Source organism: Anopheles coluzzii, chromosome 2, assembly GCF_943734685.1.
Source record: "Anopheles coluzzii chromosome 2, AcolN3, whole genome shotgun sequence".
In the NCBI taxonomy this organism is placed as follows: domain Eukaryota; kingdom Metazoa; phylum Arthropoda; class Insecta; order Diptera; family Culicidae; genus Anopheles; species Anopheles coluzzii.
Window position 1 is genome coordinate 73,823,535 of NC_064670.1, and position 72,089 is coordinate 73,895,623.

The window sequence follows — 72,089 nt, forward strand, 5'->3', positions numbered from 1 at the left end:
TTTGTTTAGCTTTAGATAACAAAAAAATACGCAGCAAGTGTGAGCGATCGCTGAACGAAAGAAACGCACACAGCGCAACACGAAAGAAACAAACACAAGCACACGAAAGGATGCTCGCGCATGGGCGCGAGCATTGAGAGAGCGCACCGTGTATTTTATATGGGAGCGGGAGAAAACCACGGTACCGATTCTCTCCCCTTTTTTTAAGCCTACGAAATCTTCCATCGGCTTGATTCTAGGTTTTTACGCACACCATGATAAAAATTACCCGCTCTTTGTCCGTAGGGCACTGAAAGCCAAGCCCACAAGTGGTACAGGCAGGCCTTGGCCGACAACGGTTGTTGAGCCAAAGAAGAAGAAAAAGAAGAAGGAGGGTGTGAATGGATGTCGCCGATGGTTCCAATCATTAAGGACAATGGTTAATTACGCCTATTCGTAAATATGCGCCGAGCATAACCCTACAAACAACGAGCGGGATATTTTATCATGGTGTGTGTAAAAACCTAGAGTTAAGCGGAGAATCGGTGTAAAATACACAGAGGCGAGAGCATGTTTTGGTTTCGACACAGTTTTAGCACTAACACAGTTACACATGTGGAAATGTGTGCGTTCAGTTTCGGCCAGCTCGCTCAGTTTGATCTGCTCGCAGCGCTGTGCTGATGTCGGTGTCTCGCTTGCACTGCTGCACCGAAAGTTCCGCTGTGTGCTCTCGTTCTTGCTACCACACGAAATCGTCAGTACAGCTCAAGGATCGGCAGCGAGCGGCCGCACGTGCGTCAACCTAAGTCCTGGACGATTGATGTTATGATTTTGTAAAGTGTTCAAGTGTTAAAGTGTTGTGCGAATTGAAATGAAGCTGCGCGAATGATTCGTAATGCATGTTATGTACATCGCGCAGCTTCATTTTGTACCTTTTTTACAGTAATCAACGTGTACAAAAGGATCTACGCAGATATTCGGCCACTTCAACGTTTGCATCGATGGAGCGATCGATTTTATTTTAGTTTGATATTGTGTATGTAAATGTGTGAAATCGTGTAAAGTTAAAATGTAAATGTTTCAATAAAGTGATGAAAAAAAATCTACGCTTGTTTGTTTTTTTGTTTAGCTTTAGATAACAAAAAAATGCGCAGCAAGTGTGAGCGATCGCTGAACGAAAGAAACGCACACAGCGCAACACGAAAGAAACAAACACAAGCACACGAAAGGATGCTCGCGCATGGGCGCGAGCATTGAGAGAGCGCACCGTGTATTTTATATGGGAGCGGGAGAGAACCGTGGTACCCGTTCCCGCCCCCTTTTTTAAGCCTTGGAAATCTTCCATCGGCTTGACTCTAGGTTTTTACGCACACCATGATAAAAATTACCCGCTCTTTGTCCGTAGGGAACACTACAATGAGGGAATGGCATTTAATGCCAATGATTGAAGATTGTTTACCGCGGCTAAAATAATTAGTCGTTTGGACATAAAGTAGGCTTTCCATCTAATTGAACTACACGACATTCATTACTCATATAGGATTGCTCCGGTACAAACGGTAAATGTTTGAAATTGGTTTTCCGGAAGTTTTCCAACACATAATGGAATTTTCGCAATATTTACTAAAAAGGTTGTTGACTACATATATGATACATTGATCTATGCGGATTCAGAAAAAAATACACGACAAGGTGTTAGAAGATGTAATGCGCGTATTGGACGAGAAAGAAATTCTGCTTAATCAAGACAAATGTCTGTTTAGGGTCCTAGTTTTTTTTTTTTTGGATCATTCCAAAGTATTACACCGGGCCTAGGAAAAGCAGAAGCCGTAAATAAATTTCGGGCACCTTTCTCAACGGAAACAAAATCGAAGTTTCCTTGATACAATCGCATACCTCAGCAAATTCCTACCTAATTTAGTCACCATAACAGCACCGTTGCGCCAGTTGACCCATAAAAAGGTACCGTAAGCCATTACAAGTAATATTCAAACCCGATTCAAGATCATGCGCACGAATCAAACGATGGTTACTTAGACTACAATCGTTCAAATTCATAATTAAGCATCGGAAAGGGAATATTACGGACCCATTATCTCGATTGTTGTCTGACAAGCAAAAATACTTTTTTGACGAAGAGAGAAAAATTTTAGTTGGCGCAATGATGCAGTCAGCAGCGATTGATATACATAAATTTGACGAAGTAGTGAAAAGGACGAAGAACTGGAAAAATTAAAAAAAAAAGTTTACTAACAAATGTCAGAGTAGAACCAGGCATACAAGCCAATGCACCCTTTAAGGATGATCTGGGAACAATAGGAGAAATGTTAGGCAGGGGAAACAAACTGATTGTGCCAATAACACTTCGATTCCGAATATTGGAACTAGCGCACCAAGGACATCCGGGAGCATCAGTTATGAAACAACGCTCAAGAAAAAGGGTATGGAGACCAGGCATGCCAGAAGTCAGAACCAATGGTAGGATGTTCACTACCTTTGAGGCCATGGGTAGACGTAGTTTTAGACTTCTTATGTCATGTGGAACACATCTATTAGTGGCGATTGGTTACTTCAGCCGGTATAAGAAAATTGAAATTATGAACAGAATACCATCGAAGGAGACAGTGGGAAGGTTGGGAAAAATAAGAACACGTTAACGCTATCCAACAACAATCACTCTTGATAATACTAAGCAATTGGTAGGAAAAGACTTGGCTGGTTTGGTTTAGTCGAACGTCAAAAAAAATTATACTGAAAAAGAGCAGCTTAACGGCAAGATTGGCAGAAGGATCTTAATGAATACCTTATGATGTACTTCACCACTTCTCATTCCACGACAGAGAAGACCCCAACGGATTTAATGTTTAGCAGAGCCATAAGATCGAAAATTCAATCAGTGGAAAATATAGAAACATGGATTGCACGAGAAGAAATTATAGATCAAGACAATTCAAAGAAATGAAAAATAAGGAACATAAAGAACAAAAAAGGAATGCTATGTAATCTTTGACAACTGAGGGTGACACGGTACTGGCAAACAATCTGATTCCCAACAACAAAACCCAAACGACATTTGAATTAAACCAATTTCTAGGAGTGGAAAAAAATGGTGCCAAATCTATAAAAGAAAAATAGCTCACTTAAAAAAGACAGAGGGAAAGATAAACACGCAGGAAACAGGCAAAGAAACACAAAGTGTCAAAGACCCAGAAGGGACCGAAGATAGAAATGAGTTGGAGAGGAATCGAGAACAACGTACAAGAAAAACCCCCACAATACCAGAGGATTTCATAGTAGGGTGAAGGAATATAATATGGAAACGATAAGAAATAATTAATTAGAATAGTCAATTAAAGGAATATGGGTAGAACATGAACAAATAAATAAAACGTATAAAAACAAATGATGTGGTAATAACAATATCGAGCAGCACGACTATTCCGGATCGGATTGACTCGTACCGATTGGATACCAATCCGAACCGATCGGGCGGCTTTATTAAGGAGGATAACGAACAAGAATATTCATGTATGGAAGCCATCGATAGCGGACGCGACCTACGGTACCACAAAATCTATTAGAGCACATCTGCACCCCTGCAAATTGCACCACAATTGGTACACTTACCCTATATAGTGTGAAACTCTGTATAAACTTTGAACAATTTATGTGGCAAATCAATACAATTTGCTAAAAGAACTGTCCAATTTAGAAAACCGATTACAATGTACTTTCTCTTATTTAATACCTTTCCAATTAGAAACCCCTTTCTTATTTGGAAATGTTGTACAGTCCATTAATTGTTAGTACAGGCGGTCCCCGAGATACACGGTTAATGGGGACCGCAAACGGCCGCAAAATACCGCGTATCTCGAATTTCCGCGTAAGTCGAATCTCGTGATTTCCTGCAAAAATATCACAAATTTTCGTGTAATTTTGCAAGTAGGAGGCGGTTTTAGTCACTTTATGAATTATTTGATATGATTCTGACTGAATATAACTGTTTTAAACCTTTTGAAATAGTTTTTAACATTCGATCAAAACGGAAATTATTTGACAATTTGAAATTGATGTGTCAAATCAGTACTATTTGCTCAAAGAATTGTCAAATTTAGAAAACCGCGTATCTCCGAATCCGCGTATAAGAGGTACCGTGTATCTCGGGGACCGCCTGTACAGGCGTCCCCCGAGTTACGACCCCCTCGAGTTACGACGATTCGCAGATACGACGATTTTGATTTTGACAGTTAAAAGTTGTCATTGACAAGAAATTGATATATTTTTTTGAATATCTGGGCTGATAACCGTTATACACACATTTCCAAAGATCCCACAACTACCCTATCTTTAATACAGGCGGTCCCCGAGATACACGGTACCTCTTATACGCGGATTCGGAGATACGCGGTTTTCTAAATTTAACAATTCTTTGAGCAAATTGTACTGATTTGACACATCAATTTTAAATTGCCAAATAATTTCCGTTTTAATCGAATGTTAAAAACTATTTCAAATGGTTTAAAACTGTTATATTCAGTCAGAATCATATCAACTAATTCATAAAGTAACTATAACCTCCCCCTACTTGCAAAATTACACGAACATTACTAATATTTTAGCTGGAAACCACGAGATTCGACTTACGCGGTATTTTGTGGCCGTTTTCGGTCCCCATTAACCGTGTATCTCGGGGACCGCCTGTATCTATATTGTGTACGGTTTTTAAAATATAATTATTATATTATCAAGCATTATTTTAAATAAAATACACGATATCATAAATTTCAACTCTTCAACTTCGGTTATAAACTTAATATTCATAAATATTCAGCATACGACTTTTTCGACTTACGCCTTGCTTTGGGACATTTTTTCGGTCCCAAATACAGTCGTATCTCGGGGGACACCTGTACATTTTTGTACCTCTAATTTGGAAACACTCTGAAATCTGTACCCCGCTTATCAGTGTATGGTGTTGCATGGTCATTGAATGATGTATGCTGCAATCTGCAATCGTATTCGCAGTTTCCTGTAGCAACAGTCAAGGCTGCATACTGAATGTTCCTTCTCTTTCAAGTTTACAGAGTTTTCATAGCCAATTCGATATTGTTTCGTCGTGAATAGTTTTCGAATAAAGTTTCCTTTTCTTTCTTTGATTTTTGCTGCTAATATTTACCGAAGCCGTTGTAATAAATTGCTGATGAAAAGAGGGAAAAAGCCTTTTTGCCCTCTATTTATCAATTTAAGATCGATAGAGATGTGTACATAAATAATCGACCGTGCGCGGATGTGATCCGATCCGCAGTTCAAATCTGCAAGATTCGCGTAGCTGCTAGAACAGATATTTTAAACTTGTTATTGGTTTTCATCACGTCTGACTTTGGCATCATACAGGGTTTTCCAAGCCACTTCAATGTTGAAACTGAAAATTTCAACCACGTTAAACGAAAGCTGATGGCTGCACGGGTGATTTTAAGTCTGAAAAGCCAGTTCAATACAAAAAGTTTTGTTTTCAAAATCGTTATACGGACGTCACACGAAGCGTAAACTTTGGCGTAAACTGGATTTCAGCCATACAACCCTGAAATCTTTTGACAGGAAGTTTACGCTCTCCCATACAAATCAAGCGTAAACTTTTTGAGTTTACGCCTCGTGTGACGTCCGTATTACACTATTTTTCAATATCGGTATAACCGTATTAATACACGATGCGCAATCTCAGATTGCGCATATATTCGTTTTATCAAAACATAAGTCATTTCGCGTAGCCAACCCTGAGCTTTAAACGTCATTTCCATACATTTTCAGATTGCGCCAAGATTGCGCATAAATTTTCAAGATTATATGTCCGAGGTATATAAATTTTTTTTGACAGATAAATATATCAAACCGACCCGTTTGACAGATAAATATATGCGCAATCTGAGATTGCGCATCGTCTATTGCTACGGTAAGCCATTTCAATCTGTCAGTTTGGCGGGCTCTCGCCACAGTGGGGTAGAAGGAAATAAAATACGTCAAAATGTTCAACAATTTATATATTGATTTTCAATGTGCAGCATTTGTATTTTCTAATGCAAATACAATTTTAAAATTTACTGTAAACTGTTAATATTATTGTTGATAAGATGATTGCTAAACTATATTTGTTGTGACTAGTGTATTAACAAAATGCATAATGATGTAAAATTTGTCCATGTCATAATATTTGCTCATTGTTATGATTTTTCCCGGCATATCAAAACATCGTATCCATAAAGTGCGCCTTTTTTCACATGGTTGCCATTCCGAAGTGTTGAGGGAGCTTGTGTGGAGCAATATAATTACTATTTGGTTTCATTAAAACATATTAAAAATGGAAGAGTTACCGATTGAAATCAACAACAATAATGAGAGAAGTGACACTCTAGATACTACTGCAACTCAAGAACAATCATCTTTAATAATGCAGACGCAGAAAAAAACTAAATTTTAGACAACAAGTAACGCTGATCGCGAAAGAGTTATTAATGCGCATCAAAAAGGGTGTAGCCCAGCAATAATAGCGCAGACTTTAAATATCAACGTGTCGACGGTATACAGCATTATCAAAAAAATCAAAAATACTTATCAAGTCGAGGCGTCAAAACGAGGAGGTCAGCATGAAAAAAAAATTCGTATAGAAATAAGTAACAAAATTAGGGAATGGATTGATGAAGATGCTACAATATCTTTAAAAAAAAAATTCACAAAAAGTGCTGGAGAATTTCAACCTTCGAGTGAGTAAACCAACGATTGCTCGGGAAATCAAACATTTCCATTACTCACTTAAACGGATTCAAAAAATACCTGAGCGTCGAAACAATCTGAACACTATACAGGTACGAAAAGAGCACGCGACAAGTTTTTATGCTCTTCCCGGTCAAATATCAGACACAAATATAATATTTATTGACGAAGTGGGATTTTGCATTAGTATGCGTGCTAGTCGAGGTAGATCGGCATTAGGAAAGCCAGCAGTAACAGTGGTCCCGCAAATTCGAACGAAAGACATTTCGGTTTTTTGTGCAATGAATAGAAGAGGAATATTGCATTACGTGACAAAAGAGAGAGCAATTAACCGAGAATCCTTTTTGCAGTTTATTATCGATCTGAAAGCAAAATCAGCAGAAACCCTTACAGGAAACCTGATTTTTGTGATGGACAATGTCGCCTTTCACAAGTGTGTAGAGGTGAAACAGGCTCTTGAAGATGGAGGAGATGAAGTTCGTTATTTACTACCTTACTCCCCATTTTTAAATCCTATCGAAAATCTTTTCAGTAAATGGAAAGAAATAACTAAGCGTGCCAACGCAAATTGTGATGTAGAATTGTTGGAGGCCATAGAAGGAGGTGCTTCGTTGGTGACAGCAAGTGACTGTGAAGCATATGTACGGCATATGTGGTCGTATATTCCCCGATGCATGAATGAGGAGATTTATTAAAGTTTATTGTTGTGTTAATTAAAAACGAATTAAACAGCTATGATGTTTGCAATAAGTTTGCGACATACGACTCTTTCGACTAACGTCTTGCTTTGGGACATTTTTTCGGTCCCAAATACAGTCGTATCTCGGGGGACACCTGAACTCGGTATTTTCTAAGGTTTTATTGTTTTGGAACCTTAAAGCGATCAAAGAATTGTTTGGGTGCAGTTTTTGAAATAAAAAGAAAAATTCAGAAATGATGCCATTGAACAAATGTCGTATCATTTTCATAGCCTTATACCAACGACACACGAAAGGTAAACTCGATAAGTTGGATTTGTATGGGACAGATTGAACTTCCCATGAAGAGATTATTGAGTTGTATGGCTAAAATCCAGTTTATTCCAAAGTTTGCGCTTAGTGTGACGGCCGTATTACGGTGCATACGTCAAATGGGTACAATTTACTAGTGTTGGGAGAATTCCTAGAAAAATTCGATCGGATCGGATCCCGTTTGTAGGATTTGATTCCCTTAAAGATTCGTTTGCGATTGGGATTTGATTGCAATTCGATTGGGATAGGGATTATTTTGCGATTTGATTGGGATTGAGATTAGTTTGGGATTCGTTTGGGATACGATTGCGATTCTGATTGGGATGGGAATTGCGAATGCGATTGGGATTGGGATTCATTTGGGATTATGATTGGGATTGCGATTCGATTGGGATTGGGATTGTGATTCGGTTGGGAATCGGATTGCGATTCGGTAGGGAATCGGATAGCGATTGGGAATAGGATTGAAATTAGAGGTTGTCCCCGTAATACCGCGTCAAAATATAAGGGCATATGATGTGACTCGAGTGCTTGAGAAAAAGTATCAAAAATGCTCATTTTCTATTATGATCCGTGTTTGATAACTCGATTTGTCTCTGGTTTGATATATCTAACTGAACGAAGGTCATTTGCATTACCTGACAAACGGAACCCGTTTTAAGTAAAACAGCTTTAGCTCTACTTAATACAAATATTTAAACCAGAAGAATTGCATGTAATTACATTCAAAAGGGATTTTGTGGTATTTTTTTACTTAAAAAGGGTGGGCTAGCTAAATGCACAGAAATTAGATAAACATAACGAAAGCGCTGGTTTGCATGACATTGCCAAAAACATTAAAAGAACAATGATACGCCACACGAATACATTATTATAAATTGGTACGATACTTCCTGCGTTTCGCGTTGCAGTTTGTTTTGACAAACAAAGCCATTTCAGATCAATTTGGTAGCAATAGCTGGCATCGCGAAAGAAATGGTTTAAAATTAACAGTCGTTAAAAATTAACCAGAGTCGTTAAAAATTGCTAGAATTTGGCATCGTGAACGCATTGAGTTCATTTGTTAATTTTAACGACTGGTCCTATGCCGCCGTTAAACAAACGACTGTCAAGAGCGTATGCGATACAAATTAACAGTCGTTTAATTATACTGCTCGAATTTTTTCCCCGTGTTTGCCTATATGGTATATCGAGCAGTCGTTAACTGTTTTGACAATCGTTTAATTTAACAGGAATGAACAACAAATGAACTCAGTTAAACCAAAATGTACTTTAAACGACTGTTAAAATGTGTTCATTTATTCGCGATGCCGGCTAATGTCTCGAGTCAACAAAAGAAGACTCTAACAAGCTTGTGTAATACCGATTTTGATTCAGTTCGGGTAGCGCGGTTTTGTTGGATACTTTTCCGTTTGAATCAGATAATCGACACTACCCAAATAGCCAGCTCGTACTTTATAGCTGATTTAGGGCTGTTTAACGAAAAATCGTTCCGATGTCGTACTTTGTGGCTGATTAAGAGATAGACGGTACTTTGCGGAACTATGGAGCTTTTTAACAGGCACATGGTACTCTTTGGAACTTTGCGGCTGATTAGCACTATGTGTAGGGCTCATGATGGAACTTTCAGGCTTGTTAAGAACGTGTACCGAACTTGGTGGAACTTCATAGCTTTTCAATGCATGACATCGGTACAAGGTGGGTCTTGTCAAAATGTCAAAGACAGACGCCGGTAATCATCTCATTGCTGCTGTACAAGTTAGATTAGTTCTTTGAAGAAGGGATTTTGAAGGAAGTGATTGTGAATTGTCAGTAAATTGTGATACGTTTCATGTAATTTATGAATATTAAGGATTTAAAAATATACACATGTACACAAACAAAACAAATCCTGTTGTTTATTTCATCGATGACGCTTGCTTGAAAATAAAACGCAAAGAAAAATAATCCCCGGCACCGTAGCTTATGGAAGCTGCTTAGGCGCTATTTAGAAGGAGCGCCTGGAACTTTGATGCTGTTTATCTACTGCAAAAGGCGAATTAGAGCAGCGATCTTTAGCGTGCCAAAATGAGCTGCTTAAGCAATTCTGGCTATTTGGGTATAGTCGACATATAGCAAAAGTTCGTGTAATGTAGCATTTAATGGGAAGTAATAGTCAGAAAATAAATTATTTGATTTGATATCGAATTAAGGTCCACGTATCTCAGAGACTACTTGTACTAATTATGATGTAAGTACAGTAGAACGTCGATTATCCGGGCACCTCGGGACCGGACGGTTGCCGGTTAATCGATTTGCACGGATCATCGTCCAAAAATTGTCAAATTCATATAAAAATTGTAAGATTCACTAGTTTTATGATTAATTCACATTGAAATAATCGAACAATCGTTAGTAGAATATTATTTTAATCAATGACTATAGGTTTAACAACTGTTCATAAACAAAAATGAATTTCGAAAATACCACTAGACACTACAGAGCTGCACAAAAAATTGATTGCCCACGTGACTATCGCTGCAAATTTTCGCCGTATGTTTGAATAGCTGTCACATTTATGCCCACGGTTAAGCCGCCCAACGGTTACTCCGCCCCCGGATAATCGACGTTCTACTGTACCAAAAAGTAAAATATTTACGTAAAACAAAATGACCCATTATTTCAGCTGTAACTAACCCCCCCGCCCCCGTCCCCCCACGATGCAAACTTGAAAAAAATGCTAGACCACATTGGGCTTGGGTTTCAAAGTTTCCAATCCCAACCAGAACTGGGATTCGAATATACGAAGCTCTTCTGAGATTCTTTTTTCCTAGCACTACAATTTAACGCAACAATTGAAAAATGTAAAATGAATTGCGGTTATAACAATCGTTAGAAGTCACTGAACACTAAACACTAAACAAATTTTCTACGCGAATGGTTACATTTCCTCATAAATAATTGTATAACATTAATTTTTTAACTGAAAAACTTATCATTCGAGTTGTGCGAAACTCCCAGTTACGCGAATGTCCCTGGAAGGCATCATTCGGGTAACTCGGGAAAAAAGTAGTTCAAGTACCAACCACCAATACCAGTTGGTGGTACTCTTGGAACGCATCACATAAAGTCTACCACTACTGTCTGTTAACCGGAGCCAGTTTGCAATTTCCTTTCGTATGCTTGCGCGTCCTGCCGATAAAAATTGACGATTCTGTCAATTGTTTCAATGTGCTGTTTGTCATGGACGTAAAATACGTACGGATTGACGACGCACGTAACACTTACCATTGTGGAATACGGCAAAACATGATTCGAAAAGGAGGTAGAGTTTTTTTGGCAGACATTTTTGTCGACGTTCCGAAGACTGCTCTGTGGGCTGTGGCTCATCACCATTTCGAGATGTCGCTCCTCTCGTTGCTTCTCTTCCGATAAGAAAAGACGTAGCAGTGAACAAGAGGCTGGGTCTTGGTGTAATTTCTTGCGGCTAGATGAAATCGATAAAGAATTTTTGATATTGTCACTGTCCGCGATCAATAAGAGATGTCTCACTCTACCTAGATCCGGAAGCGTCAGTTTGTAGTTCTTGTTAATGCTTTGCACAAAGGGCTCATAGTCTGTATCGAAGGTGACCATCGGTTCGACAATTTCGCATTTGAACAGCTTTAACGGTTCTGATTCGAGAAATGTTTTCACCTCCTCGCCAAACGTCTACCAGGAGCGATCAATTCGAGTGGGCGGATCGCGATGGAATTGCTTCGACAGTGCGTATAATTCTTCTGGTCGATCTTTGCTTCGCTTTGGCTTTATCATACTGGTATCCCCATTATACAGCTTAATTCTTTGACCGCTGGCCTGACGTCACAGTTTTTCGAGTGAGCACGTAGCGCACGGCAAAAGAGCGATGCGAACAACAATTTCTCGTGCGACTGTACTCACACTTTTGTTTCATTGCCATAAGCGGAGTAACACATGTCATTCTCGTTCTTTCTTTCCTACCTCATTCGTTGTCAAGAGAATCACTGAGCGTTTGATACAAAGCTAGATATCGCGCCGCTTTAAGTCTTAAGTGATGATTAAATGCATGGACAAATGGTTTGCTTACCTGTTCATGACACACTTCGGTGTACGTTAAAGAATTAAGCTGCGATGAAGCTCAAGTTCGTGTAATAAACGAAACAACGGGTTTCTATCGATCCAATCTTGTAATAGTCATCAATATCCCCAGAAAAGGCATATACATTCACCAACTATTCCATAATACAGGCAAATTGAAGGTTAAGGTTTAGGTTAAGTAAACACTTATTCGACAACACGATCATCAACATAACCGTTCAAATAGACATAGAGCAACAACGTCGCGCGCTATGACTTCTCGCGCAACAAAAAGAAGCTCAATTTTGCGAACAGAGCTAATCGTCTCGCTTCACATTTCTGCTTCATCCGAAATCCGAAACGAATGACAGGAGGGGATTCGATTGTGATACGTAGTTTTTTACGCACACTACGACACATCAACCAAAACAGCCATTGCAAGGACCGTAAAGATATCAGGTCAAGTTATAAGCCCGTTTTGACAGCTAGGTGGAAGAAGAATTGACGAAGAAAACTGACAGTTAGTTTTCCGCTTTTGGCGAACGCTTCAAGTTCTCGAAGGAAAATTTCCATTTTAAATCACGGACTGTGTTCTAATAAACTAAAATATTCACCCAAATTGATCTCCACCAAATATTGACCATGCAAAACGTAAATAATCCATCAATACATATACAAGCGGAAAACCATCTGTCAAAATCGGAGCCCAGGGGGGGGATCGCCAAAAGCGCTATAACTACACCTCATTATACATTCCACCTTGAGCCATTGGAATTCACACGCATACATCAACAAATGATCGAATCCCCTCCTGTCATTTCGTTTTCATTTTTCTACCAAGGATACTGTACCAAGGATAATGTATTTAGAAGACATCTGGGGAGACATCTGTCACTCTCTGCATACAAAATACAATACTCCGCACCAGCCCTCCACGATTTCAATACCATAGCCACTGGAACAGTTATGTCATGTCGAGAAATGTCATTTTGCTCTGAACAACTTTACCTTGTCATTTTAAAACACCTTGGGATATACCCACCTGTATAATAAACCCACTTTGAAGCCCGTGGCAGCGTTCATTCGATACAAGGTGGATTAAAAATATCAGGTCGTGGATTAGGGCCTTTGGGGGGTCGCCATAGTTGAGGGCAAGGTGTTATAAATGACAAGGTGAAGTTGTTCAGAGCAAAATGACATTTCTCGACTCGACATTTTTCTTCCGGGGCTCCGGTATAAAAATCGGGGAGGGTTGGTGCGGGGTAATGAAATGTGTATGCAGAGAATGACAGATGTCCCCCACAATGTCGCCCAGCAAAAGCGATAAAAATCAACCTTCTAAATACATTATCCTTGGTTGAGGGACTTTACGTCATTTTTGAACCGTTACCGTAGCAATAGACCAAGGATAATGTATTTAGAAGGTTGATTTTTATCGCTTTTGCTGGGCGACATTGTGGGGGACATCTGTCATTCTCTGCATACACATTTCATTACCCCGCACCAACCCTCCCCGATTTTTATACCGGAGCCCCGGAAGAAAAATGTCGAGTCGAGAAATGTCATTTTGCTCTGAACAACTTCACCTTGTCATTTATAACACCTTGCCCTCAACTATGGCGACCCCCCAAAGGCCCTAATCCACGACCTGATATTTTTAATCCACCTTGTATCGAATGAACGCTGCCACGGGCTTCAAAGTGGGTTTATTATACAGGTGGGTATATCCCAAGGTGTTTTAAAATGACAAGGTAAAGTTGTTCAGAGCAAAATGACATTTCTCGACATGACATAACTGTTCCAGTGGCTATGGTATTGAAATCGTGGAGGGCTGGTGCGGAGTATTGTATTTTGTATGCAGAGAGTGACAGATGTCTCCCCAGATGTCTTCTAAATACATTATCCTTGGTACAGTATCCTTGGTAGAAAAATGAAAACGAAATGACAGGAGGGGATTCGATCATTTGTTGATGTATGCGTGTGAATTCCAATGGCTCAAGGTGGAATGTATAATGAGGTGTAGTTATAGCGCTTTTGGCGATCCCCCCCTGGACTCCGATTTTGACAGATGGTTTTCCGCTTGTATATGTATTGATGGATTGTTTACGTTTTGCATGGTCAATATTTGGTGGAGATCAATTTGGGTGAATATTTTAGTTTATTAGAACACAGTCCGTGATTTAAAATGGAAATTTTCCTTCGAGAACTTGAAGCGTTCGCCAAAAGCGGAAAACTAACTGTCAGTTTTCTTCGTCGATTCTTCTTCCACCTAGCTGTCAAAACGGGCTTATAACTTGACCTGATATCTTTACGGTCCTTGCTTTAAACTGAATTAACTTTAGATTCATTGCTTTTATTGACCTGAAATTTTCCGTAGCTTTCCAACTTTTAATTTCTGATTTTTTGGTGCATAAATTGTAATTTTAAACAGTCTGTAAGTATTTTATTTTGAATGTTTTTAACTTTACACACTTAATAAACACACTTTGGAAGCGCTGTTGTGAATTGAGTGGTGGTCAAGGTGGATTTAAAAATATCAGGTGGTGGACTCTAGTCCATTTTGAAAATTCGTCACTTGACGTTAGTGTCGTGATCGTCACACATTTCAATTATTTACTTGATTCGAATTATCGTACCTTTATTCAATTTTTTTTCGCTCAACCGATCTCGTTGCAATCAACCACAAAACCGACTCGATTTCTCCCTGTCGCCTGACTTATTTTCTCTCCCTAATCTCACGATCTGTCTCTCTTTCTCTCTCTCTCTCTCTCTCTCTCTCTCTCTCTCTCACACACACACACACTTTCTCTCTCGATCCACTCTCGGAGTTCACTCTCTCTCGATCCTGTTATATCTGAGCTATACTTCTGGCAGCACTGGAGCTGTCATACGCTATTCCCCATACACACCGTGGTATGAACAACTACCTTCCATACACACCGTGGTATGAATAGCTAGATTCTATATACACTGCGATCGCTTCCGCTACCGTTCTACGACACTTGAAGAAGAGAAGCCGAACTACAAGCACTACAGGATTACAAATATATTTAGATAGAGATAAAACAGTTCGGTTGTACAATTTACTTAATTACGGTTCCGCCCCATCTACAACAATTTGGCGACGAGAAGTACGAAGCTACGTGAATGTGCTAGGCGCAATACATATACAAACAAGTTGCTGCATCGTGAATTTGGCTGTCTACTGCGTAATTTTACATCACAATGGCGCTTCCTAACCCGGTTGTCGACGATCCGGCAGTCGCCAGTCCCGCTTTGCCTGCTGTGAGTGGTTCTGCGGTACCAGTTACATTTCATTTCGAGCCATTCAATCCTGCTTCATCGAAATTTGACCGATGGTTAAATCGACTACAAATTTCATTCCGGATTTACCACGTGCGTGAAGCCGATAAACGCGATTTTCTGCTACACTACATGGGCGGCCCTACATACGATGTGCTGTGCAATAAGCTGAAAAATGCTGAGCCACATACAAAAACGTACGACGAGATTGTAGCTCTACTGAAGGAACATTACAGTCCTACTCCTTTGGAAATACTGGAGAATTTCAAGTTCGCGAGCCGTAAACAGCTAGAGCAAGAAACTCTAAGCGATTACCTGATGCATTTAGAGAAGCTCGCCCAAACATGCAATTTCGGGGACTACATGGACAAGGCCCTCCGGAACCAGTTCGTTTTTGGCATCCAGAACCGTGTGATACAGTCTCGATTGCTGGAAGTGCGCGACTTAACCTTGACAAAGGCAAAGGAGATCGCATTCGGAATGGAAATGTCTCATCGTGGAACCGATGAAATGCACAACTCACGTCAAAAAAGTGAGGTTCAGCACATCGAGCATGGAGCAAACAAAACTAAAAAAAGTTTCCAGTCATCGAGCCAAGCCAGTTCCAGTCAAAGTTCCGGTCGCCTGTCGAACAAGCAGAATGGTGGAAATAAACGATGTTATCGTTGCGGGGATCCTGACCACTACGCAGACAAATGCAAACATAAAGCTACGATCTGCAAATACTGCAAGAAAGCGGGGCATCTTGAGAGGATGTGTCTCACCAAGACCAACGAGAAGGGGACGGATGACGCACATCACCTGGAGGAGCAGCCGTGTGTTATGAAGGATGTGTTACACCTGAACGCGATCCAAGGTATTGCTGGTAAGTTTTTGTTGAGTCTGTGGATAAATCAAAAACAGCTAACGTTCGAGGTCGACACTGGTTCACCCGTATCCTTAATCAACCTACAAGACAAACGAAAATACTTTAACAATTTTGACATTTCCCCTACTAACATTCGACTCGTGAGTTACTGCGATAATGACATTGGTGTGCTTGGGAAAATAACGGTAAAAGTAGTTGCAAATGGTGAGGAATTTACATTGCCTCTACATGTCGCAGAATCTAGTAGACATCCGTTGTTAGGGCGTGATTGGCTACTTGCTTTGAATTTAGATTTCAATCGTGTATTCCAACCAGGTACACATTCAGTTTCCTACTGCAGTGGCAAAAATCAGTCTACCACTAATGCATTGAATAACTTACTTACAAAATTTTCACGTGTCTTTGATGAACGTGTTGGTAAAATTGAAGGAATACAAGCTACACTTACTGTTAGGAAAAATACAAAACCGGTATACATAAAAGCTAGGCCAGTGGCATTTGCAGTGCGCAGCACGGTTGATAAGGAAATTGATCATTTCGTGAAAGAAGGCATATGGGAAAAAGTGGACCACTCAGAGTGGGCTACACCTGTTGTTGCTGTTAGGAAAGCCGGAGGCAAAGTGCGGTTGTGCGGCGATTACAAAATTACTCTTAACCCAAACTTACTGGTGGATGAACATCCTCTTCCGACGGTCGAAGAACTTTTTGCTACTGTTGCGGGAGGGGAGACATTCTCAAAATTGGACCTTTCGCAAGCTTACTTACAACTCGAAGTTCGACCCGAGGATAGGGACTTACTTACATTGAGCACTCATAGAGGCTTGTTTCGTCCCACTCGACTCATGTATGGAGTTGCTTCCGCACCTGCAATTTTTCAACGTCTGATGGAGGAAATTTTGCAGGGCATACCTGGCGTTACTGTCTTCAGTGATGACATTCGCGTTACTGGTTCTGATACAAAAATGCATTTACTTAGACTTGAGGAAGTACTTAACAGATTAGATAAATATGGATTGCGTGTCAATAGAGAAAAGTGTGACTTTTTCTCTGATCGAATTGAGTACTGCGGGTACATGGTGGACAAGCAAGGAATCCACAAACTCCGCGAAAAGATTGATGCAATACAAAACATGCCTATTCCTAAAAATAAGGAGCAAGTACGGTCTTTTGTTGGACTCATTAACTACTATGGTAGATTTTTCCCTAACCTCAGTACTATTTTGTACCCACTGAATAATTTACTTAAAGATGACGTTCCATTTGTGTGGAGTGCTGATTGTGATAAATCGTTTACATTGGTAAAAAGGGAGATGCAATCCGATAGGTTTTTAGTACATTATGACCCGTCACTTCCGGTAATTTTAGCTACTGACGCGTCCCCATACGGGGTTGGGGCAGTTCTTAGTCATCAGTATCTTGATGGAACTGAACGGCCATTACAGTACGCATCTCAGACCCTTACTCGAACGCAACAAAAATATTCTCAGATCGATAAGGAAGCCTACTCGATCATTTTTGGTGTTCGCAAGTTTCATCAATACCTTTACGGTCGCAAATTTATTCTGGTAACAGACAATAAACCTATCAGCCAAATCTTTTCGGAATCTAAAGGACTTCCTACTATGTCCGCAATGCGCATGCAGCATTACGCGGCATTCCTACAGGCGTTCGATTATAAGATTCGACATCGCCGTTCGTCGGAACATTTCAATGCCGATGCTATGTCTCGCCTACCGGTTTCAACTACTGACCCTGAATCGGAAATTGAAGAACCGGAGGTAGTCGAGGTAAATGCAATACAAACACTCCCACTGACTGTAGATGAATTGAGTGCAGCTACCCTAGCGGATGTGAATGTTCGCGAATTGCTACGTGCCCTAAGAACTGGAAACTCAGTTGAAGGGAAACATAGATTTGGTGTGAATCAGGAAGAATTCAACTTACATAAAGATTGCTTGATGCGTGGTAGCCGAGTATACATACCACCTGCATTGCGAAGAAAGGTGCCTGAAGAACTCCATTCAACACATTTCGGTATAACACGAATCAAATCACTTGCTCGGAGTTATTGTTGGTGGGAAGGCATAGACAGAGACATCGAAAACCTGGTCAACGATTGTGCTTCCTGTCAGGCTGCAAAGGCTAATCCTCCCAAAGTCACTTTTCATTGTTGGGAAACACCTACGGAACCGTTTCAGCGTGTTCATGCGGACTATGCTGGCCCATTCATGGGACTTTACTACCTCATATTAATTGGCGCATACTCGAAGTGGCCTATGGTCTACGTTGCGAAAAACATGACTACGGAAACTACAATTCGTTTGTGCCGGGAGTTTTTCAGTACTTATGGATTACCTTCTGTCTTTGTGAGTGACAACGGTCCTCAATTTACCTCTACTGAATTTTCAAGATTTCTTAAACTAAACGGAATTACTCATAAACTTAGTGCTCCGTACCATCCAGCCACTAATGGACAGGCTGAAAGATTTATACAATCAATGAAATCTAAACTAAAGTCGCTACAATGTGATCGAGGGGAAGTTCACAGTGAAATTTGCAATATACTGCTCTCATACCGTAAAATGATTCACCCAGCCACCGGATTTTCACCTTCAAAATTAGTGTTCGGTCGTCAGATCCGTTCAAGGCTGGATCTCATGATACCATCAAACGATCCAAACTCAAATGAAGTTCAGTCTAAAATACGTGCATTGACTACTGGATCAAAAGTTGCAGCTCGAGAATACGTTCACGGAAACAAGTGGGAGTTTGGGACAATTAAAGAACGTCTAGGTAAACTCCACTATTTAGTGAAACTAAATGACGGGCGGACCTGGAAAAGGCATATCGATCAACTACGTAGTGTTGGTGCAGGGCTATCGGAATCTACTAAGGAAGAAATTTCTTTGCGCCGTGAAGAGATTGGTGGTGAAAATTTCTACGACAACACTATCGCAGTCACTCCAGACATTACTACAAATACATACAACTACGATAACACTTATACATCCACTGACATGTCCCTCCCTGCTATCCCGACTGCTCCTAATCTTGAAACGGGTATCCAACTACCGATTTCTAACGAAACAGCTGCAATTGACCAACCCACAGGGTCAGCGGACTTGCCGGTGGACCAAAGGTTGCGTCGTTCTCTGCGGACCATCAAGCCTCCGCAAAGGCTCAACCTATAACAACGAATTCTATTTTGCGCGGAAGAGCTGTTATATCTGAGCTATACTTCTGGCAGCACTGGAGCTGTCATACGCTATTCCCCATACACACCGTGGTATGAACAACTACCTTCCATACACACCGTGGTATGAATAGCTAGATTCTATATACACTGCGATCGCTTCCGCTACCGTTCTACGACACTTGAAGAAGAGAAGCCGAACTACAAGCACTACAGGACTACAAATATATTTAGATAGAGATAAAACAGTTCGGTTGTACAATTTACTTAATTACGGTTCCGCCCCATCTACAACAGATCCCAGCTAACGCTAACTACCGGTAGACGTCCGTCTTCTTTTCCGCGCGCCTTCTCCACCTGTATCTCTACTTTTGTCCATTCCCAAGTGCCACAAATCCACTAAACGACCACTAAACGGCTTCTAAACGACTCAAGCACTCTACCTAAACGGAATATAGAAAGACTTCGCTTAGCAGACGGCAAACGACTCATGCATTCTAAAAATAGCAAAAAAGCTGGTGGCGCTCTCTGTTGGTAGGATACCCCAACCAGTTTAGCTTCATCGCTTGGAGGAGAGCTTTCTCATTTCCTCTGTACTGTTGTATGGTTTCGCATTGAAGTTATGCATCGCTAGAACTAGAACGGCGATACAATTGTTTAAATACTAAACTCCAATGGAAACCACCGGCACTGAAGCAAGTGAGATTTGAGTAATGGTCGTTGGTGTTGATACCCACGAATCTGACCACACGACCATTCATATAGATTTTTGCTCGGAAAGTTAGAAGGCTATATAGGCTAAATGTACCTATAGTGGTGGTAGTACCAATAGTGGTGCTATTGCTCTAAAATGCGGTTCATAGGGCAAATTAAAAGTAATTAAGTTATTTACGTTAGTGTTAAATGTTCTTTAGCCTTTTACAAAGGGTTTAAAAGTTAAATGGGGCCATTCCGTTGTTTAGTTACCGAAAAATTCATTATTTTGTGACATGTGTCAACATTTTTCCAAAATCCTTAGGATTTCATAACGAAACTCATTTTTCTGTTAACGTTCTAAATGACTACATAACCACGCAATAACAAGTTTTTCAACATAATTGTTATGAAATGTTATTGTTTTACTAAAATTATTTGCCTTTTGACCATATTTATGCATTTTTAAGTGTTTTTTTACCATAGTGCCATTATAGGTACCAGCGGTCCCCGAGATACACGGTTAATGGGGACCGAAAACGGCCGCAAAATACCGCGTATCTCGAATTTCCGCGTAAGTCGAATCTCGTGATTTCCAGCTAAAATATCACAAATTTTCGTGTAATTTTGCAAGTAGGGGGCGGTTTTAGTCACTTTATGAATTATTTGATATGATTCTGACTGAATATAACAGTTTTAAACCTTTTGAAAAAGTTTTTAACATTGGATCGAAAAGGAAATTATTTGGCAATTTACAATTGATGTGTCAAATCAATACAATTTGCTCAAAGAACTGTCAAATTTAGAAAACCGCGTATCTCCGAATCCGCGTATAAGAGGTACCGTGTATCTCGGGGTCCGCCTGTACACAAAACAGACATGTTCCTATAGTGGTTATAGTTATAAAATCAATAAAAACAGGTCGTTTTAGATTTTGTTGAGGAAATTTTTGGCATGTCGTACTGTTTTCACTAAAATAAGCAAAAGAAATAAGTTTTGTGTAGGTAATTTACCAAAAACAGGCTAAAATTCGCTTATATGGTTGAAAGAAAAATTGACTTCAAATCAAGCACACTCTTCCGGGTGTTGGTTGATGACAGATGTGATGCAGTACTTTAGTGAATAGTTTCATCAATCAAATTTATACATTTTTTTATGATCAAATTACGCAAGAAACCAATATTATGGCAGTAATCGTTGCTATTCACACGAAAACATCTTCAAAACTAAGTTATATTGATATTATACACTGTTTTGAGGCATCTTTGTTTACCACCACTATAGGAACACAATACGACGACTATAGGAACCATACCTCCATTATAGGTACAACGAAGCAGTCACAAAAATATGTAGTTTTTCGTAAATTTTATGTATTTCATAATAAAAATGTTTGTGATTGCGTAGATAAAACATATTCCAATTGGTTTATGTTAAAATATTCAGAAATTGTCCTTCCTGACACTTTAAATCCATTAAAACACATCGGCACCACTACAAATTGCACCACTATTGGTACATTTACCCTAGGTCATGATAATATGCCGAATGTTCCTGTTATGGTGGTAGGGATATTTTGCGGCACTTCAAAACCATCCTATGTTGAGCCTTTCCTGAGACCTTTAGTGGAGGAACTTAAAAGGCTACATGATAACAAAATGACTCTGAATGGCAAAAAATATCTGTTTCGGTTAGAGTTATTATCGCTAACTCGCCTGCACGTGCATTTATTAAACGTAAGTATTTTTTATATAATTTTTTTTATTAAAAACGTGCTTAGGTTCTATCTAACATTAATATTTACAATGAACAACGCAGAACTTCTATGTCAATCACAGCATCATTGTTTCCAATGATGTGGATGACATAGTTCGCAAACAAACTTAGGATATAGCTGCATTTACCTGCACTAATGCCATTTAGTACAGGCAAACGCATCAAACCGAACAATAACGTTGACGAAGACGGACACCCTGAAATTACAACGCTAATTCGCTGGTGCATAATCTGCCAAGCATCAGCAACTCTTCTGCAGCCAGCGAATTTGTGTTCCAGGTTGTCTATTGCAGGACAAAACGAACATGACGGAGATGGGACGCGGTTCATTCGATGCAGCAGCTCTCCATGGCTGATCAAATGAAATTCTGCTTTTATTAATAATGTGTACTAATTTCATTGTTTATTTTATTGCAGAGGTTGGCTACTACAACGTAGTACACGGGTGCTTAAAATGTAAATGCTGTGGAACTTCCCTAAAATTTCAAAAAAAAGTTATTTTCGAGGATACAAAAGCGCCACCAAGAACAGATAAGGAATTTCCAGATGAAAACCCCAGTTCTACAGGCCACCGGAGAGGTAAAACACCTCTTACGGATTTAAAACGATTCGACATGATAAAAGGTATAGCTACTAGTGATTTACTACATTTCATACAATTAGGTATAGTTTTCAAACTTCTTTTGCATTACACAGGTATAGTTGTTTTGCAAGATAGAATAGGAAAACTAGCATATGAACATTTTAAATTATTGTATTGCGCTATAACGATGTTATCGTCTCGGGTATTTAAGGATCAGTGGGAATATGCAGGAACATTATTGAAGCAATTTGTAGAGGATTACAGTGTTGTTTATGACCGTGTACATCTTGTTAGTAACGTTCATCTTTTGCTTCATGTATACGAAGAGGTAGACAGATTAGGCCCTTTGATAACTTTTTCGACGCATGCTTGTGAAAATATGCTACAGAAAATTAAACATAGCTACGTAACATCTGGTTATAGAAGTTTACATCAAGCTATAGGAAAAATTATATTATTACGAGATATAGAAACTGCTAGTAACCAGGAAAGTATAACGTATCCGAAACTTAAAGTAAAAAAGGATGAAACAATTTTACAAGTCAGACAGGGGTTTTTGTTAAGGAAGTTTAGGGATTGTTGGTTTTCGGATATGAAAACGATACTTCACCAACGCTTCGCACCATATCTATAAGTGACATTAAATGTTAAATAGTAGCTATTAAGACAATACGAACTGGTTGTAAACTACATTTTACTCCATTATTACACACTTTAACAGAATGAGGTATGAGTAGGTTAAATATGCTAAATAGGTTAACTAGATTAAGTAGGATAAGTAGGTTAAGTAGGCTAAGTAGGTTAAGTTATCGATATTAAGCAACCGAGTAGACCCGGTATAAGGTCGGACTTAATCCAGAGACAGAACTAAATACTCTGTCTCAAAGTTGCCTTAAGAATATTGTAAATTTACAAATAATGTTGAAAAATGTATGATGTATGTTCAATAAAAAAAATGTTTATGTGAATTGGAAAAAAAAGTTTGAAATGTTTGTTTATTTGTTTATTTGTTTATTTGTAAATGTTATAATGATCTTATAAACTAAACTTATAATAACATAAAGCATCACGGTACAATGTAACATCAGCACAAAATAAATAACACAGAGTATCACAGCAAGAAAAACAGGTTAACTTAGGGAATTCCAGTCAAAAGAGTCATAATGTGCATTAAATCTAATAGCCATCGCAGTCAAAGGTTCATTATCGCTATATGCACGTCTAGTTTGGTCAACTCTTAGTAGCCTAAAGTTTCTTAAAATACGAGCAGGTACGTGGAAATTAACTCTAGCTAAAAGGTCCGGTGAATCTATCTCTCCAAGGATGATTTTTTTCATAAACAAGATTTGCGCCGTTTCGCGACGAGTAGCGAGAGACTCGAGTCCAAAAATTAAACACCGGGCACGATAACTAGGTCTCGCTGCTACGTTATGCCAGGGTGTGAACCGTAAGACCAAACTTGTGAATTTTTTCTGCACTGACTCAATCTTATTCGACCATAACGACGACGATGGGCACCAAACTACTGAGGAGTATTCTAAGATGGATCTGACTAGTGATTTGTAGAGTGCGACAAGACAATGTGGGTCGGAGAATTCTCTCGACTGCCTGCGTATAAATCCTAGCATTCTGTTCGCTCTATCAATAATTTCGTTATGGTGCACATGAAAGTCAAGTTTACGGTTAAGGGTAACTCCTAAGTCTTTTACTGCACTGTGTCGTTGTAATTGTGTACCGGAGATGCAGTAGTTAAACACTATTGGACAATTAGAACGGTGAAACGACATGGACAAACTTTTATCAACAGAAATTTGTAGGTTGTTGTTCAGACACCAGTCGGAAAAATAGTCGATCGATGCTTGCAGGACAAGACAATCACCAAAACACCTCACAGGAAAAAAAAGTCTAAGATCGTCCGCATACAATAAACATTCAGATTCCCTTACTACAGTAGTAACGTCATTGAAAAATAGAGAAAACAGCAAAGGTCCAAGGTTACTACCCTGTGGCACGCCTGAACAACTCACGAATTCCCTAGATGTCATACATTCAACTTTCACGCGATATCGACGATTGGTGAGGCAAGATTCGAACCACTCCACTAAAGGGGTAGAGAATCCAAGACGAGCAAGCTTAGCCAACAGCAAGCGATGATTCACCCGATCAAAGGCAGCCTTAAGGTCGGTATAGATGACATCCATCTGGGCTCCCGAAGCGAATGCAGCATGGCAGTGAGATACAAACTCCACCAAATTGGTGGTCACACTGCGGCGGGGGAAGAACCCGTGTTGGCGTGTTGATATCAGCGAGCGGCAACAGTTCAAGAGCGAGTTCTGGACGACGACTTCAAAAACCTTAGCATCTGCAGGCAAAGTAGTAATGCCACGGTAGTTTTCCACTAAGCTCTTATCCCCCTTTTTATGCACAGGAAACATGTAGGACGATTTCCATGCTGCTGGAAACATACGCTGATTGAGAGAGAGTGTGAAGATACGAGCCAGAGGTTCAACCAAAACTTCGCTGCATTTGGCAAGAACTGCGGTTGGAATACCATCAGGTTCAGGGTTGTAGGATGGTTTGACCTGCTTGAGCGCCTTTAGCACAGAATCTCTGGAGATGTTTATGTCACGCACATTAACATCGTCCGCGTCGGAGGGCACGTTGTTGAGAGCAGCATCCAATGAGAAGCCAGGAGCTTCAGTGGCAAACGAACTCATGAAACGATCGGCAAATAAATTGCAGGTTTCCTCTTTGGTACACGAAGTTGTTCCATTAAAGGAAACTATAGTTGGCAGGGAGCTGTTTTTCCGTTTTGTGTCGACATACCTCCAAAAATTTTTCGGTTTTCTTCTTAAGCTGAACTGTATACGAATCAAAAAACGAGAGTGTAGTTGTCTATTATAGCTTCTATATACATTGTGTGCAGCGATGAATCGCAATCTCGATTGTTGTGTTCCACTGTTTTGGTAAAACCGATAGCAGGAAGATTTGTTTCGTTTTAAACGGCGTAATTGAGCATGGTGGACCCTGTCGTGGACGTTTTATAGGGCAACAGGCAGATAAATGTTCCGTAAATTTCCGATGGAACATATCGAGTGCATGGTTTACGTCCGGGTTTCCATCAAGGAATGACCAGTCAGAGGATTGCAGTAGATCATTTAGAATCAAAAAGTTTGTGCGACTGTAGTCGAGCATGCCTGATTCTTGATGTGATGTTGAGTGATGTTCTGCTTTGGCTAAGCCGTTCGGCAGGCATAGCTCTATAGGCGGATGATAGCAATCAATAGCAACTATGGGGAAGGGTGTTATTACCGGTGGAGAGCATTGTTGCAGGATATCGTCGCATACAAAGATCAAATCGAGGTAGTTATTCGACGCATTATGAATTTTGTTAATCTGGTATAGTCCGTTGCTATTCATACAATCAAGAAGAAGGCGACAGTTGTCCGTGATCCTCGAGCATTCGTAGTCAACTTGGAGCATAAGTGGATTTGTTTCATCGGGTATCCAATTCAGGTTTGACAAATTGAAGTCCCCGAATAACAAACACATTTCATTAGCTTTACACGCTACGTCGTCAATATTTGAACAGAATGTGTGAATAACCGACGTGTTATTTGCCATGTCAGGAGGAACATACATTGCGCCGATAACATACGTTTTCTTAATGCTGTAAATCTTTAACCAAAGTAGCTCGACAGTGTCTGATGTAGAACATAAGAGTACTCGCAAATGTGAGGCGACAGCTATGAGAACCCCACCACCTTTGGTTTTCCTGCTATTTCTGTCATTACGGTCCTTTCTGAAGACGATATAATTAATATTCCGGACCAGGAAACAACTGTGACGAGTTAATAGAGGAGTCCGACCATGTTTCAGTCAGGATAATGACGTATTCTGAGAATAATCCTGTATATATTACGATTATTTATACAGAGTATGAACTCATTTTTTAACATTTTTATTAATTGTGATTACATTTTAATAAAAAAAAACATTATAAGTTGAGGTAGCTTAATTACTTCTTTAACATAGTAAAGTTTTAACTTTGTACATAATACATTATTATTATTAAACATCAATTTTGTATAGCTCTATGCCTGTTCTTTTTCATTACGTTTAAAAAAGCCAATGATTTTATCATTATAGCCAAAAACAGGATACACGAGTCAAGTGATTTGATTGCTTACCGTACATCTCTTTGCGGATTGTAGCCAGAATGAAGATTCGTCATCTTCCCACCATTTCCTTAGCCACATATTCAATTCATTTTAGAAGGATTAAAGCTAGAATTTTTTTAAATTCAAGCGATCTTTGCCATATCGAAGCTTTAGTTTAAAAAAATCTTCCACATCTTTTTCAGTGGAAGGAATTGCTACATGTTGGAACATTTTTAAGGTTCCACGGCACTGTTAGCGTTATGAGGGACAAAAATATATAAATAGGTGAAAGGTGTCGACTTTCGGCCTTTCTCTAACACGATTTCGACCAGTGTAGAATAAAAACTAATTTTTTGGCACTCGTCCACCAGCCTAAAAATTTGGTTATTAATTTCATGTTAGAATTTCTAACACTACCTATGGCTCTAAACAGTTCTAATATGTTTGAATATGTGATTAAGGGAATTTTGGGGTTGTTAGCTCCCGAACTAATCGCGTAGCGATATAGTATTCACTTCTTCGTAGGAATCAAAAAATGGTTAAAACGCCGAGTTTCGCTTTGGGTGGAAACTTTATTGTATCGCGGTTTTTGTATACCTTTAAAAAGTTTTTCAACTATATTCGCTCGCTGTCGTGATGCTACTGAAGCAATCGCGATGGCGAGGAACCCGATTCCCGATCCTGAGGTCATTCGCCTTCTCTGTATCCGAACCCGTTACAGTGCCCTCTGTACGTGAGAGTGTGGAATCTCTCGCGATCGCAAGTGCTGAATGTTTTGCTGTCAGCCGCGGTGACAGTTCTCTATTTGTTTACGACTCGCAGCAACAGGGGTTATAAGACGGACCACCTTTCCAATTGCAACCTGCAAACAGTTCTGGATCAAAAATCAAATCGCGTGCCTCGTGCATCCTGTCTTTTACTTCCGCTTTCTTTATGCTTTCAACCAGCCATTTGTGTATATTATCCTTGAAATTATCATCTGTTCCTAAACTTTGGTTAAAATTATCCATATCGTCTTTTGTTTTTAGTTTTTAAAACCATTCTGGGGCTTTTGATTGAGCTCCTACACCTTTCCCTACACATACCACGTTGCTAATTTGTTCAACAAAACCTTGAACATGCGTAAGTTTTTTCGATTGCTTCGATAAACTTTCTAAAATACCGTTTTGGCTATTATTCATTTCCAAAAATTCTTCTCTCTAACTGCGCAATTCATCAAGTATAGCGGAATTTGGGGCAAGTGTGCCATACGGGGCTAGAGTGCCACCAAGCATTTTTCCTTAAAAACTTTAGTTTAATGATCAATTGTGTATACAGTTGGTTGCTTTCCAATGACAAGGCATACTGAGCTGAATTTCATATAGACCAATCGATATTCCCCATTGTTTTGAACTGATTTATATTGAGTTTCAAAATTGAGCAGAATATTATAATTTTTGAATCCAATCAAATAAGCTCTCAAAAATCATGCGAACAATCAACCGAGAAAATATTTACACCACCGTATAGCTGAGAAAACGTGAAATTTTTTGTGGGGTTAGTTGAAAAAAACTTTCTTTTTGTCACTGAAAAATTCAATTTCAAAAAAGTTACAACTTTTGGGGCAAGTGTGCCATCTCTTTTTGGGGCAAGTGTGCCACCAGCTTTCATAGGCGCGAGCTGTCAAAAATGTAAACATTGTTGTAGCGTGCTGCGGAATGGTGCGCTATTGTGAGCGGATTCCACGCCAGAAAAACAGAACAGTAACAAACCATATTGTGGTACAGTTGGTGGTCAAAAAGGGTTCATTGGTGACTAAATACATGTAGGAATAAATACACTAGTGGTATAAACGTAATAATTACCAATTATCTAAGAAATACGGTTATTTTAACCAGGTGGCCGTCTTGCCCCATACGAGTGGCACTCTTGCCCCATAGCCCAAAAAACAACGTCTTTTTGGACCCTTTTTAAAACGCTTCAAAAACTGTTTTATTTGCACTTTTTTCAAGCGAAACTCATTTATAAGTGAGGAATTAGATGTAAAATGGTTATGAGATTTAAATCGGCTTTTGAAAAACACGTTTTAGTGAGTTATAACTTGAAATGCTTAAGGTGGCACACTTGCCCCAAGTTCCGCTAGTTGCTTCTTCGCCTCACTGGCAGAAGATCGGATTTTCTATTCAATCCGATCCAACATCCAATCCTGTCAAAAATTTGACATTTTTGGCCAATTTTTAGGGGGTCCCATTGTCATTTGGGTCACATAAAATTTTGACAGGCTTTTCGATAAAATCCCATCCGATGGAGCACAGACACGGGCCTGAGCAAGGACGACGACTGACCGTAGCAATAGACGATGCGCAATCTCAGATTGCGCATATATTTATCTGTCAAACGGATCGGTTTGATATATTTATCTGTCAAAATTTTTTTATATATCTCGGACATATAATCTTGAAAATTTATGCGCAATCTTGGCGCAATCTGAAAATGTATGGAAATGACGTTTATAACTCAGGGTTGGCTTCGCGAAATGACTTATGTTTTGATAAAACCAAGGTGTGTTTATTAAGGAGGTGAATTGTTAGCGCGTTTTCCGGGCGCCATCATTGAGTATTGTTATGTCAAATCGCACACAACCCAAGTGCCACAAATCCACTAAACGACCACTAAACGGCTTCTAAACGACTCGAGTTCTCTACCTAAACGGAATATAGAAAGACTTCGTTTAGCAGACGGCAAACGACTCATGCAATCTAAAAATAGCGAAAAAGCTGGTGGCGCTCTCTGTTGGTAGGATACCCCAACCAGTTGAGCTTCATCGCTTGGAGGAGAGCTTTCTCATTTCCTCTGTACTGTTGTATGGTTTCGCATTGAAGTTATGCATCGCTAGAACTAGAACGGCGATACGATTGTTTAAATACTAAACTCCAATGGAAACCACCACCACTGTAGCAAGTGAGATTTGAGTAATGGTCGTTGGTGTTGATACCCACGTATCTGACCACACGACCATTCATATAGATTTTTGCTCAGAAAGTTAGAAGGCTATATAGGTCATGATAAGATGAAACTTGTCGAAACACATTGCAAGAAAAGGATAGCAATATAATGATGAGTTGGTAATACGCCATCTATTGATCAAACCAATGAAGCTGTGGAGCATTCATTTTTTTTTCTATGGATATTCAATTTTCCAGTCGTTTAAGCTTAATCTGTGGCGCTTGGGAATTTACTATTCCCCCCTCCAGCCCTCCAAAGTGTGTAGAAAGGAGGTGTCGTCATGTAGAGCAATTGGGCATCGAGGCTTTAGAAAAAATCACAAAACCAGAATCGACGGCAGTTGTCAAATATGACGAATGTTGCTGATATTTGGATAGAATCAATGAATTGTTTTCGTTTAACAAACATTTGTTAAGAAATAAAAATTTATATTTTGCATCCTCACTCCATAAATCGGCATTTTACACGTTATAATGCAGCTGCTGCCTGTAAACAAATATCGACGGCTGTTGTCAAACTGAATCTGAAAATGGCAACATGCGAAACGCTAAGAGGACACCTCCTCTATATTCTCACCTTGCTCCACACAGCATAACCGTATTAATACACGATGCGCAATCTCAGATTGCGCATATATTCGTTTTATGAAAACATATATCATTTCGCGTAGCCAATCCTAAGCTATAAACGTCATTTCCATAGAATTGCAGATTGCGTCAGGATTGCGCATAAATTTTCAAGATTTTATGTCCGATATATATATATATATATATATATATATATATATATATATATATATATATATATATATATATATATATATATATATATATATATATATATATATATATATATATATATATATATATATATATATATATATATATATATATATCTATATATATATATTTATATATATATATATATATATATATATATATATATATATATATATATATATATATATATATATATATATATATTGTAATATCCTGGAGATTTGACCCCTGATAAGACCATAGTGCCCAATATGCCGGATGAGAATATGACCATCACCGTGACAACTGTGCGATAATCTGAATGTCAAAATAAAGATCATTCGTTTACGGATCGTTGTACTGACAACACCTTCAGCCTTCTGTTTATTCTTCTACTTTGCGATATTGTGCCTTTGTTATAACTTGAACGTTTAATTCAAATTGGTAAAATTCGAGGTTTTACATCTCAGAAGTGGGATACGTCTTATCGCCTGCACCTGCTTTGCTGTCCAATCCAGCACGGCAAAAGATTGTGTATCGAAGAGTTTGTTTGTTTGTGTGTGAGATGACGCTACCATCTGCCATTGCAATGCGCAAAAACAAGAAGCTTCTGTGTGTGCTTGCCGGTATAGGCAGCCAATTCGATGTTTAGACAACGATTTGCCTCATGGCTAGACCAGATTACGCCAGATTCACCAGCCACAACGATATCGATCCCTGCAACCCTAAAGACACCAGCCATCTAGCACTTGCATTTAGTGTGGCCGCCATCTTGTTCATCTTGCACGACAATGACACCGCCATTTAGTATTAATACGGCCGCTGTTTATTCTTTCATCATCGCTCATACTTGGAATACTGGAAAAGCTTCGCGCATCACTTCTGTTATTGCATGTGCACCGCACGCCGTGTTGTCATCGCCTCCGATTTATCGTGTGTATTGCCTTCCGCCACTTTATGGATTGACCCCGCTACCACCCTCTACCGCCGCGTCATGTTCGAGTGCTGTGGCATCGGTTGTAGCCTACTGAGCTGTTGAACAACAATCATTGTGGTGTCGTTCAGTATTCAGGTTCATCCTGATCGACATTGTCCTTATGCTTGGCTGTAACTTCTGTAAACGTCAGCAAGACTTCTGGAGGAGATGCCGATCAGCGGCAGCAGTACTTACACCCACTATGAGATTGATTCAACCGCACGCATCACATGACGACATCATTCAGGATCAGTTCTTTTCGATATCAGCATCGTCCTCATGCTTGGCTGTAACTTCCGTAAACTTCAGCAAGACTTCCGGAGGAGATGTTGGTCAGAAAAGCAGCTGTGATTGAAATTGACCCAACTTTACGCATCATATGACGACATCATTCCGGATCAACACCTTTCGATATCATCATCGTACTTATGCTTGGCTGTAACTTCCGTAAACTTCAGCAAGACTTCCGGAGGAGATGTTGGTCAGAAAAGCAGTTGTGATTGAAAGTATGTGAGTTATTCTCATGCCAGCCCTGTTCAATATTGAAGATTTCTACAGTAAAGCCGCTCAAATTGAGGTCAATTTGTTTGTCAGGATAGCCGAGCTGTAATATCCTGGAGATTTGACCCCTGATAAGACCATAGTGCCCAATATGCCGGATGAGAATATGACCATCACCGTGACAACTGTGCGATAATCTGAATGTCAAAATAAAGATCATTCGTTTACGGATCGTTGTACTGACAACACCTTCAGCCTTCTGTTTATTCTTCTACTTTGCGATATTGTGCCTTTGTTATAACTTGAACGTTTAATTCAAATTGGTAAAATTCGAGGTTTTACAATATATATATATATATATATATATATATATATATATATATATATATATATATATATATATATATATATATATATATATATATATATATATATATATATATATATATATATATATATATATATATATATATATTGTAGACGTATCATAAATATGAACCTTGGTCAACCTCACCTCAAAATGTATGTATACCTTATCCTTAACTGTCAAAAGGATATGACAACGTCTGTCATTCGAAAACGGAATCACAAATAAACAAGTCGGAAAAACCTTGCTCCGTAAAAAACTCGTTTGGAATAAAACCTTAGTTTACATCTCAGAAGTGGGATTAATCTACAAGTATGCCTACAACAGAAGAAATAAAATGGTCATTAGACGCAGCTGGTATTGAATACCCAGAGACGGCAAAGGCGACGCAACTACGACAATTGTTTGCAGACAACGTGAAGAAGACAACAAGTCAGGAAATGGCGGCTGATAAAACACGTGGAGATGGTGATGACATAACCTCAAATGACGAAGCCGCTGCTATAGCCTCACTCGAAATGAAAGTAAAACGCCTGGAGCTAGAAAAAAAACTTTTATCTTTAGAAGAAGAAATAGCTGAGCTTCAACCAACTCACCTTAAACCAATATCGATGAATACTATTCAATATATAGAAACAATAGTGCCAAAGTTCACCGGAGAAGGCGATGAAGATGTGTGTGCTTGGATTCGTTCCCTTGAGGACATTTTCGTTATGACAAACGTCCCAGAGCCTCAAAAACTGCCGCTTTTGCGTCGATCGTTAACGAGCACAGCTGTTTTATTGGCACAAACTACTAAATCAAAAAATTACGAGGAGTTGAAGGGCGAATTGCTAAAAGAATTTAACAACAAGCCTTCTAAAGAAGTCATCTATAAAAATCTTAGAGCACGCCATCTGAACGCTAACGAAACAACGCTTAGATATTTGTTAGACATGCAACACATTGCAGCGGCAGCTTCAATTCCGGAAAACGAACTGGTGCATATCATCATTGACGGTCTCGGTGACCCCATACATACTGCATCCATGCGATTCATGGCAAAATCGATCGAGACGCTGAAACCTCTATTGAAAGAGTATGAATATATACGAACACGTGTACAGACAACGGTCCAGAAATCGTCTGTTCAACAACCACGAGTCCAGATTGCGCGAGCTGAACCAAACCAGTCGACTCCCAGATGCCTTAATTGCCGGAAATATGGACATTCGGAAAACTTCTGCCGCATGCCGATTCGACTTCCGGGGTCCTGTTTCAAGTGCGGTCAGACTGATCATGTCTATCGAAATTGTCCTCAACGGGTTCAGCAGATTGCCGTTACTACAAATGGTCCTGAACATCTAGAAACAACGCCTGTGACGGAACCAGTTTTTACTCTTAACGCCAACCAAGAGGTAAGTGTTGCCTATAAGAGTCAAGATGTTTGGAGCAAATCACTAAAATTAGTTTCTCTTTTGGATACTGGTAGCCCTAAAAGCTTCGTTAATGAAAACGTTCTCCCTAAATCTCTTGTTGGAGAACCTAGGACGTCCATGTTGCGAGGAATAGGAGGCCCAAATTTATTAACGTTAGGATTTGTGGATATGCGAGTACAACTTGCCAAGACCACGATACGTCACACCTTTATCGTCCTTCCAAAAATATACATGGAATGGCCAATGATTCTTGGTAGAGATGCATTATCCAAGTTAAATATTCAACTCAATCAGATACAAAATACGTACACTATAAACACTTTATTGAACATGAATAATATGAAAAAGCTGCCTTTAATAAAAACGAATTTATATCAAAAGCTCCATTCACTTGACATTGTAAAGAGGTCAGTCGCACGTCGGGAGGGAGATTGCTCATTTTCTGCTTTAGCTCATGAGTCGATCGATGTGTTTACCGATACATTTTCTTCTTTGTGTATGATAGATGTTGTTGATCAAACAAATCCCATTGATATTGGTAAAAACCTTACAAAATACCAAAGTGAAGCTGTAATTGAATCGATAACAAAAAATTATTTAGAGTTTCCTACAAATGAAATCGTACCCTCAACTTATACTATGAAAATAAATCTCTTACATGACACTCCTATTTCTACCAAACCAAGACGGTTGTCATTTGCTGAAAGAGAAAAAGTAAAAGTAATAGTAAAGGACCTGCTAGAAAAAAATATCATACGCCCAAGTAACTCACCATACGCGTCTGCCTTAGTCCTGGTTCGAAAGAAAAATGGCGAAGTTAGAAAATGTGTTGATTACAGACCATTAAATAAAGTAACAGTTCGTGATAATTTTCCATTGCCTCTTATAGACACCTGCCTAGAACATTTGGGACATAAACAATACTTTACGTTACTAGACCTCAAATGCGGATTTCATCAGTTAGTTATGGATGAAGAATCGATTAAATATACGGCGTTCGTTACACCTGATGGGCAGTACGAATATACCCGCATGCCCTTCGGATTGAAAAATGCTCCGGCTGAGTTCCAACGCTTTATTAATTCGGTACTTAGAGAATTTATAGATCGAGGGGAATTGGTAGTGTATATAGACGACATTTTGATTGCTTCAAAAGATTTTGACCAACATCTTGAACTGATCGGACAAGTGTTAAACGCGATACGCAAAAATGGTTTGGAGTTACGACTGGACAAATGCAAATTTGCCCAAAGGGAATTAGAATACCTTGGTTACAATGCAAACTGTTTAGGAATACGTCCGAGTGAACATCATATTAAATCAATTAAAAACTACCCCTTTCCTCGTAGCAAGAAACAAGTTCAACAGTGCTTAGGCTTATTTTCATTTTTTCGACGGTTCGTTCCATCTTTTTCAAGTATTGCAAAACCACTAACAAACTTATTAAAAGAAAAAGTACCATTTGAGTTTACTAATGAATGCATTCAATCATTCGAAACCTTACGAAATAAACTTATTCAATCACCTGTGCTGTCAATTTACGACCCTAGTAGAGAAACCGAACTACATTGCGATGCAAGTTCTACTGGTTTTGGATCGGTTTTACTACAAAAACAAGATGATGATAAGTTTCACCCAATTGCTTACTTTTCAAAAACAACATCGGACGATGAATCCAAATTACATAGTTATGAGCTGGAGACACTTTCAGTAATTTACGCACTCAAAAGATTTCACACTTACGTCCATGGCATTCCCATAAAAATAGTGACAGATTGTAACTCATTGGTCCAAACACTGCAAAACCGCAATTTATCAGCAAAAATCGCTCGTTGGTCATTATTCCTAGAAAATTATGACTATTCAATGCAACATAGGCCTGGATCATCTATGCCTCATGTAGATGCATTAAGTCGAATAGAACACGTAGCAGTGATAGATGATCTGGATATAGATTTCCAATTACGGATTGCACAAGCTCGTGATGTAAATATTCAAAAAATAAAAACTGAACTACAGTCTAGGTCAGTAAGTGATTTCACTCTTCGTGATGGAGTAGTATACAAACAGTCTTCACCAGGTCGATTTAAATTCTATGTACCATCAGAAATGATTAACAATGTAATTCGATATATTCACGAAAAAATAGGACATCTGGCAGTCGATAAATGCTATTTACAAATCAATAAGAATTATTATTTTCCACAAATGAAAACTAGAATTCACAATTACATTAAAAACTGTATGAAATGTGTAATATATTCCGCCCCCGTGAAAACTAATCATAAAAACTTATACACTATACCTAAAATTGCCAATCCCTTTGATACATTACATATCGATTTCATAGGTCCTCTTCCTTCAATAGATTCAAAGAAGAAACATTTGCTAGTAGTAATAGATAGTTTCACAAAGTTTACAAAGTTATACCCAACAATATCTACAAGCACCCGTGAAGTGTGCAATGCTCTTAAATTATACATGTCATATTACAGTCGCCCTAAGCGAATAATTAGCGATAGAGCAACATGTTTTACGTCCGATGATTTTTCAAATTTTGTATCATCTCGAGGAATTACGCATATACTAAACGCAACAGGATCACCTCAGGCAAATGGGCAAGTAGAACGGGTCAACCGCGTCCTACGACCTATTTTAAGCAAACTTACGAATCCGACTAATCATGCTGATTGGACAGTTCAAATTCCATCGGTTGAATATGCGCTCAATAATACAATTCACGCATCTACTCACTTCTCTCCATCTGTACTTTTATTTGGAACAGAACAACGAGGACCGATTCTAGATGAACTGACAGAATACCTAAATGATCAAAATCAAGCTTCACCTAGGGATTTCAATACAATACGAACCATAGCATCGAATAATATTACCAAGCATCAAGGGATTAATGAACGACAACATGCTATCAAATCTAAACCAGCACCTGTGTTTACTGAAGGGGAATTTGTGGTCATACGCAATATAGATAACACCGTCAATTCAAACAAAAAATTTGTTGCTCGATACAAGGGCCCCTATGTTATACACAAAATACTTCCAAACGATCGGTACGTCGTCCGTGACATTGATGGGTGTCAAATGACTCAAATAGCTTATGACGGAATTTTGGAAGCTGATAAAATAAGACGATGGATAGTCCCTCTCCCTGGTGGCGATTGACTCTTTACAAACAATCTTAGGCAACACTAATAGCATAGGAATTGAGGGCAATTAATGAAGTCAGGAAAGGCCGAGCTGTAGACGTATCATAAATATGAACCTTGGTCAACCTCACCTCAAAATGTATGTATACCTTATCCTTAACTGTCAAAAGGATATGACAACGTCTGTCATTCGAAAACGGAATCACAAATAAACAAGTCGGAAAAACCTTGCTCCGTAAAAAACTCGTTTGGAATAAAACCTTAGTTTACAATATATATATATATATATATATATATATATATATTTATATATATATATATATATATATATATATATATATATATATATATATATATATATATATATATATATATATATATATATATATATATATATATATATATATATATATACAGGCGGTCCCCGAGATACACGGTTAATGGGGACCGCAAACGGCCGCAAAATACCGCGTATCTCGAATTTCCGCGTAAGTCGAATCTCGTGATTTCCTGCAAAAATATCACAAATTTTCGTGTAATTTTGCAAGTAGGAGGCGGTTTTAGTCACTTTATGAATTATTTGATATGATTCTGACTGAATATAACTGTTTTAAACCTTTTGAAATAGTTTTTAACATTCGATCAAAACGGAAATTATTTGACAATTTGAAATTGATGTGTCAAATCAGTACTATTTGCTCAAAGAATTGTCAAATTTAGAAAACCGCGTATCTCCGAATCCGCGTATAAGAGGTACCGTGTATCTCGGGGACCGCCTGTATATTTTTTTTTTTTTTACATATTAATATATCAAACCGATCTGTTTGACCGTATTAATACACGAGGCGCAATCTTAAATTGCGCATATATTCGTTTTATCAAAACATAAGTCATTTCGCGTAGCCAACCCAGAGCTATAAACGTCATTTCCATTAATTTTCAGATTGCGCCAAGATTGCGCATACATTTTCAAGATTATGTGTCCGAGACATATATAAATATTTTTCGACAGATAAATATATCAAACCGATCCGTTTGACAGATAAATATATGCGCAATCTGTGATTGCGCATCGTCTATTGCTACGGTGTCAGATAAATATATGCGCAATCTGAGATTGTGCATCGTTTATTGCTAGGGTAACACGGAGCGCAACATAACAACTGACAGATGCCAAACGCTTCAGATGCTGTGTGGAGTCCTGCGTTTCCCAAGCTCCCGACCACGCTGGTTTTCGCTGGTCTTTTCGGGGATAATTCGTTAACGAATTATCCCCGAAAAGACCAGCGAAATACAGATCATTTTCGGGGATAGTGAACACACGTGAAGGATGAACCCATGCAAAAAAGAGCTAAAAATAGAAACGAACATTCGGATTCATTCCCTTCCCTCATATTCCAATTCATGCTCATGCTTCATCCTTGATGCTACCAACCACATCGCTAATTCTACTTCGAATCACTTTGCCAGTTGCGCCACCATATAATTATTCATGATCGTGCTATTTGCTTGTTTTGTTGTATGAAGGGGTACTGATACTAAATGAATTAAAAGAAATAAATAAAACAATAAAAATAATAGATTTACTATTAAACACGCATTTCTAACAATGAGTAAAGGGGTCTGAAGTTACTGGAGCTGCATGTTTTAAAAAGAAATCAAAACTTTAAATCATCGATGAAAACAATAAAAATGGAATTGAACTCATGTCGACCATGGTGCAAACATTACACCATTACCATTTGACCACTACTAGTTCATGAACATGAATCGTTATCTATCAGTTTTAAACCCTTCAAATATAGCACAATGAACAAAGAGATGTGTAAAAGTTCATCGATGCGTGTGAGAGAGTAGAGCTGATGAATAGAAAGAGATGGCATGAGTTTATGTTCATTATCTCCGAAAAATTTCGCTGGGGTTATGTCACGATCAAGGTGTTATAAATGACAAGGTGAAGTTGTTCAGAGCAAAATGACATTTCTCGACTTGACATTTCTCTTCCGGGGGCTCCGGTATAAAAATCGGGGAGGGCTGGTGCGGGGTAATGAAATTTGTATGCAGAGAGTGACAGATGTCCCCCACAATGTCGCCCAGCAAAAGCGATAAAAATCAACCTTCTAAATACATTATCCTTGGTCTATTGCTACGGTAACGGTTCAAAAATGACGTAAAGTCCCTCAACCAAGGATAATGTATTTAGAAGGTTGATTTTTATCGCTTTTGCTGGGCGACATTGTGGGGGACATCTGTCATTCTCTGCATACACATTTCATTACCCCGCACCAACCCTCCCCGATTTTTATACCGGAGCCCCGGAAGAAAAATGTCGAGTCGAGAAATGTCATTTTGCTCTGAACAACTTCACCTTGTCATTTATAACACCTTGCCCTCAACTATGGCGACCCCCCAAAGGCCCTAATCCACGACCTGATATTTTTAATCCACCTTGTATCGAATGAACGCTGCCACGGGCTTCAAAGTGGGTTTATTATACAGGTGGGTATATCCCAAGGTGTTTTAAAATGACAAGGTAAAGTTGTTCAGAGCAAAATGACATTTCTCGACATGACATAACTGTTCCAGTGGCTATGGTATTGAAATCGTGGAGGGCTGGTGCGGAGTATTGTATTTTGTATGCAGAGAGTGACAGATGTCTCCCCAGATGTCTTCTAAATACATTATCCTTGGTACAGTATCCTTGGTAGAAAAATGAAAACGAAATGACAGGAGGGGATTCGATCATTTGTTGATGTATGCGTGTGAATTCCAATGGCTCAAGGTGGAATGTATAATGAGGTGTAGTTATAGCGCTTTTGGCGATCCCCCCCCTGGGCTCCGATTTTGACAGATGGTTTTCCGCTTGTATATGTATTGATGGATTATTTACGTTTTGCATGGTCAATATTTGGTGGAGATCAATTTGGGTGAATATTTTAGTTTATTAGAACACAGTCCGTGATTTAAAATGGAAATTTTCCTTCGAGAACTTGAAGCGTTCGCCAAAAGCGGAAAACTAACTGTCAGTTTTCTTCGTCAATTCTTCTTCCACCTAGCTGTCAAAACGGGCTTATAACTTGACCTGATATCTTTACGGTCCTTGCAATGGCTGTTTTGGTTGATGTGTCGTAGTGTGCGTAAAAAAACTACGTATCACAATCGAATCCCCTCCTGTCATTCGTTTCGGATTTCGGATGAAGCAGAAATGTGAAGCGAGACGATTAGCTCTGTTCGCAAAATTGAGCTTCTTTTTGTTGCGCGAGAAGTCATAGCGCGCGACGTTGTTGCTCTATGTCTATTTGAACGGTTATGTTGATGATCGTGTTGTCGAATAAGTGTTTACTTAACCTAAACCTTAACCTTCAATTTGCCTGTATTATGGAATAGTTGGTGATTGTATATGCCTTTTCTGGGGATATTGATGACTATTACAAGATTGGATCGATAGAAACCCGTTGTTTCGTTTATTACACGAACTTGAGCTTCATCGCAGCTTAATTCTTTAACGTACACCGAAGTGTGTCATGAACAGGTAAGCAAACCATTTGTCCATGCATTTAATCATCACTTAAGACTTAAAGCGGCGCGATATCTAGCTTTGTATCAAACGCTCAGTGATTCTCTTGACAACGAATGAGGTAGGAAAGAAAGAACGAGAATGACATGTGTTACTCCGCTTATGGCAATGAAACAAAAGTGTGAGTACAGTCGCACGAGAAATTGTTGTTCGCATCGCTCTTTTGCCGTGCGCTACGTGCTCACTCGAAAAACTGTGACGTCAGGCCAGCGGTCAAAGAATTAAGCTGTATAATGGGGATACCAGTATGATAAAGCCAAAGCGAAGCAAAGATCGACCAGAAGAATTATACGCACTGTCGAAGCAATTCCATCGCGATCCGCCCACTCGAATTGATCGCTCCTGGTAGACGTTTGGCGAGGAGGTGAAAACATTTCTCGAATCAGAACCGTTAAAGCTGTTCAAATGCGAAATTGTCGAACCGATGGTCACCTTCGATACAGACTATGAGCCCTTTGTGCAAAGCATTAACAAGAACTACAAACTGACGCTTCCGGATCTAGGTAGAGTGAGACATCTCGTATTGATCGCGGGCAGTGACAATATCAAAAATTCTTTATCGATTTCATCTAGCCGCAAGAAATTACACCAGGACCCAGCCTCTTGTTCACTGCTACGTCTTTGCTTATCGGAAGAGAAGCAACGAGAGGAGCGACATCTCGAAATGGTGATGAGCCACAGCCCACAGAGCAGTCTTCGGAACGTCGACAAAAATGTCTGCCAAAAAAACTCTACCTCCTTTTCGAATCATGTTTTGCCGTATTCCACAATGGTAAGTGTTACGTGCGTCGTCAATCCGTACGTATTTTACGTCCATGACGAACAGCACATTGAAACAATTGACAGAATCGTCAATTTTTATCGACAGGACGCGCAAGCATACGAAGGGAAATTGCAAACTGGCTCCGGTTAACAGACAGTAGTGGTAGACTTTATGTGATACGTTCCAAGAGTACCACTAACTGGTATTGGTGGTTGGTACTTGAACTACTTTTTTCCCGAGTTACCCGAATGATGCCTTCCAGGGACATTCGCGTAACTGGGAGTTTCGCACAACTCGAATGATAAGTTTTTCAGTTAAAAAATTAATGTTATACAATTATTTATGAGGAAATGTAACCATTCGCGTAGAAAATTTGTTTAGTGTTAAGTGTTCAGTGACTTCTAACGATTGTTATAACCGCAATTCATTTTACATTTTTCAATTGTTGCGTTAAATTGTAGTGCTAGGAAAAAAGAATCTCAGAAGAGCTTCGTATATTCGAATCCCAGTTCTGGTTGGGATTGGAAACTTTGAAACCCAAGCCCAATGTGGTCTAGCATTTTTTTCAAGTTTGCATCGTGGGGGGACGGGGGCGGGGGGGTTAGTTACAGCTGAAATAATGGGTCATTTTGTTTTACGTAAATATTTTACTTTTTAGTACAGTAGAACGTCGATTATCCGGGGGCGGAGTAACCGTTGGGCGGCTTAACCGTGGGCATAAATGTGACAGCTATTCAAACATACGGCGAAAATTTGCAGCGATAGTCACGTGGGCAATCAATTTTTTGTGCAGCTCTGTAGTGTCTAGTGGTATTTTCGAAATTCATTTTTGTTTATGAACAGTTGTTAAACCTATAGTCATTGATTAAAATAATATTCTACTAACGATTGTTCGATTATTTCAATGTGAATTAATCATAAAACTAGTGAATCTTACAATTTTTATATGAATTTGACAATTTTTGGACGATGATCCGTGCAAATCGATTAACCGGCAACCATCCGGTCCCGAGGTGCCCGGATAATCGACGTTCTACTGTACTTACATCATAATTAGTACAAGTAGTCTCTGAGATACGTGGACCTTAATTCGATATCAAATCAAATAATTTATTTTCTGACTATTACTTCCCATTAAATGCTACATTACACGAACTTTTGCTATATGTCGACTATACCCAAATAGCCAGAATTGCTTAAGCAGCTCATTTTGGCACGCTAAAGATCGCTGCTCTAATTCGCCTTTTGCAGTAGATAAACAGCATCAAAGTTCCAGGCGCTCCTTCTAAATAGCGCCTAAGCAGCTTCCATAAGCTACGGTGCCGGGGATTATTTTTCTTTGCGTTTTATTTTCAAGCAAGCGTCATCGATGAAATAAACAACAGGATTTGTTTTGTTTGTGTACATGTGTATATTTTTAAATCCTTAATATTCATAAATTACATGAAACGTATCACAATTTACTGATAATTCACAATCACTTCCTTCAAAATCCCTTCCTCAAAGAACTAATCTAACTTGTACAGCAGCAATGAGATGATTACCGGCGTCTGTCTTTGACATTTTGACAAGACCCACCTTGTACCGATGTCATGCATTGAAAAGCTATGAAGTTCCACCAAGTTCGGTACACGTTCTTAACAAGCCTGAAAGTTCCATCATGAGCCCTACACATAGTGCTAATCAGCCGCAAAGTTCCAAAGAGTACCATGTGCCTGTTAAAAAGCTCCATAGTTCCGCAAAGTTCCGTCTATCTCTTAATCAGCCACAAAGTACGACATCGGAACGATTTTTCGTTAAACAGCCCTAAATCAGCTATAAAGTACGAGCTGGCTGTTTGGGTAGTGTCGATTATCTGATTCAAACGGAAAAGTATCCAACAAAACCGCGCTACCCGAACTGAATCAAAATCGGTATTACACAAGCTTGTTAGAGTCTTCTTTTGTTGACTCGAGACATTAGCCGGCATCGCGAATAAATGAACACATTTTAACAGTCGTTTAAAGTACATTTTGGTTTAACTGAGTTCATTTGTTGTTCATTCCTGTTAAATTAAACGATTGTCAAAACAGTTAACGACTGCTCGATATACCATATAGGCAAACACGGGGAAAAAATTCGAGCAGTATAATTAAACGACTGTTAATTTGTATCGCATACGCTCTTGACAGTCGTTTGTTTAACGGCGGCATAGTACCAGTCGTTAAAATTAACAAATGAACTCAATGCGTTCACGATGCCAAATTCTAGCAATTTTTAACGACTCTGGTTAATTTTTAACGACTGTTAATTTTAAACCATTTCTTTCGCGATGCCAGCTATTGCTACCAAATTGATCTGAAATGGCTTTGTTTGTCAAAACAAACTGCAACGCGAAACGCAGGAAGTATCGTACCAATTTATAATAATGTATTCGTGTGGCGTATCATTGTTCTTTTAATGTTTTTGGCAATGTCATGCAAACCAGCGCTTTCGTTATGTTTATCTAATTTCTGTGCATTTAGCTAGCCCACCCTTTTTAAGTAAAAAAAAACAACAAAATCCCTTTTGAATGTAATTACATGCAATTCTTCTGGTTTAAATATTTGTATTAAGTAGATAAACCGTAAAACAAAACGATTTCCGTAGCTTTAACCTGACGGAAAGCTGTTTTACTTAAAACGGGTTCCGTTTGTCAGGTAATGCAAATGACCTTCGTTCAGTTAGATATATCAAACCAGAGACAAATCGAGTTATCAAACACGGATCATAATAGAAAATGAGCATTTTTGATACTTTTTCTCAAGCACTCGAGTCACATCATATGCCCTTATATTTTGACGCGGTATTACGGGGACAACCTCTAATTTCAATCCTATTCCCAATCGCTATCCGATTCCCTACCGAATCGCAATCCGATTCCCAACCGAATCACAATCCCAATCCCAATCGAATCGCAATCCCAATCATAATCCCAAATGAATCCCAATCCCAATCGCATTCGCAATTCCCATCCCAATCAGAATCGCAATCGAATTTCAAACGAATCCCAAACTAATCTCAATCCCAATCAAATCGCAAAATAATCCCTATCCCAATCGAATTGCAATCAAATCCCAATCGCAAACGAATCTTTAAGGGAATCAAATCCTACAAACGGGATCCGATCCGATCGAATTTTTCTAGGAATTCTCCCAACACTAGTAAATTGTACCCATTTGACGTATGCACCGTAATACGGACGTCACACTAAGCGCAAACTTTGGAATAAACTGGATTTTAGCCATACAACTCAATAATCTCTTCATGGGAAGTTCAATCTGTCCCATACAAATCCAACTTATCGAGTTTACCTTTCGTGTGTCGTTGGTATAAGGCTATGAAAATGATACGACATTTGTTCAATGGCATCATTTCTGAATTTTTCTTTTTATTTCAAAAACTGCACCCAAACAATTCTTAGATCGCTTTAAGGTTCCAAAACAATAAAAATTTAGGAAATACCGAGTTCAGGTGTCCCCCGAGATACGACTGTATTTGGGACCGAAAAAATGTCCCAAAGCAAGGCGTAAGTCGAAAAAGTCGTATGCTGAATATCTATGAATATTAAGTTTATAACCGAAGTTGAAGAGTTGAAGTTTATGATATCGTGTATTTTATTTAAAATAATGCTTGATAATATAATAATTATATTTTAAAAACCGTACACAATATAGATACAGGCGGTCCCCGAGATACACGGTTAATGGGGACCGAAAACGGCCACAAAATACCGCGTAAGTCGAATCTCGTGGTTTCCAGCTAAAATATTAGTAATGTTCGTGTAATTTTGCAAGTAGGGGGAGGTTATAGTTACTTTATGAATTAGTTGATATGATTCTGACTGAATATAACAGTTTTAAACCATTTGAAATAGTTTTTAACATTCGATTAAAACGGAAATTATTTGGCAATTTAAAATTGATGTGTCAAATCAGTACAATTTGCTCAAAGAATTGTTAAATTTAGAAAACCGCGTATCTCCGAATCCGCGTATAAGAGGTACCGTGTATCTCGGGGACCGCCTGTATTAAAGATAGGGTAGTTGTGGGATCTTTGGAAATGTGTGTATAACGGTTATCAGCCCAGATATTCAAAAAAATATATCAATTTCTTGTCAATGACAACTTTTAACTGTCAAAATCAAAATCGTCGTATCTGCGAATCGTCGTAACTCGAGGGGGTCGTAACTCGGGGGACGCCTGTACTAACAATTAATGGACTGTACAACATTTCCAAATAAGAAAGGGGTTTCTAATTGGAAAGGTATTAAATAAGAGAAAGTACATTGTAATCGGTTTTCTAAATTGGACAGTTCTTTTAGCAAATTGTATTGATTTGCCACATAAATTGTTCAAAGTTTATACAGAGTTTCACACTATATAGGGTAAGTGTACCAATTGTGGTGCAATTTGCAGGGGTGCAGATGTGCTCTAATAGATGTTGTGGTACCGTAGGTCGCGTCCGCTATCGATGACTTCCATACATGAATATTCTTGTTCGTTATCCTCCTTAATAAAGCCGCCCGATCGGTTCGGATTGGTATCCAATCGGTACGAGTCAATCCGATCCGGAATAGTCGTGTTGCTCGATATTGTAATTACCACATCATTTGTTTTTATACGTTTTATTTATTTGTTCATGTACCCATATTCCTTTAATTGACTATTCTAATTAATTATTTCTTATCGTTTCCATATTATATTCCTTCACCCTACTATGAAATCCTCTGGTATTGTCGGGGTTTTTCTTGTACGTTGTTCTCGATTCCTCTCCAACTCATTTCTATCTTCGGTCCCTTCTGGGTCTTTGACACTTTGTGTTTCTTTGCCTGTTTCCTGCGTGTTTATCTTTCCCTCTGTCTTTTTTAAGTGAGCTATTTTTCTTTTATAGATTTGGCACCATTTTTTTCCACTCCTAGAAATTGGTTTAATTCAAATGTCGTTTGGGTTTTGTTGTTGGGAATCAGATTGTTTGCCAGTACCGTGTCACCCTCAGTTGTCAAAGATTACATAGCATTCCTTTTTTGTTCTTTATGTTCCTTACTTTTCATTTCTTTGAATTGTCTTGATCTATAATTTCTTCTCGTGCAATCCATGTTTCTATATTTTCCACTGATTGAATTTTCGATCTTATGGCTCTGCTAAACATTAAATCCGTTGGGGTCTTCTCTGTCGTGGAATGAGAAGTGGTGAAGTACATCATAAGGTATTCATTAAGATCCTTCTGCCAATCTTGCCGTTAAGCTGCTCTTTTTCAGTATAATTTTTTTTGACGTTCGACTAAACCAAACCAGCCAAGTCTTTTCCTACCAATTGCTTAGTATTATCAAGAGTGATTGTTGTTGGATAGCGTTAACGTGTTCTTATTTTTCCCAACCTTCCCACTGTCTCCTTCGATGGTATTCTGTTCATAATTTCAATTTTCTTATACCGCCTGAAGTAACCAATCGCCACTAATAGATGTGTTCCACATGACATAAGAAGTCTAAAACTACGTCTACCCATGGCCTCAAAGGTAGTGAACATCCTACCATTGGTTCTGACTTCTGGCATGCCTGGTCTCCATACCCTTTTTCTTGAGCGTTGTTTCATAACTGATGCTCCCGGATGTCCTTGGTGCGCTAGTTCCAATATTCGGAATCGAAGTGTTATTGGCACAATCAGTTTGTTTCCCCTGCCTAACATTTCTCCTATTGTTCCCAGATCATCCTTAAAGGGTGCATTGGCTTGTATGCCTGGTTCTACTCTGACATTTGTTAGTAAACTTTTTTTTTAATTTTTCCAGTTCTTCGTCCTTTTCACTACTTCGTCAAATTTATGTATATCAATCGCTGCTGACTGCATCATTGCGCCAACTAAAAAATTGCTCTTTTCGTCAAAAAAGTATTTTTGCTTGTCAGACAACAATCGAGATAATGGGTCCGTGATATTCCCTTTCCGATGCTTAATTATGAATTTGAACGATTGTAGTCTAAGTAACCATCGTTTGATTCGTGCGCATGATCTTGAATCGGGTTTGAATATTACTTGTAATGGCTTACGGTACCTTTTTATGGGTCAACTGGCGCAACGGTGCTGTTATGGTGACTAAATTAGGTAGGAATTTGCTGAGGTATGCGATTGTATCAAGGAAACTTCGATTTTGTTTCCGTTGAGAAAGGTGCCCGAAATTTATTTACGGCTTCTGCTTTTCCTAGGCCCGGTGTAATACTTTGGAATGATCCAAAAAAAAAAAACTAGGACCCTAAACAGACATTTGTCTTGATTAAGCAGAATTTCTTTCTCGTCCAATACGCGCATTACATCTTCTAACACCTTGTCGTGTATTTTTTTCTGAATCCGCATAGATCAATGTATCATATATGTAGTCAACAACCTTTTTAGTAAATATTGCGAAAATTCCATTATGCGTTGGAAAACTTCCGGAAAACCAATTCCAAACATTTACCGTTTGTACCGGAGCAATCCTATATGAGTAATGAATGTCGTGTAGTTCAATTAGATGGAAAGCCTACTTTATGTCCAAACGACTAATTATTTTAGCCGCGGTAAACAATCTTCAATCATTGGCATTAAATGCCATTCCCTCATTGTAGTGTTATGCTCGGCGCATATTTACGAATAGGCGTAATTAACCATTGTCCTTAATGATTGGAACCATCGGCGACATCCATTCACACCCTCCTTCTTCTTTTTCTTCTTCTTTGGCTCAACAACCGTTGTCGGCCAAGGCCTGCCTGTACCACTTGTGGGCTTGGCTTTCAGTGCCCTACGGACAAAGAGCGGGTAATTTTTATCATGGTGTGCGTAAAAACCTAGAATCAAGCCGATGGAAGATTTCGTAGGCTTAAAAAAAGGGGAGAGATTCGGTACCGTGGTTTTCTCCCGCTCCCATATAAAATACACGGTGCGCTCTCTCAATGCTCGCGCCCATGCGCAAGCGAGTGCAGTGCAAGCGAGACACCGACATCAGCACAGCGCTGCGAACAGATCAAACTGAGCGAGCTGGCCGAAAATGAACGCACACATTTCCACATGTGTAACTGTGTTAGTGCCAAAACTGTGTCGAAACCAAAACGCGCTCTCGCCTCCGTGTATTTCACACCGATTCTCCGCTTAACTCTAGGTTTTTACACACACCATGATAAAATATCCCGCTCGTTGTTTGTAGGGTGACTAATTGATTCCAGGATAGTCAGTCCTACGTATGGCGGCACGGTCCATTTGGGGATTGAACCCATGACGGGCAGTTTGTTAAATCGTACGAGTTGACGACTGTACTACGAGACCGGCTAACACCCTCCTTCTACAGGTTCAAAAATATCTTTTTCTAGCAGGTCTTGGATTTTCTCTTCGATTTTCGTCAAAAGTGCTATTGATGGTCTTCTAGGGTGTTGGAAAATCGGTTGCACGTCACGGTCCATTGATATCTTTACCTATCCTTTTATCTTTGGAAATGGTTGTTGTTCTCCCCCTTCAATCGCTCTTATTCGATGCGTGCTAGGTAGTCCGACGAGCTCCTAGTTCTATAGCTGTTGTTTTTCCTGATAACAATTGTCGGCCTCCTTTTATAAAGATCTTTCCGAGTATGCCGCAGTTAGCCGACTTTATGCAGATAGGGCCAGACCAGCTATAATGCGCTTTATCCGTTTGCAAAATATTTTCCCTGGTCGACGCGAAGCTCTCTTATGCAATTGATGTGCTGGACAACATATTAGTATGTGTGAAACGATTGAACAACAAATATTACGACAACGAATCACGATGTAATTACCGCAAGAGTTTTCAAACTATTCGGTTCGCGTTTTGCTTCATATATAATGGTGTTGAGGGCCATTTTTCCGTTGCCTGTATCTAAATTAGTCTTAATAATAAAATACTAACTTAATATACACATTTCTATAGCTTGTTATTATGTAACCTTGATTTATCTCTCATAAAAGCAAAAAATTACATCTACATTAGGGGGCGCTATTTGCGTTTGCGTTGATAACAGGCGAAATAGATAAATAAGAGAAACTATTAAAGGACCGACCGCGGAAGATGCGTCCTTTTCTCGCGCGTTTAAGTCCCGAAACATAGAGTAATTTTGTATCCTCTTTAAAAATAGTCACAATAATTCACTCACAAGCACTCATAACAATTATTTTACAAAGGATTCAAAATCAAAATGATTGATTGAAGTGCAATTCTTACGTCGTTGATAAGACGTAGGGGAAAGCGGGGCAAAATGGGCATGTGGGGCAAAATGCGTACCCTCTATTTAAGCATTTTTTGGCTACAAAGATACTTTCCAATGCTCAAAATGTATTCATTAGAGTGTTCTATGAACAATTGTAATTTTTGCCACTTCGAAAATAAGCTTCAACTAGTGTCACAGGGATGCGTTGAAGTTTTTCATGATATATTTTTAAAGATATGATATTTCTATACAATTTGTCTGAAGAAAGCAAGGCGATTGAATGCGTATTTTTAATAATATAACAAAAAATACAAAAATGCTTCACGTGGGGCAAAATGGGCAGTTACGCTTGGGGCAAAATGGTCAGATGCATTTGACATACGGCGCTTGGTGGGGCTATGGTGTTGTATAGGCATGTGTAAAATGAACGAGAATCGCACCGTTCGAACAGTTCGGTAAAGTGCACGAACGAACGAGGTTCTTAACAAAAAGAACGACCAGGATTTTTGGAAGAAACTGACCGAACGCGTTCGAACGTTCTGTTCAGAGTTCGACGGCACACATAAATGTGGTAATGAAACGTGCAAAATCATATTGCTTTCTCGCTCTTTCTCGCACCGTGCGAACGGGTCGTCAGAGATCAAAATGTACCCTGTTGGTGTTGAAATCGTACCCATACAACTCATTTCCTCGAACGCCGTCGAATTTGTCCAGCAGTGTTCGATACGTGTGCTGTTGGTGTGGAAATCGTATCTAAACGACTGAATTCATCGAACGCGTTCGAACTGGTGTTCGATCTGTGTTCTGTTGGTGTGTAAATCGTACCTACACAACTGAATTCATCGAACGCGTTCGATCTGATCCGTTAGTGTTCGATCTGTGTTCTGTTGGTATGCAAATCGTACCTACACAACTGAATTCATCGAACGCGTTCGAACTGGTGTTCAATCTGTGTTCTCCCCCTGTGCAAAGCGACGGAAGAAATCATTCCCTTTCGCGCATTTTCTCATGCTTTCTTTTTCCCTCCTATGGCAAATTTGTCAAGCAGCGTTTCGAGCTACCCGTCCCTGGCACCGCCTCATACCCCTCGCCTGAGCGCGCTGTCGAAGGTTTGGATGTGTTGGTGCGTCAGACGGCCAATCGCTGTCAGTCGTCGTCCGTGCTTTTTCCCTCCATAGCGCTATCTCTTTCACGCGTATGGTCAATGCTCGCGAGCTGTTGTGGCGCTCAAAAAAACCGTTAACAAACATTGCGGCGATGAAGTTGCATTTTCACAAATCAAACCAAAAAAGCGCAATGAGTTCAATCGCTGCAATGTACAAATGACTAAGGAATCGCTAGTTCACGTTGGAGGGTTTGCTGTGCAACGCGCAGAACCCTAATTCCAAGTAGCGCACGCAAGACAGGTGGCCATGGCCGTGCATAGGAAAGCTTAAACCAAATTACATAAAGCTTAAGTTTATGTGACACTATGATTTTCCTTTTATATGTTGTAGATTGCACAAATATGCTGAGTCGTATGCGCATGGGTGTGAGTGTGCGTGTGTGTGCACAACTGTCGCCGAATGTGTTTTCTTCCGGAATGTTAGAGAGAGATCGACTGTCAAACCGAGTGGTTGTGCCTTCCTTGTGCTCCTGATTTTTGATGCTGTTTTGCCGTGTTACTGCCTGATTTTCAACATTTGCAACATTGGTGCTGCTGAGTTGCTTGTACTGGCTAGTGCGTGAATTCGATTGTTATCAAGTTGCACTTGAGTTCTTGCACCTGGTCTCCTGTTATTTCGTCAGTTTTGCCGAGATATTGTTTGGCTTCGTTCCTGCTCCTGTCACTCGTCAGTTTGTGCTGTGTCATTCGTTATGCAGTGCTCAACCTGCAATGCACCCACCGATAGTGCAAATTCGGTGTCCTGCGCCGGTGTGTGTGGTTCCAAGCATCATACCCATTGCACGGGTTTGTCCCGTGATTCTACTCGTGAGCTTGGGCGGAATAATCAATTGTTGGTTGTGCAAAAATTGTAACGAGTTTCGCAATGGCACAAACTCACTTCTCACAAGTGAGATAGCAGCCCTACTCGAGTTGGTGAAAGCAGATATTCTCACCACGATTGACTCATCTCTCTCTTCTCTTAGATCGGCTATCAAGAGCGATTTGCTTGCTGAGATCCTCGCTCTCGCTGATAAGCTAACACCCATATTAGCTAAGCCGTCTGTTTCTCACGCATCGCGAACGCACACGTCCACTAATGCATCGTCACTCAACGCCACTAATACCAGAACGACTAAAACAGCATCCACTCGCCGTACATTTACCAACTCAATGGAGCTCACTGCAGATATCCAACAAGCAGCGAACGATACCAACACTGTGGAAGCTTCTGATAGCTGCAACCACTACACTCATCGTACTAAGGTGACTAGTGATATTAGTGCTGGGCACTGCCGAACAAATACAAAATCATCTTCTGATCCTGTTTTGAACCATGATACCACGAACACTGGCATAGCAGAAAAAGTATGGTTATACTTCACGAACATCAAATCGCATGTCTCCGCTGATGATATGCGTGTGTGGCTTAAAGCTGTGCTGCCAACCGACAACATAGATGTTTACCGTCTCACGAAAAAGGGTGCAAACCTTGATTTGATGTCCTTTATATCGTTTAAAGTGAGTATTCCTAAATCACTTAAGGATCTGGCGCTTCAATCTACTATTTGGCCAGTTTCACTTACTGTTCGTGAGTTTGTTGATCGTGGCCTACCAAAGCAACGTATACATGAAAGGGCCCGATTTGACCCTTCTGCGCTTACTTCGCATCGTTCAAGCAGTGCAAATTGCTCTTCAGCTGCGCCAAAAAGCACCGCTCATCCGGATCATTTTTTGGATCATCGATCGCCATCCCCACAGCGCGGGAATCAATCACTATCCCAGATGACCGAGATCCTAGAGGCTATCCAACCGGAGTTTCCTCCCACACCCCCTCAGTTATCACCGGGGGTGGGGCTTCAATCACAGAACAATCTCAGCAACACGAATCGCTCACCACAGATCAGCCCGTTTGCCAAACGGATAGCTCACAATTAATAGACCCCTTCGTGATCTATTACCAAAATGTTCGAGGCCTTCGCACCAAATACAATGAATTGCGCCTTTCTGCGAATGAATCAGGGTTTGAAATGCTTGCCCTTACTGAAACCTGGTTAAATGAATCGATTCCATCCAATATGGTCCTGGATAGTGATTCTTACAATATATACCGTTGCGATCGCAGCAGGTTAAACAATGAACGATCGCGTGGGGGTGGTGTGCTGCTTGCATGTTCCAGTCGTTATCCGTCTGTGGCACTTAACATGAATCAACCTACGCTTGAAGCTTTATGTATTCGTGTTTCTTTTCCTAAGTTTCGTCTTTATGTGGGGATTGTTTATGTGCCACCGTATTTGAGCAGCGACCGCAACTATTTCGAATCCCTTTCTGCTTTCATCAGCGATGCATACATGCATATGAAACCGAATGATCATCTTATCCTTCTTGGCGACTTCAATCAACCGGCGTTAGGGTGGTCGCCTGCAGCCGCAGTAAGGTCAGATTCATCTTTACCTATGAGACATTATGTGCCTCATATCTCTTTGAATTCATCCAGTTCCTGCTTTTTGGATGTGTTAAATTTGCATGAACTCTATCAGCTGAACGGGGTGCATAACATTTCAAATCATTATCTGGACCTGGTGCTCTCTAACTCTGCTGCTGCTGCTTGTTCTTCTGTGTATCCTGCTTCATCACTGCTCCTGCCCCAGGATGCCCATCATCCTGCTCTGGAAATTGCGTTACCGTCTTCTTTATTTAGGGCTAGTAGGGTTAGGAATGAAATGCCTTCTGCTCCTAATTCATTGAGTGTTCGTTATAATTTTCGTCTTACAGACTATCGTAAACTTAATTCTATTCTATCTCGTGCCGACTGGTCTTTTTTTTTATCAATGTACATCGGTCGACGAGGCTGTCCAATCGTTTAATGCTTTGTTAACCTCTGCACTCCTTTCATGTACACCTATTTTTCGTTCCCCTCCTAATCCTCCCTGGTCCAATCGTACTCTTCGCAATCTGAAAAAGGATAGAATGAAATATCTTAGGAGGTATCGTCTGAACCGATCTGCTTTCAACTTTCGTTTATTTAAGTACGCTGCCTCTGCGCATCGACTATACAACAGGGCTTGTTTTGAGGCCTATTCGAGTAGACTGCAATCGCGTTTCCGTTCTGATCCAGCATCCTTCTGGCAATTTGTTAGGATTCGAAGAGGGTGCAATACGTTACCTAATGAAATGGTACTTGATTCTCGAACTGCCTCTACGCCTGTTGAGATCTGTGAGCTATTCTCTGCACATTTTTCCCAAATGTTTGAGCCACCGGTTAGTGACCCTAACCTTATTGAGGGTGGGCTTCTATACACGCCAGAGAACTTAATTAATCTCTCCGATATTTCGGTTAGCTCTGAAACAGTTGTACAGGTGTTATTTGGGTTGAAACGTTCTTTTACTCCTGGTCCAGATGGCATTCCTGCCTCAGTTTTAATAAACTGTAAGGACGTGCTTGCTCCACACCTTGCTAAAATTTTCAACCTTTCACTTTCTCTTGGGGTTTTTCCTGCTCTTTGGAAATCTTGTTGGCTTTTTCCGGTACACAAAAAGGGATGCCGTAGCATTGTTTCTAATTATCGTGGGATAACTCAAACATGTGCCACAGCCAAAACTTTTGAGCTATGTATCTTTCCAACCCTACTTCATAGTTGTAGTTCCGCTATTAGCCCTAAACAGCATGGGTTTATGCCTGGTAGGTCTACTTCTACTAATCTCATGTCTTTTGTTACCAATATTTTCAGATCTTTTGAGGCAGGTACCCAACTTGATGCAATATACACTGACTTTCATGCTGCATTTGATAGTTTGCCCCACTCTTTACTATTAGCTAAACTATCTAAACTTGGTTTTGGTGATGGCATTATTAGCTGGCTGTCCTCATACTTAAGTAATCGATCTTGCAGGGTTAAAACCGGGTCGTACTTATCTGAGGAGTTTTTTTGTACGTCAGGTGTCCCTCAGGGTTGTGTGCTAAGTCCGCTTCTGTTTTCTTTGTTCATCAATGATGTCTGTAATGTTTTACCTCCTGATGGTCATCTACTTTATGCGGATGATATCAAAATCTTTTTACCTGTGTCCTCTTCTTCTGATTGTATGAGTCTTCAGCATTACCTTAATGCATTTGTTCATTGGTGTTCATCCAACTTACTTCGCTTGTGCCCTGATAAATGTTCTGTTATTTCTTTCTCTCACTCTCTTTCTCCTATTTCATTTAACTATACTCTCTCTAACTCGTCTCTCTCTCGTGTTTTGTCCATCCGTGACCTTGGTATTATAATTGACAGTCGTCTTAACTTTAAACTGCAGCTTGATGAGGTTCTACTAAAAGCTAATCGAACTCTTGGGTTTATTTTACGTTTTACCTCTATTTTTAGAGATCAAAGCTTCTTAAGAATCCTTTATTGTGCTCTGGTAAGGCCTCTTCTTGAATATGCTAGCATCATCTGGAATCCTCCTACTATTGATGGCTGTTCGAGAATTGAAAGCATTCAGCGCCTTTTTACCAGGGTTGCTTTTCGTCGTTTGTTCGGTGCTGCCTCACTACCTCCCTATGAAACGCGATTGCAGTTATTCAATCTTCACTCTTTAAGCTTCCGCCGCCAAGTGTCTCAGGCATGTTTTATTGGTGGCTTATTACTTTCTGATACTGATGCTCCTGATTTACTCTCGTCCATCTCGTTGTATGTTCCCTCTCGTTCCCTTCGTCCTCGTGATCCTCTGTCAATTGAAACACGTCATACTCTTTATACTTTCAATGATCCTATTCTATCCTGTTTCAGGTTGTTTAACCACTTTTACTATCTCTTTGATTTCGACTCCTCTCTCAACTCTTTCCGTAACCGTATTTTTTCTTCTAATTCTCTTTAATTATTTGTCTAAGTTTCATTAAGTTTTGATAGTCTCTACGCTCTACCTATGTTTTTTTTTCTTTAATTTTTTTGCTAGGTCTAGACTAGTTTAGTTAGGCTTAGTTTTTCATGAATTTTTTGTTTATTTGTTAGGGTTTATTTAGTTTTAAGTTTGCCTTATTTAGCCTTGATGGCGGATATTGTATTAATAAATGAAATGAAATGAAATGAAATGAAATGTTATGATCCATCGGTCAAAGAAAGGAAGGTGTTCATGACGGTGTTTTTTTTATTGTGGAGCTGCATCCTTCCCCCTGCCTGCAGCGTATGCATCGGGCAGGATACAGTTTGGCAGTATGCAAGTTGCCCGCTGGATAAGAGCGGGCCCGCGGCACCGCCATCATTCCGCACATCTTAACAGCATGCCCGTTGTGGGTTCTAACCGCGTATGAACCGTCCGCCGTAGCAAGGGGTGACTATCCGGCTACGTGGTACTCAAGTCCTGAAAAGGCCGGCATGATCGCGTAGGCCATTACGCCAATAATAATAATAAGAAGAAGAGGAATAACATAGCATAACAGCCCACACCCGGAGAAGAGATTGGCTTATCTTTGTTGCTGCCGTGTTACCGCTGTGACGCGACAAATGCACGGAATGCACTCGACCAAAACATGAACCTACCGATCCGAACCCATTCCAAGGCATTGCCGGTCCATCGGCGTCATGATACCGACTCTGAGCCAACAAGCCGCCGGATTCTGGACGGACAGGTGCAGCACCATACGCGCACCGTAATAAACAAATCCAGAATCCTCTTTTGTATGGATTCAATTCAAAATGTTGTTTCCTCTTGCATCTGATAGCTGAATTGGAAATAAATGTGCAACATATCACACGCACGTTTGCTTCGATCGTTTGTCTTTTTGATACCCCCAACAGCAGAACCGGTCGCAAAGATGGTGGTGCCAATTAAATGGTTGTATTATCTCCTAGGTAGCGGTAATCGATCGGGCGGCGTGCAGTGCGTTTTCTAAGAATGCATGGAGTGTGTAGACGCAGAAGGTGACAATACACGCATCAGAATCAAACAGTTTTGGGGTTCCCGCACGCACACACACACGTGCACGCACGAACGCATGCACGCATGCACGAATGCACGAATGCACGTACGCGCGCACGCGAGCACGCACCCACGAAAGCGCGCAGGCGAGCACACACCCCCCATCAACCCCCCCCCCCCCCTCCCGCATGATCGATTACGGCTACCTTATCGGAAGAAAGGCTGGTTCCTCACTCAAAGCACCGGGAGGGGAGGGGGATCGCGGCATGATAGAGTGGACGATCACTTTCCCCGCGCTGTGTGTGTGTCCGTGTGTGTGTATCGTGGCCAGAAAACTCGAGACAAATTCTGGCACATTGAAAAAAAAAAATTATTGCCACTATACACCGTGCTACATGATGCTTAGAAGGTCGTTGAAGCATCAAACATGTTCAAATTAAAAAAAATATTAGATTAGTGTTAGACATTCTCGTACGCTTGTTTTAAATAGGCTTCTTCACCCTCAATTGGCAGGGGCATCGAATGGTCTCATCAGCAGCGGCACGAAATAAAATAAACCATCAATACACCGATAACACTTTAAATCCCAAAATGAACCAGCTTCTCCCGCATCGTCAAGGTCACACACAATAAATAAATGCTATACCCACCAAATACAATACACAACCGCAATGTACATATATACCAACGCATACACACAATCAGCTGACGGCGCAAGGCACGGGCTGAAGCGCAAGTAAGGCAAGGCAGGGAGGGGAAAGGGAGTGAGAGGAAGAGGAGGAAGGAATAGGCGCCAATATTTTTTGAATTTTTCGGCCGTTTTTTTTGCTCCGCCGTCTGAAATAGTTCATCCATTCCTTCAGCAGATGGCGCTCGTTCCGCACCTAAAAACTGCAAGAAATACGCCGGCTATCGTAGTTTTGGCTGAAGTCTAGCGTATTTTTTGCGTATTTTTTGACGCAAAACTAAGCAAAAAACTACGCAGAAAACTGCTCGAATTTGCGCAGCGGGCTGTTGGCATGGAAATCGTACCTACACAACTGAATTCATCGAATGCGTTCGAACTGGTGTTCGATCTGTGTTCTGTTGGCATGGAAATCGTACCTACACAACTGAATTCATCGAACGCGTTCGAACTGGTGTTCGATCTGTGTTCTGTTGGCATGGAAATTATACCTATACTATTCAATAGATCGAGCCCGTTCAAACGGATTAGTCATTGTTCGCGAATGAACTGAACTGAATTGATTGCGCTCATCATGTTGATCCATATTTAAGTAGTTTTTTTTTAAATAGAATCCTTAAGTGTGTATAAGGCATGGGGTACAATATATGCAGGAGACATTTTTGCTAGTATAAGTTTTTTACATGCTAGTTTTTGCTCGGTTTTGCGATGGATTGTGTTGACCAGATAGCCGAGTGTTTAATGTTTTTAAATGATTGGTTTCAACCGCAGAATGAGTACTTCTTTGGCTACAGTATGCGTCTATGGTGGGTAAATGAAAAAGATAACGAGCGTTCTTTGTGAATAAAAACCTCATGAAACAAAGAACGAAAGAATCGTCGTTCGCGTTCGGTTCTTTTTGGTGAGCGAACTAGTTCGTTCGCGTTCGGTGAAAAGAATCGTTTTGCCCATGCCTAGTGTTGTATTTGTCGCCTCAAAATGATAACAGACACAGCTTCATAAGATTCGATTTTGTAGATTTAAACGTTTAAAAACTGTTTTAATCTTGATTACATATTTTTGGAAGAATTTTATGGGCTTTTCTGCCCAGCAAATCAAAAGATAGAACGAAAAATACATTTCACGAAACGTGCGCAAAAGCATAGACCATTACCCATGCGCAGTTGTTGTGGCCCAAATTGCCCCAGTGTTTTGACGTTTCACAGTTTGTTTACATATGCCCATTTTGCCCCAGGGCTATGCTCATTTTACCCCGCGTGTCAAAATAGCTTCTCGTTAAACATCAACTTTTATTTTACATTATTTTCATGTTTTTAAGTTGTTTTTATTCTATGTGGCAATTTTAATCCATAGATAAATGGTTGAGGCATACATTAATGAAAGAAAAATTGTGTTTTGTGGAATATTCAAAGGAATATTCAGTAAACTGCTTAACATGCCCATTTTGCCCCGCTTTCCCCTATACGTCTCAATAAACGTTGCATAGCCCTGTAACTGGGCCATTTGAACTAGTTTAACAAATTAATCGATTTTCTGTCACTGAAGCTAAAGGCGACCATTTTGTTACAAAGCTTTTGTTAAAGACCAGAAAAGATTTGAAAATAACATAAATAAATTAATTACTCTTAAATTATCGTATGGAGCGTATTTTAATGCAATACCGCCACTATTGTTATTATCGCTAACTGAGAGGTTAAATTTGTGAGAAAAGCATTTGCTATGAAATATTCTTCGTAAGATTCCGAAAGTTAAATTTTTTGACATTTATGTGTTTTTTAATTGAGAATCCAGTTAGCGAACATCCGGTTGAAAAAAACTACAGTAAAACACATCCAGTTATCGGTCACTTCTATATCACCACTGTGTAGTTGGTAGTATTACCTCACTAGGTATTTATGGATAAAGCGATAGCCATGTTTATTATTCGTTTGATCGGAACGCAAGCATTTGTAACTCTGATTTATAACTGCCCGCCGTCAGCGTAGTAGGATCAGCCGCGCACGCATGTAATGATATCCACTTCCACTATCTCATTATTGACGTGTCGCTCGACGAGGATGTCAACTGTATATCCTACTGTGCACCGTTGTGATGAACGATGGTAATTCCCCAGCCAAGAGGAAAAGAAGAGAGTTATGGTTGTTGCGAAGCTGGCTTGGAACAGTGCCGTGTCAGCGCTTCGCGACCAGTGCGGTAAATTCTATCGAACTTGACCTTGTTGCGCAACCGTGCAACCTGACAGATAGAGACAATTGAACGCCGTAAACCGTAAAAAATAGCCATAATCAACATGGCTGAAACATTTTACGCCTAATCGTGCAACTAGACATCCCGTGAAATAGCGTCGTGCCGTGAAGCGTGAAGTCCATTATTATTTCAACAATATACGTACGTAAGTACGTGTCTGCGATAGGTTCTCCGAAATATTAATAGGTCTCTCAGGCGTACCTCAAGGAAGCGTGCTAAGTCCTATGCTTTTTATACTAAATGTTAACGATTGTGTATATGTGCTCCCTCAAAATAGGTGTTTCCTCTACGCCGATGATGTAAAAATCTTTTTAATCTCATGACTGTAATGTCCTGTATGTCCTATATGTCCTGTTGTGACTGTAATGTAAATGTTTAAATTGAAGTGGCCAGATGACTTGTAGGCGTCAGCCATTAAAGCCAAGGTAATGGACTGGCGAAGGCTAAGGACCGTGAGCGGTTTCGGACACTCCTTACTGCACCGTCCTTAAACCTCGTCCTCCAGTTCATACGATTTTGATTCATCTAAACTTGTCTTGCCCGTCTCGTAGTACAGTCGTCAACTCGTACGACTTAACAACATGCCCGTAACGGGTTCAATTCCCAAAAAGACCGCGCCGCCATACGTGGGACTGACTATCCTGCTATGGGGGGGAATCAATTAGTCACTGAAAGCCAAGCCCACAAGTGGGTACAGGCAGGCCTTGACCGACATCGGAGCCAAAGAAGAAGAAGAAACTTGTCTTGGGGTCGGGCTGGTGGTACAGTCGTCAACTCGTACGACGTAACAACATGCCCGTCATGGGTTCAAGTCCCGAATAGACCGTGCCCCCATACATAGGACTGACTATCCTGTTATGGTAACAATAAGTCACTGAAAGCCAAGCTCATTTCATTCAGTGGGTACAGGCAGGCCTTGACCAACAGCGGTTGTTGTGCCAAAGAAGAAGAAACTTGTCTAGGCAACACCCCGTTTTACACTTTACCCGGATTGTTTGAATAGGCCTATTGTCTAAGGCCACTTCTGGTGTGGATTCTTCACTAGATGGTCCTTAAATAAGCCAAATTTACTATTTTATTCATTCCGAAAATTTAAAAACAAACGTTATAATTCAACATTATAAAAAACGTATGTGTTCCTTCGTTTAGGCTCGTGTTGAATTAACTTTGGAGATAGATCAATAGATAGATGATTAAGATCAATAAATGTTATGGATTAAATAATTAATAAATGGAAATTACCCCGAACCGTTCGGAGTTGTCAAAATCGTCAAAGCCATTGGAGCCATCCGAAGCCACTAGTCGGCTATCGAAGCCGGATCTGGACGGCTCCGACGGCCTCGATAGCTCCGTCTATTCGGACGACTTCGAACGATTCCGATGACTACAAATGGCTTCGAAACGGTTCCGAGATTGAAGTTTCGGAAGCCACTTCCGATTTTGGCTCAGTCATTTGGTAGCAATCCGGGTTTTTAGTAGAACCTAGTCAATGTAAAACAAGATCGTAGATCTGATGTAGGTTAAAGTAACATTTAAATTAAGGTTTGAATTATAAAAATAAGTAATTTGAACTCATTCGGTTAGTAAAGCTTAACATAATTACTACAAGACTAAATATTTTACAAACAAAAAATAACTAATTGTGGAATTGATGCAATTAACTTGACAAAATGTATTCATTTATAATGTTTACAGCCCTCGTCCCAATCTCTCAGACCGCTATAAATACACTGAAGCAGATTCAAATAAAGTAGAATATACCCAAGGCTTGTGTGTGATAAACGATGATGACGATAATATTATTGATGTCACGAGTACCGAGGGATTTAACCCATAAAACCACAGTTTACAAAAATGTCTTCGATTTTGGGCTTTATCGTCAAACACTCCACATACATCTGTGCATCTTTTTCTTCAAAACCTCAGAGAAAAAACACCTTAACGGCTTCCAAAGGATGCATGGACTTTGTTGCAAACCAATCAATTACCCAAGCAAATAATAAGAAACATCGGCACTGGTCAGTTTTGGCATCAAGGTGTTGCAAAATGTCTAAGGAACACAATGTCAAAATGTTCAGGCATGTGATTTAAACGATAAAATATTGAATCGACAGCATAAGGTTTAGTGGTCATTGATTCTTTTTTTAATATTATTAGTTAGTTTGAGGCCGATTCTGAATTGCCTCTTACGTTCTTCATCGATGGGCCCTTGCACAAAATCTCTCGCATGGCTTTCTCGTCCATGTTGATGCGGATTCAAACAATGACACATTTGCATCATATGACCGTAGCATTTTTTTGTGGGCCATCGAAACCGACATCCACTGGGGAATACATTGGTGAATTGGTTGATGAGTTGAATTTACTCATGGAACAGAGAATTCATTTCGGTCGCAATGGCATATTAGTCAAAATAAAGATGCGTGTCTTTGTTGCAGATTCAACCGCTCGAGCATTCATAAAATGCAAGTTGGTGCGGTATAATGTTATAAACAATGTGCTATTCCTTTTTTCTTATTTGAGACGTACAAGGTTTTGGAGGGATGAAATGCACGGTAGTTGGATATCGTCATTCCATTCCCAACGCCATTAGTTTTCCGATTGCTGCGATGTTCCCTTCTAGAACCAATAACGCCTTTGGTGGCATGGAATATGGAGATCACCATTAGGAAACAACTCCTCTTATTAGACTTGACATTTTGAAATAGTAGAAGGTGTGATTGTGTCTGACAGGCTACATTTGATAGACCTAGGTGCGACCCGTAAAATTTTGAAGGGTTGGATATTTGGTCAATGGGGAGCGCCAAAATTATCTCCTGGGGCCATATCAAATATGACAACAGCTTTGACCCACATTTTGCTGCCATAAAAAATTCACCGAATGTTTTAGTCTAGCCATTTAGACGATGTCAGATTTTGGAAAGGCTCTGAGTATAGGTCGTTTTTGCATTATGCTAGTGTTTTTGTATTGAAAGACCGCATTACTTCCGAGGCCTACAATCATTTTCTTTTGTATTTCTGTGGCACCACTTTTTTGTCGTGCAATTTCTACAAACATCAATGGCATGTTGATGGTCAAATGCTCACACTTTACGTGAAAGTATTTGGTCACAGCTACGGAGAAGATTATGTGAGTAGTAATGTTCACAACCATATACATGTATATGATGAAATCAAAAAGTTAGGATAATTATGGACCTTAAGCGCTTATGATTTTGAAAATTATTTACAAATTATGACACATTTCTTAATGAATGGCTACAAGAGTTTGAAACCGGTTTTATTAATCTTCTAACAGAATTAGAGCACTTGAACTCCCCTAATACCTTGGACAGCAATTGTTCTTGTTGCCTTCAAAATTATGGTGATAAGATAATTCTTCATTTGCGAAATTTCATTTTGATTAAGGGAAATCGGGATGATTGGTTTCTCTCCTCTAATTTTAATGTAGTGCTGCACAGTTCAGCAGAAAAAAATAATCGTTAAGAAAATAATCAGAAAAAGTAACATTATTTGTGTTTTAGAGTAGTGATGGGTAAAGTTGGCAAATATCCAGAGTCGACTCCGATCCGACTCCAATAAATTCGGTATAAACTCCGGAAGATCCGCGCTGGAATATCTGGAGTCGTTCAGAATCGTCCGAAATGGCCCGGAGTCGTCCGGAGTTGTCCGGAAACGCCCGGAGTCGGTGTCATCCGGAGTCGCAAGTAAGTAAGTATACAAAAGGGAGCATATTATTAAAAAACCATTTGCTTTTACACTTACATATGTATATATTACATTTTTGTAGGGAAAAAGGTTACAGAAGAGTACCAACGCTACCTTAGAACGCTAATTCAAAGGAAGTGTTTTACCATTACCAGCATCAATGAAACCGGGAACAAAAGTAACACTTCCAGAGCAGTTGAAAAATAAAGCAGCAGAAGTTGTGACCGAAGGAATGACAGTAGTGTTCTTTCCATTACAGCTTACCGTAGGAAAACATATTCACATTATAAAGTCAAGCATTCTACTATCGGAAGTTACTTCGCCACCGTTTTTTGATTTTAATAGTGCAGTTGTGCCGGTGCATATGAATGTGACCCGGTTTCGTCCATTGAGTTTGAACACAAAGATACAATCAATAAATCAGCACGCAGAACCACCAACGGAAGTTACTTCGGATCCAGTTTATGATGTTGATAGTGCCGTTGGGCCTTTGCTAATGAATGTGACTCGGCGTCGTCCATCTAATTCGGTTAGTCAAGTACAGCCAACAAATCAGTTCACAGAATCGTCTCAATTTGTGAAGCTCAACTTATCACCTACTACTGAACTCGGAAGTCAGTTTCAATCAGAAATGCCGTCCTTGCAACGCTCTATGTCTCCAAGTATTATAAGTCCGTCATTTGCCTCACCACCTGCACATTCTACCAAGCCATCATGTCATGAAAGTAACATTAGTGTGGAAAGTATTTTGACTCAACTGTGTACGAATGTGTCCAACATTCGACCGTCGAGTCAGTTTAATCAGGCTCAATCATCTATGCAGCCTCAAAAAATTTCCGCAACTATTAGCAAGGAAGGTTTGCCACTTGCATCACCACCATCTCCTGCAACGTTCTCAAGATTCCCAGTTTAATCCGAATTTGTAGGAACTGTAATGGATAAAACGGAGTTTGAAAATATACATAAATAATTAGACATGATTATAAGAGAACAACGAAACTTACGCCAAGCATTTGAGCATGCACTGCAATCAAATATGATTTGTCCTTCTGCTCATGATGAAATGTTTCATTAAAATCCATTATAAAATTAAAGTGAGCAGCAAACGTTTAACGATCAGCTGCTAAATAATCAATTTCTTGAAAATGTAATCGGATACATACGAACACAAGCAAACGATTTATGTTCGGCATACGTTTTTCGCTGTGCGATCGATGTACTGTTTTCAAAATAATTGCTTAGTTAATTTAATTGGTCCGGGATATCCTCGAAAAGCACAAAAATTTGTTTTAAACGTTTTAAACACTTGGTAGATCTTACGGGTCAAGCTTTTCATTAGACGCCAAGACGGTAAGAAAAAACAAATTATCAGACCTCTATTTTTTCTTAAACTTAGCTATAACTTGGAAAGTAAAACTGCACTATTGCTGAAGCTATAAAGCTACTTCAATACCTGCAGTAACTGTTGGCTCGATGAAAGTATGAACAAATGATGTAAAAAGCGCATTGCCTTGGTCGTTTAATATTATTGTGCAATATTTAGCAATAATATTGCATGGATCAAATTCTACTATAGGCTCTAAAATAGTAATGTGCTGTATGGAGCGCACCCACGACTCCGATCCGAATCCGACTATTGTTAGTCCGATTCCAACTTCTGTAAAATGGAACTACTAGATCCGCCCCGAGTTGGAGTCGTCTGGAGTCGGAGTCATATACATATAAAAGCAATGTTTTTTTTATATAAAATGCTTCATAATGGGTGTATTTTGTATTACTACTTTAGAAAACTTTTTATTTGCTATCAGGGTGGCCACTCAACCGGGAAAACCGGGAAATAGCCAGGAGTTTTATTTTCCCGGGAAAACCGGGAAAAAACGCGGAAATTCTATAAAGAAACTGGGAAATCATCACAATCTTTTCCAATCACTGTTTACCATCGTACGAAGTGCATTTTCAATTAATGGGATGTTTTGTATATTGTTGCCAACTTACCACAGGCCATCAACATCACACCAATGTGCATGGACAACATTTTCCGTTTTTCACAAGTAGTACGCAATATACATATGTACTATACTTCTCATTCGCACTGGTGCAATACTTACGTTCATCGTTATCGATTCTTGCACATTTCGGGTATGATGTGCCTATTCGTTCTACCGTGCACTCGTCTTTTGTTATTCATCTCTCGTGAAGTTGCGGTCGTGTCGGATTTAGTGGGCGATCTCAATTTTTGAACAGAATTTGTGTCCTCTTTAGCAATTTTAACGTTACCCAATCACACATCGCCTGTACATTGGTATTTTGCATTTTGGTTTCGGGCCTCTACCTTCATTCCGCCCGGGTGAGTGGGTCAACCCACACTGGCGCTGATGGTTGATTCCTGTATCTATTCGTGAGATGCATCATCAGTGTCGTGCGAGTAACAGCATAATGCAAGGCTGCTGTTTAACAGGAAATCTGTTCTTCGCAGATTTGTATGCTTTCTCCAGTGGCTGGTTGGTCCATGACTTCCGGTTACCTTTTTTTAAGGTTGTGTGATGACATCTGTTGCTCAACAATTGATAGCAAATGGAAAATATCTTTGGCATGGGGTAAATTCTTTACATCTTAGTGTCATGAAGCCAAACCTCCAAAAAGCAATATTCGTAAAGATTTTTTTGTCGTTTTTCATCAGTTGTTAGCTCGTATAAAACTTCCGAAAATATAAAGAATGCATATTTAAATAGCTTAAGATCCATAGTGGCGAAATTAACTCTAAAAACGAGCGCACGATTGAAAATTTGTTTGTACAAATTTGATAGAAATCATGCCAAAAATGGTTTTCAAATGTGTTTGTAGCATGCATATGCTATACTTAGTTCACATACTTCTCATTACACTGAAATAGCAGAAATTGTCAACACACAATAACGACCCTTAAGTCAGGAAATGTAAATCAGCAGAAAAACTCTTATTCCAAAACACTATCAAAACATGCAAGCCACACACTAACTTTCAAAGGCGAGAAAAATATTATTCAGCACAAAACCCGTTAGAACGCACTTGGAGCGTAAAACCATAACATTGCATAATAGCAACCATCAAGTCATATATAATGAAATAGAAGACACCGTACCTTCGTGTGTACAAATAGAACCGTTACCCGCAAGCGTAGACACAAAACACCGCGTAAGCACAAAAACCCAGAACTGACCTTACAGAATAATTGCAACTATATGTAAACCCAAAATTTGACCTTCTGCATAACTGACATTAAACAGAAAGTGAAATTAAAACCAAATCTAACTATACTCGTAACTCGTATAAATAATAATGTAAGATAAGACCGAGTACTGCTCAGTTACGCACAGTACGCACAGTGACATGGTTAAGTGGAGCCGTTTAAGTCTTATCGTAATTCGCACAAACAACACAAATGTGTTAAATTAATTCATTGTGTCCACTCGTTACCTGGAGCACTGATGGCTCCCAGTGATCATCCGAAACTCTGCTTTGTTTTGACGAATTAACCCCGCGAGTGATGTTTAATCCTCTTGCACCGCTGCTCTAACAATTGCAACCTGACACAAACATTACATGTTGTCTCACCTCCAGATTGTATACTATATTGTTGAATAATTCATCAAAAACTTTTATTCAGTTTTTTGACAAGTGTCTATATTTCCCGTAATGCCCGTGTTTACCTACCATCCTCTAGATATCGATTTTTGAAAACGTATGATATAATAATTTGGAGTTGAAGTATCGAAGAATAGTGAACCGGGAAAAATCCGGGAAAAACCGGGAAATCCGGGAAAAACCGGGAATTTAAAATCCTGATTCGAGTGGCCACCTTGTGCTATTGAAAACATGATAAGCGATTGAAAACATTCCACATCATACTGACAAACTTATGAAAAGATTTGTTATTTTACGGCCTTGTTGAAATGATGACCACAATCACAGAGAAAACAAAAGAATTAAACTACCAAAGCAAACTCAACGCATGCTACTCAGATACACTGACATCCCCCAGATACACTGAAACTGACGTCCCCAGAGTTACGACCCTCTCGAGTTACGACGATTCGCAGATATGACGATTTTGATTTTGACAGTTTAAAGTTGTCATTCAGACGAAATTGATATATTTTTTTGAATTCATGTGCAGATAACCATTACAAACATTTATTCCTCATTTTTCACAAGTCCCCGATTGTGAATGTCTATATCGTGTAAACGGCTTTTAGAAGAAAATTATTACATTATCGTACATTATTTTAAATAAAATGTACGATTTCGTAGATTCCGAATATTCAATTTCGTTTAACAACTTAATACTCACAGATATTCGACATTTCGACAATTCGACTATTTCGACTTACGCCTTGCCTTATAACATTTTTTCGGTCCTAAATACAGTAGTATCCGGGGGACACCTGTACGCGGAAATGAGAAAAATGTTTTGGTTTCTACATAGATTCTGCACTCTCAAATTCACGCAAGTGTGGGTGTGTATGTGTTCACTTTCAGCCATTGCGCTCAGTTTGGTTTTCTCGTAGCATCATGTTGGTATCGGTGTCTCGCTCGCACTAATGTAGCGAGTGTTCCTCTGTGCGCTCCCTTTCCCCCTGTGCCACCACACGAAATCGTCAGTTCAGCTTAAGCGTTCGCCGTGAAAAGCCCCGCGCTTGTTAGCCTAAGCCGGACGATTGAAGTTTTGATAAATGTTGAAGTGTTATGCATATTGAAACGCTTATCTTTTATCGTTTATCTATTATTTTAATTTCCGCTGCTTTATTTCATTTTTTTTTGTTTTGATTCGTGCGTTCCAAGGCTGACTAAAGCGAAGCCAACAGTGCGCTACGAAAGAAACTTGCGGGAGGGGAGGTCAGTGCAGCGCAGCGCAACTCGTAAGAATCAAAAGGGAGGGGGAACCAATCCAGCGCAGTCCCTATGGGACTGGGACAAAAGTACAGGCGGTCACCGAGATACACGGTTAATGGGGACCGAAAACGGCCGCAAAATACCGCGTATCAGGAATTTCCACGTAAGTCGAATATCGTAATTTCCAGTTAAAATATCAATCATCTTCGTGTAATTTTGCAAGTAGGGGGCGATTTTAAAATTAATTATTTGATGTGATTTTGACTGAATTTAACAAATTTAACACCATTTCAAATGATTTTTAAGATTCGATCAAAAGGGAAATTAATTAGCATTTGACAATGGATGTGTCAAATCAGCCTTCCGTCTTGCCGTCTTACCGTCTTCCCTCCCGCTCCAGCTGCTGGTACTTTGATGAGCTGTCGTAGGCGCGGTAACAGCCTGAAGCGCAAAGCTTTGGGACCGCTCGATGCCGTTCCTGCAACTACCGCTGCTAACCAGGCTGTCGTTCCCGTTGTGGACCCGGTTGTCGTTTCAGCTGAAGAATCCGTCCCATTCTCCGTAGTGGAGAAATTGTTCACGGAATTCGCGATCGTCCGGTCTAAGCTAGATCGATTGGACGAATCCGTCGAGGGGATACGGGGGGAGCAAAAGAAGCATCATGCTGAAATATCAAGCAAAATTTCGGCCATCGCCAAGTCGGTGCACCTGGTCCGAAGTGCAGGTGGGGCAGATCAAAAAATCGTTCTGTGTTGGCCAAGATGGCTATGCTCCTCCTCTCCGAGGGCTTTACACTTACGCCCGTCACAACGGAGGATGAGCTAAATGCTTTAGAGCAGAAGCTGGGCGATGCTGAGTGTATGCGGGATAGCTTAGCTTGGCTGCAGGCTAAGGTGTTCGACTCCGAGACACAAAAAACCCTAGACGAAGCAAGGAATTTTTGCCTCGCTACAGCTGGAGCGGGAGCAATGCAAAAGTTGCTAAAAAATATATAGCAACATTTTGCAGCTTTTTAAGAAGATTGGGAGCACCAATAAAGTTATAATAGATCTCGGATTTGCTCGAGATTATTTCGGGAAAAAATTGCGGTACGCGTATCAACTCGTGCCAAAAAAACCGAACCCTGTAGAGGATGGTGACGGTGGGTACAATTTAAATATAATTTAGCTTATATTAATTTAGTCTAGTTTAGTATTGATTAGATAGCTATAGGTGACCAATTAAGCTTAGTAAGTTTAGGTTTGCATAGCATAGGTAAGCATCGTTTAGCATAATTTGTTATTAAAGCAGAATTGAACAATTAAAACACGTAAAAAACTTGTTTGATTTCATAACGAATCAATATGTCCATGGATTTATTTATTCGTTTATTTTTTATATTTATCAATATGATAGCATAACACGGAAACAACATTCATAAAAATAGAAACATTTTTTTCGTTATTATCTTTCATAAACTAAATACTTTACGCGCAATCAAATGAAATGCGAGTGGCACGTTATGATAGGCTACGCTTTTCTTATTTGCTAGTCAACAAAAAAAAAAAAGATGTACTATTAATTGTCAGAGCATTTTGGTTAATTTTGCGATGTAGTTCCTTTGTTGCAAATAATTATCTCTGTTGATGAAATTTGATGCAAAGTGTAATATGCCGCTTTGCTTCTAATTAAAAATGATACTTAACGAAAAGCTAGTCGATAAAATTAGCGCGTTTCTTTCCTCAAATCAGACGAAAAAACGACTTTCGGCTTAGTTATTTTTAGTTTGTTTATTTGCCGTTAGAAAGGTATGTGTTAATGGCACAAACATAAAATCGCCTACTTTGGCGGTTTCTACAGCAGCAAGCCTGCACAAGATTGAGCTGTTCAGCGTGTATTTGACCAGAATCAACGTCTTTAAGACTTCCCGAAATATTAAAACATGCTCGGAAGGGCAAGGCTGGCTAAAAGCAGAATATTTTTGTTTCAGGGCATGCCCTTCAACGATTAGCTCCTTTTGTGTTGCGGTGTGGTATATAACGATGGTGCCATCATTTGTCCTGTACCACTGATCGCAAAAATTGGTTCGCAGCAATCTCCTTGTCTTTAACCTTTTGGGTGGAACATCCTGCTACAGTTGCTGGATTGCATTCTTTAGCAACCTCGATTTGCTCTCGCTCACTGTTCGTTAACTGTTTTGACGGTCGTTTATTTTAGCAGGAATGAACAACAAATGAACTCAGTTTAACCAAAATGAATTTTAAACGACTGTTAAAATGTGTTCATTTATTCGCGATGCCGGCTAATATCCCTGCAAACATGTGGCCATACCTCTGTACCACAGACTTCCTCCGCCGATGGACGTTACCGCTGCTTCCGTCGATTTCGACACCGGTGTGTGCATCAACGTCCGGGGATCGCGAGGCAATTTGCAGTGCGGTTGGTGCTGCCTAATGTGGGCAAGTAAAAGGGCCAAAGCTCTATGAGTTTGGCTGGTATGTAGTGCCCACAGTCTCTAGCCATCCGCAAACGACGCTTCGCCGAACGGACGATCTTGCAGCTCGGTACCTCGTGCGGCACCAGCAGCACCGCTGCTGTATCCCATCCCTCCTTCCTCCTCACTATCGTTCATCGATGATGGAAGTTTTTCTGTACAGCAAAAAATAGACACAATGAACGTCAAGTCATTGATAAAGAATGAATTAAAATCATCTCCACTTACTGGACACTTCCATATGTTCGAAGCCTTCGTCGCTTACCAATGGCAAAACATTAACAGACACATGACTTTCTAAAATAGCCAAAAAAATTCATTAACAACACTTTCGATCAATCCTATTTTTCTCTTTTAACATTACACTTACCTATTGTTGTGGATTGCAGAAAGCTAGCACGTGCACATCCTCCTCCTATTCCTGCAAGCACCGCTTCTGCAAACGATCACGTGCATGGTACACCATACCACTTCGCTTATCACGACGTGTTGCCATTATCACAGCACTTGCTTAATTTTTGCACAAATTGATTGAAAATTTGACGGGTTCGGTAGGAACGGATTGTGCACTCTATGGCCGCGGGGCCACGGAGCATTCTCAAGCTGAGAAAACATTCTCAAGCACTCATTTAAGTTTCTCAAGCACTCAAAACTTGTTCTCAGACGTGAGCTCGTGGCCGTCTTCAATTTTTCTCACTCTGAGAAACTGATAAAGCCACTCAAGCTTTATTTGAAGCTTTAAATAGAAACTTAGTTTTTGATCACAATTTTTTTTTAATTTTTCAATTATAAACATTGAATACGTTTTGCAAAGTGATTACCGAAAAACAAATAGCACAATTTCTCATATTTCAGTTAGCCGATCGCTGCATCGTCAACTTTCTCAAAGATTCTCAAAGATTCTCAAAACCGATTTTGTTCCGATTCGACAAACGCTGAGAACGAGGATTTCTCAAAAGCACTCATGAGTGCTTGAGAAAATGAGCGCTGATAATCCCCATGGCCCCGCGGCCTATGGTGATCAAATCGCGTTAGAAGCTTCGATTACACTTCGAACAATACGCCGCAAACGCGATCGAATCAGACAACATCCACATGATAGAAAAGGACAACACGACATGCACATGAAAGGGAACACAGCTTGATAGGCGCTCATAGGACCGAATATACACGCAAGTGTGTTCGGTACCGGCCCTAACCGAGAGAGTTCACTCCACTCAAATCACGATTGGCAGCGAGCTACACGCGCGTAAAAGGGAACGATATAAAAGCGAAAGCGAGAAAGGATTAGTTCATGAGCGCCCGTGAGTTGCATGTGTGGAGAAAGCCTGAGAAATTAGTAATTTTTCGATCGCTTTGTGCTGCGGGAAGGAAGCAGGAGAAATCTGAACCTGTGTCTCTCAGCGTTCTTTTCGATCCGGTATAGAACGTTGTTCTCTTTTCTTTTGCTGGTTTCTGTATGGATACACATACACATTCTGTCTATGTGATTGATAACAGCGCAAGCCATATTCTCTCAATCACAGAGATAACGTTACAACACCTGCACCATGAAGCTAGAAAAGGATAGAGATTTGTGATGAAGTGAGACGCTAATCGCCAAAATTTAAAGAGACAATCCATCGCTAGCGGTAAATGCAATCAATGAATTGTTTCTCTTTTGCCATATGGATGTTATTAGTATTGGTGCGTAATTTTGACTGGATTGTTGTAATCAATGAATTGCTATGTGTTTGGTGCTAAGTTGTTTCACTGCGCATTCAATCAACTCACTTGAATGTTTACCTGAGATCTTCTTTGTGCAACTAAAAACATAGGGTACACGACACGTTTAGCCTTTCGCAATAATTTATTGAACACCGTTTATTGGCCCGTGGAATAGCGATATTCTCATAGGCAATTAAAGTGCATTACCGGACAATTGGACTATCTGTTAGTGCA

The 72,089-nt window shown here is 39.8% G+C and overlaps 2 protein-coding genes and 4 long non-coding RNA genes across 7 annotated transcripts; 4 read left to right on the top strand and 2 right to left on the bottom strand.

Annotated features, from left to right (window-relative positions):
* Positions 1 to 10,399: 10,399 nt before the first annotated feature.
* On the bottom strand, positions 10,400 to 12,025 carry LOC120950291 (uncharacterized). The gene is made up of 3 exons (XR_005751113.2): positions 11,294 to 12,025; positions 11,025 to 11,223; positions 10,400 to 10,928 (listed from the first exon to the last, which is right to left on the bottom strand). It is a non-coding gene; the product is annotated as an uncharacterized LOC120950291 (long non-coding RNA).
* A 2,844-nt stretch (positions 12,026 to 14,869) lies between these two features.
* Positions 14,870 to 19,513, top strand: LOC125906610 (uncharacterized). Its single transcript, XM_049606218.1, has 2 exons — positions 14,870 to 15,999; positions 19,114 to 19,513. Exons 1-2 carry the CDS (start codon positions 15,057 to 15,059, stop codon positions 19,191 to 19,193), a joined length of 1,023 nt encoding a protein of 340 aa, XP_049462175.1. The 5' UTR covers positions 14,870 to 15,056; the 3' UTR covers positions 19,194 to 19,513.
* Positions 19,514 to 30,375: 10,862 nt separating this feature from the next.
* LOC125906620 (uncharacterized) lies at positions 30,376 to 31,875 on the top strand. The gene is made up of 2 exons (XR_007451979.1): positions 30,376 to 31,632; positions 31,685 to 31,875. It is a non-coding gene; the product is annotated as an uncharacterized LOC125906620 (long non-coding RNA).
* A 219-nt stretch (positions 31,876 to 32,094) lies between these two features.
* Positions 32,095 to 34,078, top strand: LOC125906609 (uncharacterized). Its single transcript, XM_049606217.1, has 2 exons — positions 32,095 to 33,391; positions 33,466 to 34,078. Exons 1-2 carry the CDS (start codon positions 32,309 to 32,311, stop codon positions 33,469 to 33,471), a joined length of 1,089 nt encoding a protein of 362 aa, XP_049462174.1. The 5' UTR covers positions 32,095 to 32,308; the 3' UTR covers positions 33,472 to 34,078.
* LOC120958278 (uncharacterized) lies at positions 33,708 to 34,342 on the bottom strand. 2 transcript variants are annotated; one of them, XR_005752025.2, is made up of 3 exons: positions 34,185 to 34,342; positions 34,071 to 34,112; positions 33,708 to 33,980 (listed from the first exon to the last, which is right to left on the bottom strand). It is a non-coding gene; the product is annotated as an uncharacterized LOC120958278 (long non-coding RNA). The 2 variants fall into 2 exon arrangements; XR_007451985.1 differs by having other exon boundaries at positions 34,071 to 34,342.
* Positions 34,343 to 39,984: 5,642 nt separating this feature from the next.
* Positions 39,985 to 42,323, top strand: LOC125906619 (uncharacterized). The gene is made up of 3 exons (XR_007451978.1): positions 39,985 to 40,659; positions 40,730 to 40,928; positions 41,025 to 42,323. It is a non-coding gene; the product is annotated as an uncharacterized LOC125906619 (long non-coding RNA).
* The last annotated feature ends 29,766 nt before the right edge of the window (positions 42,324 to 72,089 follow it).

Bases quoted from the DNA above. Each gene is read 5' to 3' on its own strand.
- LOC125906610 (XM_049606218.1), top strand. From the start codon at position 15,057: ATGGCGCTTCCTAACCCGGTTGTCGACGATCCGGCAGTCGCCAGTCCC. The intron at 16,000-19,113 runs GTAAGTTTTTGT...ACCAACCCACAG, and splicing joins CGCGATCCAAGGTATTGCTG to GGTCAGCGGACTTGCCGGTG.
- LOC125906609 (XM_049606217.1), top strand. From the start codon at position 32,309: ATGCCTACAACAGAAGAAATAAAATGGTCATTAGACGCAGCTGGTATT.